This window comes from Neofelis nebulosa, chromosome 4 (genome assembly GCF_028018385.1).
Source record: "Neofelis nebulosa isolate mNeoNeb1 chromosome 4, mNeoNeb1.pri, whole genome shotgun sequence".
Taxonomy (NCBI): Eukaryota; Metazoa; Chordata; class Mammalia; order Carnivora; family Felidae; genus Neofelis; species Neofelis nebulosa.
This window is the reverse complement of record NC_080785.1, coordinates 22,609,728-22,681,816: the sequence shown is the minus strand read 5'-3', so window position 1 is coordinate 22,681,816 and position 72,089 is coordinate 22,609,728. Positions and strand designations below refer to the sequence as shown.

The 72,089-nt window shown below is 45.5% G+C and overlaps 1 long non-coding RNA gene across 1 annotated transcript; it reads right to left on the bottom strand.

The window, feature by feature from the left end:
* Positions 1 to 38,031: 38,031 nt before the first annotated feature.
* On the bottom strand, positions 38,032 to 69,664 carry LOC131510958 (uncharacterized). Its single transcript, XR_009261265.1, has 4 exons — positions 63,890 to 69,664; positions 63,041 to 63,159; positions 48,624 to 57,524; positions 38,032 to 48,351 (listed from the first exon to the last, which is right to left on the bottom strand). It is a non-coding gene; the product is annotated as an uncharacterized LOC131510958 (long non-coding RNA).
* Between the last annotated feature and the right edge of the window lie 2,425 nt (positions 69,665 to 72,089).

Below are 72,089 nucleotides of genomic sequence, written 5' to 3'. Positions count from 1 at the left end.
TGCTATCAAAACAGGGACATGTTGGGGTGCCTGGGTGGCTCGGTCGGTTGGGCGTCCGACTTCGGCTCAGGTCATGATCTCACGGTCCGTGAGTTCGAGCCCCGCATTGGGCTCTGTGCTGACGGCTCAGAGCCTGGAGCCTGTTTCAGATTCTGTGTCTCCCTCTCTCTCTGCCCCTCCCCTGTTCATGCTGTCTCTCTCTGTCTCAAAAATAAATAAACGTTTAAAAAAAACAAACAAACAGGGACATGTTATGTGGGGCACATTCTTGTGAGCTGGGCCTGAAATTCAAGAGCACCTTGACAAGTAAGCGAAATGGTCAAGAAAGGCCATAGTTCTATTCCATACTGTCAAACAACAGAAAAATGAATCTAAAAAAATTCAACCTGAGGGGTACAAATGAGAAGGAAGATCAGGGTAAACATAAAATTCAAACCACCGTGGACTATTAGATCACACACGATTCTGAAAATATTTAAATACTATTACAAAATAACAGCATGTTTCCACAACGGTCTGATCATAAAAACGAGGACAGGAACCAAAGTCACGGAGGCTCTCTTTCCCTTTTCAGCAGAAACGGAGATGTGTCAGGCTGTGAGGAGTGCCAGTCTGTTTTTCTGGAGCTTTTCAGCACTTGGAAAGTCATGTGGAGTAGTTCATTCAAAGTGCTGGGAAGTCCTCCTTTAATTAACCTTGTCCTATAAATGTACGTGACAAAGCCTGGTTCTGGGCAGGTCTCTCCCATCCTTGCTGTGGCCCCCTGTGAGCACTGGGACCTACAGCCTCCTAAGGTTTAGATGTCTGTACATCACATACAGATGGGAAGACCAGAGCACAGAAAGGCCTGGCTAGGAACACTGAATGAGTTAGTGATAAGGTTTCTCAACTACGAGGATAGGAGCTTGACGAGCGCATTTTCAGCTTCCCGCTAACACCCCCTTGCGAGCACTGGACTCCGTGCCTTCCACAGTGGCTCTTGGTGGTTCTAATCTAAATGCGGGGCTGAGGCCTAGACCAAACCCACCCCACAGGGGAGAGTGACAGGCAAGGAGCACGCCTACTTCACCACTGGGACTCCTGTGGCTTTCCTGAAAGGAAGTCAAGGGTCGACATGCCTTCTCAATATGACAGCCTTGGTCACAGAGGGCCCCCAGAGGAGTCATCGCCCTGAACCTTTAAGGTCTTAGAAGCAGACCTCTGTCAATCCCTGCTTAGAATCAAACCTACCAATAAATATCTTTTCCTGGTCTTTGCCTTTCCTCATTAGCACCTGCTTGTCCGAATTAATATGCTTACACGCTGCCTTTTTAATGTCATAGGCAGTGAAGTGACTGCCCATTTAATGGCACATTTAGACTGGAAACAGAGGCAAGCAGCATGAGGTTAGGGGCCAGAAAGACGTGGATTCAAATTCTCCCTCAGTTGCCTGTTGCACAGCTGGGACAAGGGATTTATCCTTTCCTGAACTTTAGTTTCTTCATATATGAAGTAGGGACAATAATGTTACTTCTTAGAGTTGGGAAAAGGTAACTAACCCAAATAAAACACATGGTACATAGACCTTCAATAAATGTTAACCCCTCTCCCACCCCGACTCCCCATACTCCCCTGGGAGGGAACAGCACATCTAACATTTTGGATAAAACGTCCAAAAGTACAAGGGTGCCTGGGTGGCTCAGTCGGTGAAGTGTCCGACTCTTGATCTCAGCTCAAGGCTTGATCTCAGGGTAGTGAGTTCAAGCCCTGCGCTAGGCTCTGCGCTGGGCGTGAAGTCTACTTAAAAAAAAATCTGGAGTGCCTGGGTGGCTCAGGTGGCTCAGTCGGTTAAGCGTCCGACTTGGGCTCAGGTCATGATGTCGCAGTTTGTGGGTTTGAGCCCCAGGTCCGGCTCTGTGCTGACAGCTCAGAGCCTGGAGCCTGCTTCGGATTCTGTGTCTCCCCCTCTCTCTGCCCCTCCCCTGCTCACGCTCTGTCTCTGTCTCTCAATCATAAACGTTAAAAAAAAAAATCCAAAAGTATATACAATCAGTGTGATAGATTTGGTGTGAGAGACTAACATAACATTGGGCATCAGTCCATAGAAGCTGTGGGTCGAGAGCTTCTCTCAACTTAAAGGGTGGCATATAAGCCAAGGACGTCACAAACAGAGATTCAAGAGTCTGGGAAAAGACACACAATCACAAACTGGGACGAGGCTATTCCAACATCTCCGTCTACCTGTTCACACACCATTGACTCATGGAATTTACCATGTACCAGGAGCTGTATGAGGCCCTGAAGGCATGCGTACAAACGAGGCAGGTGAGCCCAGTGCAAGCAAACACATAAACAGAGGACAACGGAGCATAACCGGGCTCTGAAGGAAAGCGGCACGCAATGCGGCAAACGCGGGAAGCCCCAGTATGTGAGTGGGTTGCACACAGGGACGGTCACACATCTCACAGAGGGAGTAGCCACCAGAGTGGTGCAGAGCCACCCAGTCACTGCTCAACGCCACTGATAAAGACAGATGGGTTCGAACCCATCAAGTGGCACTCACGGACTGCCTCCCAAGAGCCCAAGCACCTTGCTGGACACCGCCAGAAGATTATGTACGTAGGTGATGTGCATGAGACCTTAAACTCTAACTGCGGAATGAAGTCTAATTAATATATAGGGACAACCCCGTGGTGAAGTAGGTCACGCTGACAGAGAGGACCAGAGTCATTTAGGATGAGATGAGGTTGGGACAGGCTGACTAGGTCCAGGGCTTTGCAGAGGGAAGGGGCCTGAGCTGGGCTCTGGAGGTGGCCTGGGCAGGTGGCAAAAGGGGGTTTCAGGGAGAGGAGGGTACATCGCGTTAAACGCAGCAGGAGGCGAAGGTCGGGGAGAATGGAGGAGCCCCCGCATTTAGGGGGACCTTTGGGTAATTAGACTGCAAGGGACTTGAAGTGACACTGGATGCAGGACAGAGAGAGAGAGACGGTGCACTCATAGATGTATCCCCCCTCCCCCCGCACTCACACAGGGTGTGAGTTTTGAGATCAGGGTTGGCACAAGAGGAGAAAAAAAACCCCACGTATGAAGAGCAGGAGAAACGTGTGTGTTAAGACCTAGTGTGGGGGAAGCACTGCACTGGACACAGAGCGAGGACAGGGCACCAGCCCTCCGGGAGCTTGCAGGCTGGCAGGGGTAGACAAGTAAGTAGACAGCATCAGGATGATGGGACACGTACCAGCAGAAAGGAAACTGCAGGCTCTGTGGGAGCCACAGGGGAGGCACCAGATATGGGGTCTGGAGAAGCCCTCCCAAGGTCCTTCCATTCTCCATCTCCACAAAGGAATGGGCATGGGTGTGGTCATTTCCTGTGGGTTTCCTGGAGAGGCCGGGAGTCCCTTCCTCAGGGTGCCTTAATGAAGGGGTCCATTTGTCTGGAATGCGGTTTTGGCTGGGGACAGAACAGACTGAACGATCCCCTGTACAACGCCCTTCAGCGGGACAGGAGTCCTGTTTAGAAGGATCGACTCCAAATCCTTTAGAGTCCAGAGGGGGCCGAGCGTGTCCCGGGATGCTGAGTTACACTCGCAGAGGTGAAGCGGAGGCAGGACTTTCACGGGCACCGCTGAGACCTTCCCATACGCCTGCAAGTGCAGGGGAATTCTCCAGGACCACCAGAGAACAGCAGCAGGGGAGGAGCGCGCCCTCACACCCTCTCCCCAGCCCTTTGAACCCCTCCTAAGAAGCCTGTGAATACGGCACCACCCTGAGCAAGAAACAGCGAGGGCGGGTGAGGGGCATGCTAATCCAAAGCGAACGCGAAAATCCTAAGAAACAACACAAGCTGCTTCCTATTTCATTTTTCCAGCTTACTGTGTAATCTTCTGTTAGGAAAATTTTACCCACGGCTTCAATTTAAAACACTTGCTAGATTGTAACTTGTTAAGTATACACAAATACAACAAAGCAAGAAGAAGAAAACCCCCGGAGATTTAGAGAGAGAGTGTGTGTGTGTGTGTGTGTGTGTGTGTGTGTGTGTGTGTGTGAGAGAGAGAGAGAGAGAGCCAAGGTGCGCTCACGTCTGCGCGGCACATGACACAGCCCCACCTCCCTGCAACAGTGACCCCTGGGAAAGGCCACAGGGCCACAGGGCCCCCGATACAGCCAAACGCCTCTCCCCACTAGCTCTTTACAAAATAAATGGTCTACCTTAACAGTGAAGGGAATGAGGGTGATGAGAGGGAAAAATGCATTGTTACTTATCTCCGGGATCATGCTAGAAGCTAAACATGAGAAGATTTTTCCTCCACATGGTTTCCGGGGGGCCTGGCCAGCATGGCACTAGATGTTACTAGGACTAAGAAACAGTTCCTTCCATGCAAAGATCTCGCTGGGGATGCTTCACTTATGATATATTCTACTTTACGTCCTTAGGGCAAAACGCCTTTTGTGATAACCATGCCATTAATGTAACAAAGTGATAAATGACAGTTGCCTGACTGCCACCCGGGGCCAGCGCAGCCCCCCAGGAGGGCTCCCAGACAGGGATCTGGTGCAAATTCCCGCTCTTTGACTGGCGTTTTCTTCCTTAAATTATTTCGTCTCTCGGTTCAGGCTGTGACCCTTACACAAATAAAGGCCCCTTCCTCTTCCTAGGCACCTGGGGAAGCCCTGGGAGACAGCCGGCGTGGTCAGCGTGGGGACCCGTGCCACGTGCTTTCCTGGCCCCTATAGATGGCGCAGGTGGCATGGAGTCCAAGGAAGAAGTGGTCTTGACCGTGCTGGGGACAGGACGGGGGAGGGGCTCCACGACCGCCGGCTCCCACTTTGGCTTATGGGGAAACGACTCCTTCCTGGGGGCTTGCAGACGCCCTCAGGTCCTCCCCCAGGCAGGAGGACGGCGCTCCAGCTGCTCTCCCAAAGCCCTCGTCCTCCGGTCTGTCCAGCTTCTCTATCTCATTGTGCCCCCACTGCCCTCCCTTTACTCCATTACCAAGGGGCACTTTTAAGCCTTCTGGAGCATCTTCTAAATATTACATTTACTCGGTACCCAAAAGAGTACAACATGTTCTCAGAACATTGCTCAATTCTTTCTCCTGTGGGAAGGACTCAAAGTTTGTTTTATTAAGATCTAGTGTGACATAAGTTAATTCTCATCCAAAAAAAGAAAGAGAGAGAGAGAGAGAGAGACAGACAGACAGATCAGGTCTCTTACTCTGGCACGGAGATAGAAATGGAAATGTTATTCTTATTTCTGCCCAGAAGCTAATAAATTCACAACACTGACAAAAGAGATTTTGAAAAAGCTGCTTAGGTCAAGTAAGTGATTTGTTTCATTTTGTACAAAATGAAGTTCTCTGCTCTGACCTAAGTAGTTTTCTAAACATTCCTCAAAGGGCAAGCGGCCTCTCCTGGCCGGGAGGCCAAAGGCCTGCTGGAGCCTCCCCCCAAGGTTTGGACAAGGGGCTGTGTGGTCGGAGGAATGAGGCCGGGCTCAGACTGGCGACTCTCCTTCCAGCTCTGTGGCCTCCAGACGACCAACCCCCCCATGCCTTGGTCTTCTCCCTGAAACAAGGAAGCTGAATTTGATCGTTTTCCTCTTGCTCTAAGTAAGATGATTATAAAACACGACATTAAGTATGAGGCTGGTTTCTGCTGTGGACCTCACCTAAGGAGTTTCAGTCATAAGCCCGTGTGCGGAGAGAGAGAGAGAGAGAAACATTCTGAATCATTCAAAACCATTAAGAATGTTGGCTCTGACTTCTGAAGGGCAGGATAAACACACCCGTGCCCAGGCGGGAACTCACTTACTGGATGTCTCTGCCTTTTTAACTCATCAGGGCCCGAGTATTTCCCAAGTAACTTCTAAGGCTTCGATGCTTCATGCTGTCACACTGGTCCAATAACACAGCTTCCTGAAAGGCTGGCCACACGTCACTGGGTGTTGAATGCTCATTAACCTCTCAGTATGTTCACCTGATAGAGGCTTTTTTTGCAACCTTTATCCAAAAGGTGAGTCCTCCCATGCCCCATGGGTCAAGGAGTAAATAAAACTTCTCTCCTTAAAAAAATTCTCTTTCTCCAAACTGCATGCCAAACCCAGAGAGTCGAGACATTCTTTTGAGTGGAATGGATTCCGGCAGAATCATCTGACCTCTAACCTCCAAATGCATTTAGATTCAGCCTTTATGGATCTGAAATCACAAAGGATATAGGGATCAGCACATAGTTCTGGTTTCCAGTAGAATCTACCTCAATTCTTCCGCCTTAGAAAAACCACGAAACCCTTTAATGTTCTGTGATGTTTGTATGGCTCATTTTTTATACATACAGTATTCATGGAAAGTCAACAGAAGAATAAAGGAGGAAACATGAGTGTTAGCTGTCTGGGCCCCAGGGAGGTCACAGACCATGTGCATACTAGAACTCAGGACAATTTGCTCGAGAAAATGACCTCATTTTTGCCTTCGGAGACATTCAGCTGTATAGGAATAACTGGGCATAGGATGGGTAAAGTAAAAAAACAAAAACAAAAACAAACAAAAACAAAAAACCAAAACCAACTTTTAATTTAAAAAAATCCCATACTCAAAAGGCGACAGATGCAACGCTACTTTCTCCAATTTTGGAAGCTCACAGTGGTGACAGCAGAGTTAACCACGCACAAAATTTGCAGTCAAGCAACCGACTGATGGTCACCAGACTTTTTTTTTTAAATGGCCTTATAGGAACTGAGCAAGCTGGTAGTATTTCCTAAGAGTTATTGTTCAGTTGTGAAAATGTAGAGAGCTTTTTGCTTTGTTTTTGGGAAAATCATGATCAGCTGAGATGATGAGTAGGCAGTCAGGCTTGTACTTCTTTTGCGACTTGATAAAGGCTTATTCTGCCAGGCAAGGAGAGATACTAGAGTTCGCTTGTTTTTCTTCTCATTTTTTTTTTTTTTTTTTTTGGACTGAGGTCATCTCTATTCATTGGTGTAGTAAACAAACCATACTTTTTTTTAAACCTCCTTTTATTTTTTTTAATGTTTATTTATTTTTGGAGAGAGAAACAGAGTGGCAGTGGGGGAGGGGCAGAGAGCGGGGGAGACACAGAATCCAAAGCAGGCTCCAGGCTCTGGGCTGTCAGCACAGAGCCCGACGTGGGGCTCAAACTCACAAACCGTGAGATCGTGACCCGAGCCGAAGTCGGAAGCTTAACCAACTGAGCCACCCAGGTGCCCCTAAACCTCCTTTTAAAAGCAACAGTACGTTTTTATCCTCCCTGGGAATGAAATAAAGGCATCATGATTTTAAATACCAACATCCATCAGAGCATCTATGAATAATGAAAAACAACAAAAAAACCCCACCCTGTACCTCATTTGATATGGCTTATATAGCTCTCCATTTTACTTCTTAAACTCTCTTAATTCAGAAGCTCAAACAGAATTTTAAAACATCATTTCAAAATCCTCTTCGTTGCATTTTTAAAGATATCCGTAAATGGGTGATTGTGGTGTGTTTAAGTGAAACCACCACAGACCGGAACTGTAATCGTGAGAGAAGAACTCTTGGTGCTTTGCCAAAGACACCAGCGAGCCTACCATTAGGGTAAGTTCCTTTTCAGTTCTTCAGTGGGCTTGATTTCACCTTCTTATCAGCTCGGTGACAACACTAGATGCGTCCAAGAACCCATTTTTCCTTTGCTCTCGCTGTTGCACTGGGAGCCCTTACAGGGCCCGGGCGAGGTGGAGAGTTCCTAGTTCGCCCAAGCTGGCCTCCCCAGGGCACGGTTCCCAGGGTGGTGACTCAGCTTTGGAGGCCACCTGCTGCGTGGGTGCCGCCACCTTCCGGGTCATTACCAGTCACGAGGGCAGAGGCACAGGGCAGAGCTGAATGGACCCAAAGGATCAACGGCTCAGGGCCAGGTCAAGGGCAGCGCCGGAAGGAAAGCCTTTGTCTTATGGAAGATTCACCCGAGAGGTGAGGCGATGGAGGCAGAGGGGCTTCGCACCTGCATCCTACGGTCTCGGGGGTCTCCGCGTGAGTGTCAATGCCGCAACTTACGATGAAGACAGGGCCACGGGGCAGCTCCCACTTCCAACCCCACTTTAAGTCACCACGGATGTTGAAAACAATAAATGGCATCTGCTGTCTCCGAGATCCCCACGTACCTTTGAGGCCTTTCCACCAGCAGCGTCCAAAGCACCTTCAGGGCATTCTCTCTCCTTCCTTTAGACAACCCCCTGCTCCAACTAAAATAAGCTGTCTGCCGTCACCTGCTCGGCAGGCCCTCCGGCTCCCGAGTACTGTGCGAAACGGCGTGCTGTCAGCGCTCACGGGCGCTGAGCTCCTCCACCTGGGATCCCTTCTCCTTCTTCGGCCCTTTTAACGTTCGTTCTGTTCAGTGTTTCCTCCTTGCCGGAGCGAGCCTACCTGGACCCCCCCCCCCAGGGCTCGGCTCCCGCCTCCCCACTCACGACGGTCACGTCTGTACCATGTCAATCAACTCATGTTTACGGAGTCCCCTGATGCGTTAAGGGACGAACACTCAGGGGACACCTATGCCGTGTCTGATGCCGTGTCAAGTGCAAGGAGCACGAAGGAGAGAGACGGGGCGCCTGCCGCAGGAGGCTCCCTCCCTCGGAGGGAGGAGAGGAATGGGCGCCGGGCACACGAGGGGAGGCCTGTCTGGCAAGGGAGCCGGGAGGCTCGGCGGAGGATGCGCCAGGTCGGCCCGCAGTGCCTGAGGACACTCTCCGACGACCGCTAGGCTGAGTGGTGAAGGAAGCGCAGGGTGTGAAAGGAGGAAGCTAGACGAGGAAGGGAGATGGGGAGGAGGGAACCGTATGTGGCACCTTCTCTTCAGCATGGCTGCAGCACGGGGTTCGAGGGTGGGGGGCCAGCAGGGCCTCATCCCACGAGGACTTTGCACGGCCGTCCAGGTGCCTAGGTGTGTGAAGTGGGACCAGAGTCACGTCCGAGTGGGACAGGGGCGGATGGCAGTGCCGCTCGGAACCGGGAATTTTTCAGCCGAGAGGCACTTCCACATACGTTATCTCCTGTAGTCACCACCACACTCTTGAGCCATTTATGTGGCAATTAATCACACGCCGCCTTGTGACACGTTCATTTCTGCTATCTCGTTCCTTAACGCTGCCTGCATGTTTTTCGTCTTCTCCCTTCTCCTGGACTATCAGCTCTTTGCAGGCACAGAACGACACCTTCTTTTCTGGTGGTTCCGGTGACCAGCACAGAGGCTTACACCCACCCACAGACGCTTGATAACAGATGTCTTCATTGAAATTTCAGACGGTGCTTTTGCCACACGGCCGGCCAAGTGAGTAAGTAAACTCACAGCAAATGACCCTCGAGTCCTAGAATTCAGACGATACGGACGGCACAGGTAAGAAATGGTATGAAATACAGGTGAGGTGAGCTCGTGCTGTGAGGTCCTGGAATCCGAACTCTTGCACAGGAGAGTTCTGAGCAGGACAGTGATGTGACTGATGCACACTTAAAAGGATGAATCAGTGAGCATCAGGAGGGGCTAACAGAGACAGGGAACAGTACAGGAGAGGTAAGCGTCACTCACCGAGGGGACGGTTTCTCTACTATCTGCAGGGACACGAGGCTCTTTGCTCCAGGGCCCCTTGGGCTCACCTCCGTTCTTCCCTGAGCTCCATCACACCCAAGAGGAACATTTGGTGCTTCGGGTCTCTGCTTACTTGTCTTCCCCCTCCCTTTACTCGCTAATAATCAGCAAGCAACAGTTATATGTCAGACACTGTGACACAGACATGGAAGTGTAATATCTAATACAGTGCAGAGGGCTTCCTGAAGGAGGTGAACCCTGGAACGAGTCTTAAGAATGAGTAGGTGTTAAACAGAAGAGGAAGAGAGAAGAGCGTGTGCAAAGATGCAGCCCTGGGGCAAAGGAGCTTGGGCTCGGGGAAATTCTGAGAGATGTGCTGGAACCTGGGTAAGGAAGAGCCACTAAAGCGCTTTAAGTAAGAGAAAAAACACAATCAGATTAACATGTTTGAGCAAGATCAGTCTGGAGCCTGAAGGTAGTGACCCTGGAGCCTGGTAGTGACATTGTCCTGTACAGATTCGACAGAAGCAGAATGGTTAAGCCCTGGAGATGGAATGTGTAGTGAGAGGGTGACTGAGAAAAATCTTTGTAAAAGAGCTTTAAGATTGACACATTTCACACAGGGGATCCAGCAACAGGTTAACACACGCACTGCCAGGTTCTGGCCACAAGGGGGCAGCTGCACACAGCCACACTGGCGGCCAGCCCCGTCCAGGTTTGTTTGCAAGAAACAGGACAGTTGATTTTGATCACCAGAAGTGGCTGGCCTTTTTAAAGGCTTTTGGGACCAGTAATTTTAAGTGACAAAGAACAGTTACCATTCTCATAGTTTAGTTCACTGTGAAGTCAATTTAAGACGTTCTCTACTCAGGCTGGCTTCTCCTCGCCCCCATGAGATGTGACAAAATTTCAGATCTGTGACTTGCAAGACAATCAGCACAACTTTCTACCACCTTCTTGTCTTCCCATCCCCAGACTGATCACCTGATTAGCCCCCCCTGAGATGTGCAGTGCTGCTTACCAAGTCCCCAAGCCCCTGGCAGGGCAGCAGAAGGACCTTCTGCCTGGGGGCAGCCTTTAAGGATGTCATTCTTGGTGGAGAGTGGATGGAGCCACCCAAACATAAGAGAACGGGGCTCTCCACCACGCAGGGCAGAACCACTAAGTACATTCTGGAAAGGAGCCACAAGCTCTCTAAGCTTGCCTCGTAAGCGGTTTCCTCCCTCTGAAAACCTTTCATGGTGGAAGCCATGACGTATCAGCTGATTTGGGGGGGAGGAGCGTGAAAACTGCTCTCCTTACCCCTCAGGGGGGCTCTTTTAAGGAGCCCTCAGAGAAATGTGCTGAGAGTCTAAAACGTGTAGGCTGAGAAGGAAGTTTCAGTGAAAGGGCTTTCACTAAGGAGAACCAGCTAATAAAGAGCTTGGCCGCCATGACTAAGTCCGACAACGACCCTTGAAAGTGCAGGAAAACTGGCGAACGCTGCGGGGGACCTCAGCAAGTGGGGGGGGAGGGAGGCATCACCTCCAGGTCAGCGGCGACGCCTACCCGAGGCCCCTTGCCTCCACCACGTAGGTCATCTGAGGGCAACGCTGGGGCACGTGTTCCACGTGGGACTGAGAAGGGCCACTTCTTCCGCTGAGGGAAGGACTGCTGTCTAAGCACCAGGGAAGGGAGACGGGGCACGTGAGGAGGTGCCAAGCTGAGCACTGCTCCACAACGGAAGGGCATCGAGCGCCCACGGCCCCTTCAGCTTCCTTGGTCCGTCACTCGCTCTGACTGGCTGTCCCGTCAACCTGTGGCCCATTTACTGTTTCTCACTCAGAGGCCAAAGAGCCTAAAGAGCCTGAAGGAAGAGGAACAGATCCCATCACCTGCACGCTTCACTTACTACACGTTCAAATCCTTGCAGCAGCCCCTCGAGGCAGGTACTGTTACAATTCCCATTTTATGGATGAGGAGACTGAGGCAAAGAGACATTAGGTAACTTTAAGCGGCCAAAGTCACACACCTAACAAGCCTGGGATTCAGATGTGGTCTCCTGCCTCATCACATCAGCAGGGACAGAGAGGCCAGTAACCTGCAGAACCACACGGGGCACTCGCGGGGCGCGGTGCATGTGGGGGGCTGGAGGGAAGAGCCCAGGCTCTGGCCTCCTAATCCCAACCCCTGTGTTTCCTCCACACACTCTGTTGTTTCTTCCACACTTGATGGCCAGGAGAGACAGATGGAACCTCAATCAAAACCGAGCAGCTAAGCAGAAGCTTACGAAGAGAAACCCTTCCCTTGTACGGAAATCAACTCTCGCTTTTCTCAGCACATACAAAAGTCCTCCGGTCTCGAAAGTGATTCTGGAGAGGATCACCTACGCCCCAGACAGGATCCCTTCCATCCCTTCCCTTAAGTTGTACTTAATTTATAACCTCACTGGAGTTTTTCAGTTGATTTAACATCACCGGTGGTTTAAATCGGCACACCACAACTCGTAAGAACCTAACAGCAGAGGTCATGTTGCTCTCAACATCAGGACAGCGACACCTGCTTGAATCCGCTCCCGGGAAAAGAGAAATAGAGTGGACTATGTCCTCAGGCCCCAACCTCCAGGGAAAACCACACTTCTGAGGCAAAAGGAGTGGCTGGTTCTCCCAGTCCACACTGGGGGCCGGGAGCCCCCCTAGAGGCCCTCTGCAATAACATCACACATTCAGGCTGCATCTAGGGACCCTAAAAACCGAGCCCATAATGTGGGTTTCAAAGCTACTCCTTTGTCAAGTCAGCAACTCGCCAGCCCTCATGAATATTCTGAAGTATAATACGGAAGTGAAATGCGTTATACACTAAATTAGAGCAGATGCACTCCCCACCGAACCCCCTGCTGGAATTACTTGCGGAGGGGGGATGGCGGGAACCAGTGTTTCCAAGCGGCCCTGACGCGCTAAAAATATCTCTTCCTTCTCCTTTCATCGGTCTGGTCACCGTCCCAGACGCAAGCTCAGCACCGCCTGGTCCCCCGGACCTGCTACATCGCCATCTACCTTCACTTGGACAGAGCGAACATTCGCAGATGTGAGTGCGAGGTTACAGGCTAGGATGGAACGCGCCCCGTTATTCAAACACAGCTGCTGAAGAGAACTGCTTGAGACCTTGGAAAGTAGAGACCTTTTTTAAAGAAAAAAAAGACTGACTGCTTTAACTAGAGCCTGGCGGTAACAACTCACTCCAGAGAGCCAGCTAAATGTTGGCACAGAAGTTCCTAGTGATACTCAGGCAAATTAGGTCTTATAAAGGGAAACTTGTGCGTAATATGCCTGTGGACAGGCTGCTCTGACCTCCCTTTGCAGCTTCAAAGATCTGCTCTGTTGCGTAACCCACAGCCTAGAAAAAAATCAGGCTTTCCTGCCAGCAGCCTTGCTGCAGCCACCTGTCCCTACAGGTAGTAAAAGATTAGAAGGATCAGACCGCAGTGTTTACACAACACTATCCAGGGCTCTCTTCCTTCTAGCCCCCACCCACCCCCCAGGTTCAAAGTTCATTCTTCTAAAACAGGGGCAGAGGTGAGCTGAAGAGCACACAGGACAAGAGCGAAGGAGACCTGCTTATCGGCAGGCCTGCCCACTGGTGTCACGGGGGTGGGGGGTGGGGGGGGGGGGAAGGAGGCAGGACTGCAGAGGGAGAGGGGAGCAGGGAGAGGGGCTCCTGAGACGGGCGCCCGCCTAAAGTCGGCCTGATGCTCGCTTGGGATCCCCTAACTCGTGGAAGTTTAAAATTAGAAAGAGGGCCAGATGACAGCTCCCGAGAAAGTGGCTGCACTTCCTTCAGGGAACGATCTTCCCCAGGACTTCGGGGAGCCAACGCTGCAGGTTTCGCTTTTTCAGAACCAAGACTGTGTTTTTTGTTTTTGTTTTTTAATTTTTTTTTTAAGGTTTCTTCTTGAGAGAGAGACAGAGCATGAACGGGGAGGGGCAGAGAGCGAGGGAGACACGGAACCTGAGGCAGGCTCCAGGCTCTGAGCTGTCAGCACAGAGCCTGACGCGGGGCTCCGACCCATGAACCACGAGATCATGACCTGAGCCGAAGTCGGCCGCTTAACCAACCGAGCCACCCAGGCACCCCCCCCCCCTTCCCCCAAGACTGTACTGTTCTACTCCTACTGCCCTGCTGTACTCACCACCGGTTTGAGCTCACAAGACCTGCGTGTGGGAGCCACGACAGAGCAACCCCATTTATTCAGAGCCATTTTAACGTCCCTTGGGCCTGTCTCTCATGGTTTTTAGCACCTGAAAGGACTCCTGCTTTCAAGTTCATGAAAATCTGCGTTCACTGTAAAATCTCCTTGTTTATTCCCCTCCACAAGGGGCATGAGCAGGAAGAGGGAAGTGGCAGGCAGTCTCCTGGGGATGAGGGCTTTTCTAGGAGCCTGGGGATGTCCTGGGCTGGGGACACTTACAGGGGTGATCAAGAGACCCCAGGAGACTTCTAGGATGGCCGCCGTTCAGAGCAGGGCCACACCAAACCGAAGGCCTCGGAGGGGCTGCACCTGCTCGCCTCTCCCACCCTCATCGTGGGCCACATCTGCCTTCTTCTCGATCCTCAAAGGCCAATCTCATCTCCACTTCAGTGCCTTTTAACTGTGCTGTTCTCTGTGCTTGGAAGCTTCACCCCCAACTCCTCCACCCACTCTTTTCTCAACCTCTGGCTCCCACCTTTGAAATTACCTCCTCAGAGGGGCGCCTGGGTGGCGCAGTCGGTTAAGCGTCCGACTTCAGCCAGGTCACGATCTCGCGGTCCGTGAGTTTGAGCCCCGCGTCGGGCTCTGGGCTGACGGCTCGGAGCCTGGAGCCTGTTTCTGATTCTGTGTCTCCCTCTCTCTCTGCCCCTCCCCCGTTCATGCTCTGTCTCTCTCTGTCCCAAAAATAAATAAAAAACGTTGAAAAAAAAATTAAAAAAAAAAAAAAAAAAAGAAGAAATTACCTCCTCAGAGAACCACTCAAAGGAAGTCCCCCTTTCATCCTGGAGCACCTTTTCCTTCGCAGCACGAAGCCTGAGTTCATCCCCAGCAACTGGACTGCTTTCCCACGCACGTACTTAGCTTCCATGATGACAGAGATGACGCCTGTTTTTTTAATCACCACCATCATCATCATCCCGGTGCCGACCAGTGCCTGGCACACGGCGGATGCTCAGGGAATCTCTGCTGAGTGAATGAACAATGACACCAGCTTCCTCTCCCCGAGTTGCTCTGATCTCTGAATGTCCCATAGGAGGTACCTCTAACCCCATCTCCATGTGTTCCTGACTCCCCTGCCCTCCAATAAAACCACAATAAATGCTGGTATATCCTCCAACTGCAAATAACCAGGTATAAAGTGAGAAGTTCGCAACGGACACGGGACTGCTGGAAGGATTTGTGAACTTGGGTCTAATGTTCTACTGTGGTGGCAAAAAATTAACTTCTCTATGAAATTAAAAACTCCTCCCCCTCGGCAACGGTGTTGGGAGCACCCAGAACGGAGCAGGGTTGAAGATTAAATCGTGAATTTTAAAGCTCAGGAACTGGTACCCCCCATCTCGCTCTTGTCCCTCCTCCGATTACGCTCTGCTCCTTGGGCTACCTGCTTGTGGAGACGTTCCAGGTTAAGCTCCTAACACCCAGCACCGTGTGTCCAAAGATGCTGCCAGCCAGCTTGCTTCCACTCTGCTCCCCTGCAGGCCTGTGGAGGACACCCGAGTGTGCTACTGAGACCTGTTCAACTGCTTGATTGCACAGCCCAGCCAGCCAGCGACCTCTCTGCGGCCTCTTCCTCGACAACCCAACCGGCCCCCCCCCCCCACCTGCATCCTCTCACTCACGGTCTCAGCACCACACCGATTTCTCCCCAACACACCGCGATCTTAACGTATGCAACGTGCTCAGGGACTCCACCTGAACTCCTAAGCTCTCCACTTTTCCAAAAAGCTCAAACCCCAAGGAAAGAAGGGCTACAGCCAGTCTGGTCTGAATACAAACAAAAGATTCACTGTCAGCACCTTGAAACTTGGAAAGAATCCATCACATGTCAGCGTAAGGCTTCCACTGGAAACATGGGAGGTAGGAAGATGTCAAGGAGGAAAGGCAGAGAAATGAAAAGTCTGTCGATTCTCCCTCTGGGTCTCGCTGGTGAGGACAGAAATGCCGCTGCTTCTGTTACAGATTCTAACACCTGTGTTACAGACCGGCCTCGGAATATTCACACAGTACAGTAGAGCACAAGAGCTGGGGTCAGAAGACCTGAGCTCAAATGCTGGCTTTCCCACTACGGTGGTCCCCCTCTGCCCCTTACCCACGGTTTCACTTTCCAGCTACCTGTGGTCTGTCTTCCACGGTCACCCGTGGTCTGGAAGCTGATGATCTTCCTTCTGACTTATCGTCACAAGGTCAATGACAGCCTGAGGTTACGTCACAGTGCCTGTGTCATTCACCTCACTGCATCTCACCACAAATCCGTTTTTATCATCTCACATAATCCCAAGAAAGGTGAGTGCAGTACAAGAAGATACTGTGAGAGAAAGACCCCATTTATATTAACTTTTATTACAAGAGTATAATGTTATAACTGTTCTATCTTATTATTAGTTACGGTTGTTAATCTCTTACACTAATTTATAAATTATAAGTTAAACCTAATTATATACATTACAAATTAAGCCTCATTTATAAATTAAACTTTATCCTAGGTATGTATGCATGGGAAAAAAGCCAGTATTTATAGGGTCTGGTCCTATCCGTAGTTTCAGGCATCCGCTGGGGGTCTTGGACACATTCCCCCAGCACATAAGGGGACCACAGGACTAACTGTGTTAGCAGATGTTTCCAGGTCAGTACAATGAGGATCAAGAAATCTTCCTAGAATTGCTGTGAGGATTCGATAACAGAACACGTACAAAAACGCCTTATGATCTGCAAATATTAGACACCGCATGTATTAGTTCCCACCGTCACCAAGTATGTCATTTCTACCTCTCTCATTCACACGCTCGTTGGGTGTCTGCCATGAGTCAGGCACCGTCTTGTGTGTCGGGGTGTGTACCCCAACGTCAACAGTACCGATCCTGGTTCTCCCAGTGCCACCGTGAGTCAGGGCAGACGGACAAGAAACAGGAAGCTAGAGCCTAGTGTGGTATGTACCCACAGGGGTAGGTAGGAGAGGGTGCTGTGGAAGCACCCAGGAGCACCTGACCTGATCCTGGGCAGTCAGGGAAGCCTACCTGGAGGAGGATTCATCTGAAAGGAACAGTAGTGGTTGGCCAGGAAGAGGACAAAAGAAAAGAGTTTCCATGCAAAGGGCAAGCACGACCTGCTTCATCTGTAGAACCACAAATCTGGACCGGAGAGCACTGAATGAAGGTAAAGATGGGAGGAGTTTTAAGACGAGAGCAGCGCGTGGAGGGCCTTTGTGCCACGTGGGTGGCACAGCAGCTTTCCCTCATGAGACTCTATGTAGCCAACTCAGCAACAATATCGTAAGACAACAGATTTTGGGGTCCTGACAGTGGGCCTGAATTTACCGGAAGGTACAACGTTAATGAGCTCCTATTCATTTCCAAAAATAAAAGAAAGGAGATTCCATCATGGGCCACGCCAAGTTGGGTTTTTTCAGTGGTTGGGATAGCTGCTTTGTTAATTACCTTTTTAGGACATACTCTCTTATAAGTATCAGCATAGTTGCTGGAGTCGCGCGGGCAGGCCGTGGTAATACGCACCATCAATATCAGGCTGTAATCTGGTGACCCACAACAAGGCACCAGGAGAAGGCCTAGCACTAGGGGATGTACCACAGAAGACAGCAGACCAAATGAAACTGGGTGGCCCCACAGGACGAACATGCCTCCAAAGAAGAGTCATTTATGGAAACTGAAAATGATACAAATCAAAAGCTTGGGCTTAGGAGCCAGACTGCTGTGATTTGAATCCTGGCTCCCCACCCCCCTCCCCAACTTACCAGGCTGCATCATCTTGGGAGAAATGAGTTGACTTCTCCAAGCCTTAGTTTTCTACCAGAAAAATGGGTATGATGATAGCACCCGCCTCACAGGATTGTTTATTAGAAGAGATAACCAAGTCGAGGACTTTGCATGGCGCCTGGCACCCGCTGCTCAGCTGACAGCGCCAGCCCCTGTTGTGACTGCCGTCATCAGGACTCTCTGGCACCTGGACTAGAGCAGGTCTCCTCTCACCGATGGCTGACATCAGTGAAGAGTGGAGACCCGAACCCAGAAATGAATTACCCCTGTTAACCCTGACCCCAGAACACTGACGCCACGGGAAATGCAACCACAGCGACCTGGCATTCTGGGTTAGTCATGGTTGGTACGTATTAGGTCATAGCTAACTGACACTTTATCATTATGGTGGGGATACTTCAGTTTCGCAAGAGAGAGCTCTCAGTTAAATCAGCCCAGGACGAAGGCTACCCTGGAAAAGATTCCTAATCTCTCTAAAACACTGTTTGCGGGCCCTGTGCTGGCTTTTTAAACAGCCCTTCACGGTGACACCCGGGTGTATTTCATTAGAGCCTTCTCTTCAAGATAGCTGCCTTAAAAGTTAAAGGATGTACTACCTCAGATATCTCGTGTTTTCCTTCCTAACCCGTTAAATAATCCCACTGCCTGTGAGTATGTCCCAACTTTATTTGCTGTTTGCATTTAAACTCATTTTAAAGCTATCTGTATCGTTGGCACGTTACCACCTCTGCAGACACGAGGTTCCGTACAGGTGCGACTCACTTGTAAAGCAGCCTCCTCAGGACTCCCAGGGCTCACGTGCTGGGATCTGGTAAGCTAACTTCATCCTCATTCCATAGCATTTATGATCTCACCATCTTATTTCCTACAGATCTAGCCCGGGAGCTAACTTTTAAAAAGAGCTGTGGGCTGAGGCACTTGATGCACAGCACGGTGGTGGCCAGTGGGAAGCGTCTGCCTCCCTCCCACCGCGACGGTAAGGAAAATAACAAGTTATAGCAGTGCTTTCGGACTCTCCTCCCTTGCTCCTGGCAAATTAATGGATGCCAAATAAACCAACCCGCTAGGACTGGCCATTCCATAGAGAGAAAGGCAGCCCTGGGCTGGGAGAGGTTAGTATTGGTGGGGCTCCTCTGGGCCGGAGAGGTGGGCACAGGTAAGGATGGGGGGAGCTGCTTCTCAAAGGCAGGGTAACAGGAAACAACATGGCAGGTATGGGGAGTAACAGGCTGACTCTTGCTGAAGCACAGACACTTGAGAGGGGACAGCAGCAAGAGAAAAACTCTGGTTGTTTCACTGTTTTTCTGAAAATCATTCACTCAAACAGAATGCCTCTTTTGAATATTGACAGTACAAGAGTATCAATTTAGTTTCTGCTGAATTTTTTCGGTAAAGTGATCCTTAAGTGCCTAAGCACTTGCTGGCTAGGCTTCTAAAGTGCTATAGCATTATTCCCTAGGAGCAGGGAATTTAGAACAAAGGTGACGCTGGGGACCACCACAGAGGGAGTCTCCTGAAGGTCAAGGGGGAATTTGCTCCGTAAGCAGCTAGTCAGCTCATCTGCTTCCTGTGAGTCAGGCTTCCTCTGAATGATCTCCGGAATGCCCCTCATCCCTGACAGGAGCTAACGGCTTTGACACTCTAGCCCTAGATCCAGCATCTGGTGAACCTCGTCAGCGGTCATACCCTGGAAAGGATTATTCAGAGAAGCTGCAAAAAACTGTCTTCCCGGATTTCTGAGCGAGTGGTGGATACTGAACGACATTCGAAGTTCTAGATGAAAATCACAGATTCTGGGTAAAGACGAACATTGTCTACATAATCTAATAAAATCAACTTATTTTACAAACATAAGGCTCAGATGGGAAAAAAAAAGGTACGAGAATTAAACCACCGTTAATGTCTAGCAGTGACCAAAGGCAAGTCTTTCAATCAGGTTGTACATTTTCCATTCAACTAGCTGTATGCTGCGCTAAGAGGCAGATGTGGTAATTCGGTTTACTGTTAACACACGGTTGCAAACCTGTCTCTAAGCTGGGATCCCATCAGGCCTTAAAAACTCATGGGAATTTAGGGAGCTCATCAATTAGGCTGGAAGAGGTGATTAAGTTCCTTTACCTGAGGTTTGACCTAATCGCCGCCGTGAACCAGGGACACTCAATGCCAAACGTCAGTACGCGCTGCCCTGGGCAAAGCACCTGTATGCTAAGGGCTCCCATGGCAGGGCCTGATGGCGGCCACTTGGGAAAGTGAGACCGGATTCTGACAAAAGTTTTCTTTCAAAGCCCACTGTGCCCAAGCAGCCTCTTTGTCAGCTCTGGGAGGATGGAGTCCTTAACAGGGAATTCTGTTTGAAACACAAATGCATCGTATGTGAGTAATCATCATAAGCCTTAAAAATCAAACCATATTCATAAAATTAGATGACCGACACATTATCTTGGCATGCAGTTTCTCTTGGTGCATATTACTGTTAATTCTTTTACTGTACTAAGATACATTGCTGAAACTTTCTTGGAAATCAAACCTACAAATTAAAGGAAAAACAAGAGAACAGAATGAAAGGAACTGTCTCTGATATCCCGCTTTTGAATTTAAATGATGACTCAGGAGGTTTAAAAATTGTCACACGAATAGGTAAATAATAAAGAGAAAAATGATAAAATGCTAATTGTAGAATCTAGCTGGAGTATATGAAGGGGTTCACTGTAAAATTATTTCAACCTTACTTGAGATTTTTCATAATGAAATGTTGGAAAAAAAGTGTATCACATCCTCCACACAGATACCAATATCCCCCCAAATTCATGCACTCTTAACAGCTAAACATAACAGCAAAAGGTCTTGAAGTATAAAATAAAGGAAGCACTAAAAATTAACAGGGGAAAGATAAATGATTTCATACAGGACGTTGCGTGATTGACTACATGAAAAAAAATCCCTTATATCTAACTTCTAATTTGGTGAGTTTAATATACAAAATGAAATTATTTTTCAGAAGACTATCTTCTAACTTCTGGTCAGGAAGGAATTCCAAAGCCCAAGTTAACAGGAGAGTCACAAAGAAAAGAAAAAGACAAAAATCACTTATTTAACTAAACAGAAGGTAAACATTCTGTGTCTCAAAAGAATCATAAGCAAAAATTAAAAATCAAAAAAGGTGAGAAAAATATTTGCCCAAATATTGCTAACACACACACACACACACACACACACCTCAAAAAAATTACAGAAACAGTTACGTTTCCACAGAAAAGTTGATAATGGATGTGAACAGAAATTTACAAAAAGAAACTGGGTCAAGAAACACACAAAAAATTTAACCTTTACTGGAAGCAATTACGGAATGCCATGAACCTAGCACAGAGAGGGCAGCCACTGCCCAGCTGTCGAGTAAGTGAGCCAAAAATAACGTAACATTTTTCTCTAAAGATTTTTTTAAAAGGTAATACTCAACATTGATGAAGATACAGTGAGATGGGCGTTTCATTCACTGCTAGAATGTGGGTGACCTGGTACAAGTTTTCTAGGAAACAATCTGGCAAGAGGCATCAAGAATCTTTAAAAAGTTTAATTCTGGGCTTCCTGGCTGGCTCAGTTGGTAGTGCATGTGACTCTTAATCTCAGGGTTGTGGGTTCGAGTCCCTTGTTGGGTGTGGCGCCTACTTAAAGTAAGAAAAATAAAAATAAATAAATAAATAAATAAATAAATAAATAATTTAATTCCTTTAACTTAATAAACTCACTACAAGGAATCTATCCCAAGGAAATATTTTAGTATATTATTTAATATAAATATGTTATGTTAATGTCATTATTATTAATATATATTAATATTATTGCATTACTTTAATATATTTTAATGAAAAATGTCCAAGATTCATAAACTTCAAAGGACAATTATTATAATGTAAAACTGACTTTTAAAAAAAATGGAAGCTGACTAAACACTCTCAGATTGGAGAATATAACACACTGTTAAAAATGTTTTTAAGGCATTTTTAAGAAGCACTTGGAGAAAATGTTCACTGAAGAAATGGGATATAGAAGGTCCTACACAGAAAGATGCTAATTCTGTAAACACTGTGTGTGCGCAGGAAGATGTTGGAGGAGAATACAAATGTTAAGAGCTTTGGGTGATGAGATCAGGGATAATTTGTATTTCTTCTTTATACTATTTCATATTTTAAAGGCGTTTTATTACAAGCAAGTTAGAAAAAACAGAAAATACCATGTAACAATTTGGAAGAGATCCACTGCTTCAGAAACAGGTCTCGCACCAGTCAAGACCACCCCCCAGTAAAATAATGACTGTGAGCTGGTGTTGAAGGTCTACACCTCCAGCTCCACAACCGTGCCCACCACCCTGCCCCTCCCGCGGTCTCCTGCACACCTGCCTGTCTGTGTGCACTCTGCTACGTCCAAATGCTGCTTCATTTTCCCTCCGCCCTGCTTTTCGTCTGGAAGTTCCTCTTGTGGTGAATGATACCACTTAATAACCTAAGCCACTGTCCTTACTCCCCCTTTGCCCTTTCCCGCCTCACCAGCCTCTCCCGCATCCCCCGCCGCACTGGAGGGCTCCCACGAGGGCAGCTCTCTTTCCATCTGGTCTCCTGGCCTTGTCTGACCTGCCCGGCTCCCCTTCCCCCCAGTTCGTTCTCTTCACTGCAGCCCCTGTGAGCTTTCCAAAGTGCGTCTGGCCACGTTACCCTCCCGGACGGAGACGTTCAGGCTAAGGTGGTGTGGCGTCTTAGAACCGTTGTCAGGTACTCCCTTCCGGTTTCACCTTCTCTTAACTGTTCCTCTCTCACACCCTCCACTGTTGCTCAGGCGCTGAGCCTCTGACCCAGCATCTCGCCACAATGCTTGCCTCCCTTGTCTGGCTAACTCCTAGCTAACCAGAGTCAATTCAGACATCCCTTTCATCAGGAGGCTTCACGGACGGCAGCTTAGGTGTTACCAGGTCCCACGGCAGGCTGATTTTACGCAACCGCAGCCCCGATCGCACACTGTGATCTCTATTTTTGTGCCTTTGCCTCCTCTCCCAGAATGTGAGGCCTCGCAAAGGAGGCCCTCAGTGTTTGCTGAATGAATTAATAAACGTTTCCACCATCTCAGACACAGTTACCTATTCTCATCTTGGGAAAGATCTCAACCCAAGATCTCATCAACTCCCTCGGCCAGCCACTCATCTACTTGATCATCTTGGCAACGGAAGTAGTCTTTCTTATCTATTCACCAGCCAACAAATTTATTATATACCTTATGTTCTTTAAAAAAATTTTTTTAATGTTTATTTATTTTTGAGAGAGAGAGACACAGAGACAGAGTGTGAGCAGGGAATGGGAAGAGACAGAGGGAGACAGAATCTGAAGCAGGCTCCAGGCTCTGAGCTGTCAGCACAGAGCCTGATGCGGGGCCTGAACCCACGAACCATGAGATCATGACCTGAGCCGAAGTCGGACACTTAACCGACTGAGTCACCCAGGCACCCCAATATGCTTTTTAAATAAAGTTTGATTTATTTATTTTGAGAAAGAGAGAGGGAGTGCAAGTGGGAGAGGGGCAGCGAGAGAGGGAGACACAGAATCCGAAGGCACCTACAGGCTCTGAGCTGTCTGCCAGCACAGAGCCCGACGTGGGGCCTGAGCCTATGAACTGTGAGATCATGACCTGAGCCAAAGTCAGACGCTTAACCAACTGAGCCACCCAGGCGCCCCTATATACCTTACGTCCTGACAGTGTCTCTTTGGTTTTACGTGAATCCATTTGCTCCTGCCCAGCCTATCGTGGAAGTGTTACCAAAGTCCTCACACAAGACAGTCATCTAAAACACTGCAATTTACTGAAAGGCAAGGCAGTGTGCTGGGCCCCAGGGACCTAAAGATAAATCAGACTCCCACTACTCATAGACCATTAGCAAGAAATCTCTTAGACTTTTTCAGGCTAAAACTCTCAGCCACTTTATCTTTTGCTGGAAGAGTATACAACTTTTGTTGCTTGTGTATCTGCTCTTTATAATCACCCCAAATCTTTTTTTCAAATGTGACTCAAATTGGACACAATAACGAGTGTGACTAATGCAAGCCTTGTTTTCTTACCCTTTTATGTCATACTTCTGTTAATACAGCCAAGACTCATATGTCTATTTTTTTCCACAACAGCCTTACAGTACTGACTTGAATTGACTTGATGGGCAGTGAGGACTACAGTTCTTTTTAAATGGTGTTTTTCTGTACTCAACTAAACTACCTTCCATCTATCCCCACCAGATTTCTTCTGCTAATGGAGAACCATTTTCCAGTTTGTTACACTTGTTTTCAATTACATTTCTGGAGTCTGGATGATTTGTAGTCCTAATTTGGTAACGTACACAATGGAAAAGGAAAAAAAAAAAAAAAAAGAGAGATTTCATTATGTATGTGAAAAATCCTCCCCAACTGTTAACCATGAGTCTTAAAGTCTCTACAACGATACATGGTTAAATGTTTAGGGATCCTGCGGTATCCGTCTGGAGGTTCTGAGAATATTATCCATTCTTCTTACTTATTTAGTATCAGTCACATATTTTCTCCACTCCACCTTTCTTCCTTCCCTTTTTCAGGCTTTGCACCCCTACCTAGCAAACAGAGAATGACTTCTTTCTGACTCGGATGCCTCCTCTTTTAAATCATAGTGTTTACTAGGGAACTCAAGTATGGCAGAATCATGGTAAGGTCTGGCTCTGGGCTGTGTCCTTAACCTGGGGGGCCCCAGATGAGCCCTACTGAGCTGCAAATGCCCTGAAATGTAGGCAAATTACTGTGAGTGTGCTAAGTGGGCTCATAGCTTCCATCATCATCTCAAAGGGGCCCAACACCCTGAAAAGGTTAAGTACCTCAGTTCTAAGGCACTCAGACACAATAAAGCAGTAAACCGAATAAGCAGCACCAGAACGACCGATTCAACTTTCTACTCTGCCATTTCCAAAGAGAAAGAGAAATTCTGCCACAATTCTACATGAAGCATCTTTTGCGTTAATGGAGACCGTAACTTCAAGGTGCGATTTGGGAAACCCAACGTACACAAAAAGGTAAGAGGCGATAATCTAACACTTCGAGTGTTAATCACTTCAAATAGCTTTCTACCTCTAACAAAGTTCAGTAATACTTTCCTTGTCCTCTTTTGATACCTTTAGTTTATCTGGTAACATTGCTTTAAAACCCAAACATCAGGAATCAAAAAGCTTCTCTGCACACAAATGTTACTAGCCAAACACATATGCCTTTCACCAACTATCAGTAACTTTATTATTTTTGCCAGAATGTACTGGTATCTTCCATACGTGTGTTTTAAAGAACATCACGCAAACCCTTAATGTAAATATGTCAAAATCAACACTGCCTTTGGGACGACATGCTGCAAAAATCAATCTATCTTAACTCCTAACTTCTATTGTCGTCTGTAGGTTATACCGTCTTTTAGAATTATCACCACGTCCACGGTATTTTCTACAGGTAAATGTGAAATGCAGTATAAATGGGCCAAGACAAGATGCTCTTTAGAGCTTTTCCTGTGACGAAAAGCCATTTAGAAATTTAGAAGCAAGAACCAGTGGAAATCGGAAACTGCTGTCATCCATACTCACCACTGAGCAGCGCGCAGAGGATTCTGAAGCACGGGCTGGTCTCGCCCTGGAAACAAGCGATTGAATTCCGTCAGGAAAACAGGCAAGCAGAGACAGCAAATGGCAACACTACCTTTCTCCAACTCCTCTTATTTGCAGACACACACATTTTGGAATCTTCCAGGACTAACAATGAAAACCACACTAGGTTGTTTTCCCAATTCCTATGAAATGAGTCAGTAGGTCAAACAACTTATCCGCTTGGGAGAGAGAACAGTTCCTTAAACTGCACTCACTGTTTCCAGTAACTGTCTTTCCCTCTCTTCGCCCCCTGGATAAAAGGGTGGCCGGTAACCTACGGAGAGCTCACCGGGTTCTGAAGGAGACACATCGCAGGCACTGCCAGAAGGTTCGTCTTCTTCCAGTTTCTCCTGGTGAGCATCGAGGAGGAAAAAAAAAAATCCAGTTAGGAGTAAGATGTGGATGCAGTTTCTTCATTTAAAAAGAGCTGCCATAACTTTTTCTCTGTTGAGACCGTACAGTCGTTTGTTTCTATCTTCTAAGAGGGCAGAACAGTACTTTACATATAGAAGAGCAGTGGCTGTAGCTCTAAAAGCCCCCCACAAACCGCTTCCTTCTGTAAAACGTCCTTTCCTCCTCAAAAGGACTAGTGTAACGCAGAAAAATAAAAATAAAAAAAAAATCCAATGGTTATTCACTTAGTCCACATTCTGAAAAACCCTTCACAGGCTTCTGTGAATCCTGTGGTTCCATCCACTAAATCGTATAAAGCAGTGGCATTTAAGAGCTTGCTGGCAGGCTTTCGAATCCACAACTCAAGACCATGAACACTGGTTTAGCAAGAATCCTCGGAATCTACCCCCGACTCACCGCACAGAACATTTCTTCTAGTTAGCGACCTTCTGCATTGGAAACCACCAGCTACCGGCAGCGAGTCCATTAATTCTGAGAACTCACGCGTTTCAGGCAAAATACACAGACGTTGTGGCTCTAAACACAGGTACGGAGATCTTCTGTGACAGTTCTTCGTGAAGAGACTGGAAATACTTTTGCTTTCTGTATCGAGAGTACTTTCTTTCTTTTTAAAGAGGAGGTTTCGTTTTGATCTTGAGAAATTTCTGATAAAACCACCAACTGAAAACCTGCCATTATGAGTGAGGGATTTCACAACGTTCATTCCAGAAAAACTGTGGCTATTCATTTCTGGAAGTGATTCACTGCGAAAGAATCGCTGTTGGCGGTGGAGGGAGCATTCATTTTTAGAAGGCAGCCTGCCCTCGGAGCAGCGAGCAGAACCCTCAGACACAGCAGCCACGTGCCTTGCTGACCCCACCGCAGCAACCTGAATCACCCTCCCTCTCGAGATGACGCGTACTGACCAATTTCCTCTTGTGACTCCCTGGCTCTACAAAACCCCTTTGGTCTATCACACCCTGAATTAATCCTCTGCTCTGGTGGAAATGTGCAAATAAATCTGGGAGGGCTGCAGCCCTATTCTCCACCTGTCAACGCTCAGTCGCTGGCGAGAAACCAGCATATGGATACTCACTTCCTGTGAGTATTTCTAAAAGAGCTTATGATATTTCCTTCGGAAAAAAAAAAAAAAAAAAGTGGGAGGCAAGCAACACAGGGACGAGAAGTAACTCCAACACGCAAAACTAAAAGCATGCAACGTGATCACTGTTTACCAGCCACGCCTAATTTTAATTTGGTTTCTCAACCCCTGTGTAATTAAGACAGCCAAGAGAACAGCATCAGGAGAAAGAAGGGGGGGAAAAAAAAGACATTTCACAAATGCTTAGACCTTCAGTGCGCGTGACCAGAAAAGTAATTTTAAGATTCGAGCGAACCAATCCAGAGCTGGTTGGAGCATTAACCCTTCAAGGAAAGACAGAGTTATTTTCACTTGTCCCCAAATTTCGAATATGGAAATCTTCTCTCCTACTGGGCACTGAGACACGGAAGACCCCAGGCTCTGAGGGCCATCCCTAGGGTTTGTGGAAAGAGAGAAGTTTTTCAGATTTGTTGATGATGGGGGCAGAAAAATAGTTATTTGTAAGACCCCATCCATCACATTAACAGGATGGCCATGTGGTGTTCACACCAAAGCACCCTTTGAAAACTGGTCATGTAGGGCTAAAATACGACATTTTGTATTTCTCTTGGCTTCAGCCAAACATGATCATTTATGTCAGAGAGGAGCAGAATTTCTTAACAACTGGGCAAATTTAAGAAAAACTGCTTTTATCCTAGAGAGTTCCAATGGTGACAGAGACCATTTTCTGATGGGACTAGTAGATACCGTGCTGAAAGAGGGGCTTTAAAAAAGCCTGTCCTCTGGGGCGCCTGGGTGGCTCAGTCAGTTGAGCATCCAACTTCGGTTCAGGTCACGATCTCGCAGTTTGTGAGTTCAAGCCCCGCGTCGGGCTCTGTGCTGACAGCTCGGAGCCTGGAGCCTGCTTCGAGTTCCGTGTCACCCTCTCTCTCTGTCCCTCCCCACTTCACACACTCTCTCTCTCTAAAATAAAATTAAAAAAAAAAAAAAAAAAAAGCCTGTCCTTTATTTTCAGGTTGTTAATGTGCTTCTGTCTTGGGTGGAAGTGGTGGGGAGGGGGCGGGGCTCCTGAAGGTATGAGGAGAAAAATACCAGCTTCCACTTAGTGCAAACTCAAGACTAAAGACCAATGAATGGACAGTTGTGACCCAGCACCTTCAGCCCGTGATTTCTAATGTGGTGGCACTCTGCCACTTTTATCCCAACTCTTCTTGGTTTTGAATACTCAAGGTAAACATGGAAAACACATGGGAAGATTTTTAATAAAGCCGTTGTGTTTTATGCTTTGGAAGCCAATGTTCACTAATGCGATATATTTTTATAATCTTTGCCAAACTGATATTTTATTTTCGTTTAGTTTTTTTAAACGTTTTTTATTTATTTTTGAGAGAGAGAGAGACAGAGTTGTGAGTGGGAAAGGGACAGAGAGAGAGGGAGGCACAGGATCCCAAGCAGGCTCCAGGCTCGGAGCTGTCAGTGCTGAGGCTGACGTAGGGCTCAAACAGCCAAGCCAGAAGATCATGACCTGGGCCGAAGTCAGATGCTCAACTGACTAAGCCACCCAAGTGCCCTTCAAACTGATATTTTAAAAAGAACAGTAGGGAACCATTTGCATGATATGAATATAATCTTCAAATTGAGAACGAGTAAAAACAGCATCAATAATTGATGTTAAGAATTCTATCCAAAACGACAACACAACATAAGAGTCTATCCTCTGCCCTCACTCCTAAGACCTTATGAGCCTCCTCAACAGCAAGAGGAACATTCTGTATAATGTCAAAAGAAGAGGAACCCATTACAGTTCGGAGAACAGTTTTAAGTATCTACAACTTCAAAAAATCCTATCAATACTAAGCTTGGTGAAAGGAGGAGCAATGATGGGACACTTAGGTGGCTCAGTTGGTTGAGCGTCCAACTTCGGCTCAGGTCATGATCTCGTGTGGTTTGTGAGCTCGAGCCCTGCATCGGGCTCTCTGTAGTCACTGCGGAGCCTGCTTCAGATCCTCTGTCTCCCTCTCCCTCTGCTCTTCCCCTGCTCATGCTCTCTCTCTCTCTCTCTCTCTCAAAAATAAAAATAATAAAAAAAAATTATTTAAAAAATGGGGGGAAGGGGCACCTGGGTGGCTGAATCGGTTAAGCATCCAACTTCAGCTCAGGTCATGATCTCACGGTTCAGGAGTTCGAGCCCCACGTCAGGCTCTGTGCTGACAGGTTGGAGCCTGGAGCCTGCTTCGGATTCTGTGTCTCCCTCTCTCTCTGCCCCTCCTCTGTTTGTGCTCTGTCTCTCTCTCTCCAAAATAAATAAACATTAAAAAAGATTTTTAAAAAAGGGGGGGGGGAGGGGGGCAACTGGGTGGCTCAGTCGGTTAAGCACCTAACTTCGGCTCAGGTCACGATCTCACGGTTCGTGGGTTGAAGCCCCGCATCAGGTTCTGTGCTGACAGCTCAGAGCTTGGAGCCTGCCTTGGATTCTGTGTCTCCCTCTCTCTCTGCCCCTCCCACACTTGTGCTCTCTCTCAAAAATAATAAACGTTAACAAAAGCAGTGATTGGAGGCCTGACAACTACTCAAGTGTCAGAATAGGTTAGTGTCCTCGCTCACTAAAACACCAGCTTCTCTCTCACACTGGGCCTTAGTCACACACATGCCCAGAGCTCTCAAAGCTTCTGTGCCTTGGTTCCCTTTTCAGACTGTGCTTTACAGGAATCTCTCTCTTATGGCCTGGGTGGCCAATGCGGATGTTTTAAGAAGAGAAAGGAAAAGCAGAGCAACACAGGATGAAGACCATGAAATACGAAATACGTGCTTGGGGGAGAACAGCACACAGAACACGGACCCTCCAGCTGTGCTGCCCCCAAGAAGCTGCCGCCTGTCAGGACTCCTGTGCACTGGGGGTGCTAAGGGGGTTACTTCTCAGGGTGCGTATTTTGAACGTGACTGAACCTCACAGACTACCCAGGTCTTGCTGCCATCTGGTGTGCTGCAGACATCACTCGGGTCCAAGTTTATCGACCAGTGTTCACTCTCCAGATCTCTGGGCCCACCATCCCCTGCCCCGCTCCTCCCAAACAAAATAAAACCCTGTGGCAAATGTTCTTACGTTTAGCCTGACTCCAAGTTTTCTTTTAAGCAATGAAAAGGAGTGCACTCTTCAGCAGCACTTTTACAGAAAGGGAGGGGGGGCGGCCTCGCATGGGAAGGGCACACAGAAGGCCTGTGTTTGAGCTGCGGCTCTTCCTCTGGCTATGCTTTGCTCTGGTTCGGGTCACCCGACCCCTTTCACCCAGTTTAATCATCAGTGGTAGAGGCAAAACGACACACAGGGCTGGCTTACACTACCACGAGCTGTACACATACCTACTCGCTGAATTCCCACCGCAACCCTGAATTCCATCACTATCCCCAGCCTACACACAAGGAAACTGAGCCTCTGGGACTTTACAGACCTGGTCAGGGTCACGCCATCAGTGGGTGGTGGGGCCAGGATTCAAGATTCAAAACCAGGGAGCCTGACCTTGACCACTCTGCTCCGGAGCCTTCCACGGGGATGCCCACCAGTCACACCAGGCTGGGTGCGTGTGAAGCAAAACAGCACTCGGGAAAATGCCTTGTGCACTATTCTGAGGCAGATTTTTCATCAGGCCACATGCAAACATTTTCTCTACCGGATTTAAAGGAAATGAAGGACAACCAAGTACTGGTAACTCTAATACATTTGTTTGTTGTTTGAGAACAGCTTCGTAAATTTGCAAACTACCTCTTTGCAAAATCTGTGATACTAAGTTTTAGAGGTAAAAGGTATTTAGACACTGTGTTTTCAATCAGTGTAGTTAAGGGAGGCTCACGGTTACAGGGTTAAAGTTTGAATCTCCACCCAGTCACTCCCTCAGTGGTGCCGTGTCACTGTGTCACAGCCCACAGGGGCTTGGAGGCACGCGGAATTATGAGACACTTCTCGGGTATTCTTATCTGACTAACTGGCATCCATTCACTCATGTGATGCATGTGTGTGTAATACCGGTCGGTCCTAAGAACAAGCATCAGTTATAAACTTTCTTCTCGCTATAAGTCCCTCAGGCTTTAAGAAGAAAAGAGAAAGATGAGAAAAATCATCTTTTCTTTCCATCATCATCATCATCATCATCATCATCATCACCACTATTAAAAACAAAAGCCTCCATTAAAGGTCTGCCAGTGAGGAACATACCCGAAGTTCTACCCAATTCTTTCTTTTCTCTTAAACCTGCTCATATACAGACTCTTGGATGTTAAACAAACTGTCTTTCCCACTTGCTTACTGAACATGGATGGCCCCACGAGTAAGAGAAGTCAGGGGACTCCTCTGCTTTGATGGCGAGTGAGGACTTGGCCATTTACTCTTCATGGAAAAAGAACTTTCCTATTCAGTGCCTTCAAGCTTTTCATGCTATTATATTCCATAAAGTCTGGCCCTATTATACATTCACTTAGAACTTTTTGAGTGGTTCTGGGTCATGTTGGGTCACACCAAAATACCTGAAAATGCCCATTCCTAAAACAGAGACATTTATTGACAAGAAAAGTTAGGAAAAGGAAGAAATAAGACCACATGCTGGTGTCATTTCTACTTATTAGAGCAAAGATTCTGGGAAACTTACGTACGTTAAATTTATAAGCCGGCACTTTTTTTCCCCCAAAGATTTACTTGGCATGAAAAGTTACTTCCTGCACTATATAATCATAAAATCAAGTGTTATTTGCTCCTATCATAACCATTCACATACTTCCTGTCATAAAATCTTGAACTTGGCTGGAATATTAAATAAAACACACACACACACACACACACACACACACACACAAACCCTACAGGTAGGAAGTGACCATATGAATATATATTATTGTAAGTTCACTTTCCAATCTAAGCAAGGGACGAATTATCCTTCAGCATTATGCTTTTATCATCTTGGGTGACTGGTCCCATTTATGGTCCACAGAATGAACTTTAAAAGTAAAAGGAGGGGCGCCTGGGTGGCGCAGTCGGTTAAGCGTCCGACTTCAGCCAGGTCACGATCTCGCGGTCCGTGAGTTCGAGCCCCGCGTCAGGCTCAGGGCTGATGGCTCGGAGCCTGGAGCCTGCTTCCGATTCTGTGTCTCCCTCTCTCTCTGCCCCTCCCCCGTTCATGCTCTGTCTCTCTCTGTCCCAAAAAAAAAAAAAAAAAAAAAAAAAAAAAGTAAAAGGAGCTTTATTCACTGAGCTTAATCAAAAGTTTTGTGGCAGCTTTAAGGATGTCTTTCAGGGCTACTGTGTGTGTAGTGGGCTGCAATGTATGCTTGGAGAGGTCATTGCCTGGAGTTAAAATAGTGAAGATTCAAAACCCTACGCAGGATAGATGTGTACATGTTTAATGCACGGACACATTTTTCTTTGACGCCTGCATAGCTCTAAAAGAAAACAGGCTCCTAACTTCCTAGGCTTCCGTGTGTCTAGAGGAAAAAGCAGAGACAGTTGTACACACACAATGATAGAAGAAGAGTGTGCACGAACAGATTTGTTTATAAAACAGGGCCCGGCAAAGTCTGTCTCTCGGTGCCACAGCAGGAGCCATCCAACAAAACAAACACACAAATGCAGAAGAATCTATGGGGACAATTCTTTCTGATGAAGGTACAACAGTTAGTGATTATAACTGGGCAGGAAATTACAACAATGTGGGCTGGTCTCAAACTGAGAATATGTCACAAAGTCCAGGTGCATATATTCACATATAGAGACAAAAACTGTTTCAATCCTCCTGCTTTGGCATTTTGGTCTCGAATTTATGTCTTCAGCACTGGCGTTTTCTCCTACTTTTAATCCTACCTATTTCCACCTGGATGGGGTGGTCCCTTTAAACTTGTTAGGAAGCAACAAAACCAAAACCAACAAATTCTACTTATTTTAATTTAATTAACTGTATGGCCATCCAGCCAAGTTTGCAAGTTCAGCCTCTGACTCCCCTCTTCACGGAGCCTGGTGAAAAAGCACCCGTTTTCAATGACCACTGCCTTTTCCCTCCCCCTCCCTTTCCCACTGTCAATAAACATGGTGGACCTCTGTTCCTGGACAAGCACAGTGGCCTTTTTAATTGGTTCTCTTGACAATGAGCAACTATGTGATGGGAAAACACAGTAAGGAGTAAGAAGATGGGGTTCTAGGTAGAGCTCTGCCAGATACAAACCATGTGATCCTGAGAAAGTTGTGTAATTTCCTTGGGCCTCACTGTTCCCACCTACAGCATGAAGGAAATGGTAATCAAATCACGGGGTCTGATCCATGACGTACAGGGTCGCCGAATATAGTCTTCCAAAATTTAGATTCCTCAGGTCACTGTAGACCTTAAAAATCTTTAGTGATTTTCCTAAAATTTCAGTTCTTCAGTCTGAATTAAACGTGAGAGTCTTACATAAACCGGAAGGCACCACACAAATGCAACACGAACCCTAACAGGGAACATTTCTCATTTTGACTTGCATGTGCTATGTAGTATGCAGGAGTTTTATATCCATGGGCTCGAATTTCCTTCCATGACCAGTCTGAAAGGCTGGTTTTATTACTCTACATTACATATCAAGAACTTGATTGAGGTTCTGTGAATAACTTACCCAGGGTTCTAGAACCTCGTTAAGTGCCAGGAAAGTGCATTCACATGAATGTGTGTTTGATTATCAAGCCCACTAAGCCATACTGAGCGCTTTAGATGTAACATAATATGGAAGGGTCCATGATTACTTCAGTAATCATTCTGGGTCTCTGTGGTGACCAGGCTGCACAAGGAAGCACATGTCATCATAACATGAAAACACTGACAAATAAAGTGATCACTTAATGCTTAGTCCTCAACATCAGCATCTATTCTGGCTCACTCTTTGGTTGATACGTATCACAGAACGCAAATGCAATGTGGTTCACTTGTGCTGAATAGTTGACGACGAAGGAAGTCAAAGTCAACAGAGGTGATTTCATGAGAGGGAGCCTCTTCAAGACCATGGTTCGTATATCCAAAGGCTAAGAGAGGCCCTTGGGAAACTTTGAACGCTTACACCAAAATCACTGTCTTTACGATTTTGTGGCAGAAGTCACCGTTCAGTTTTGTTCTAAGAAGTAACATATTGGCACATCGTATCCCAAGTTTCTTTTCTATAATGTAAGACAAATTTAGATTCTGCTTATTTTTAACTTTTCAAGACTTAGTCCTAATACCAATCTCTTAAAATAGTTTTTTCTCTTACTGTTTGTTTCAACTATTTGATTCAGTTTTAAGTTGACTCTCTTAAAGCAGTTTTCTGGTGCCAGTTCTCTTCAGATAATAAGGACCTTCTGAAATGGCAGGGATAGAAAAAGAAGAATGAAGGGATTATTGATGGGCAAATGGCAGTCAACAAAAAAAGGGAGAACTTCTCTGGTCCACAAAGGAAAAGTAACGTCCTAGTTTTCCTCTCACTTCAAGATTCTCAGGCTCCTCTAGTCCAAGGCACCCATGAAGAAGCTACGCTCATCAGCTCCCTGCCCCGCTCCCCTCACTGCATCTATGGGGGCACAGGTGTGGCATCATATGTCAAGTCTGTCTATGTGAAGCTAGACTGCAGTCCAGTAAACTTAGTGTAAGTCCCAACTTTATAAGACTCACCCCCACCCATTCCATCTTTACCCAGTTTCCTGATGATCTTTACTTTTTTTCCCCCCGAAGACAAGAGTTTATAATCTGGAAGAATTCTGTCTTGTAAGAATTCACTTTAAAAAGGCCCCACTGTATCCAAATCCTTCCCAACAAAAAACTTGTATATATGCTCATATATAAAACTAAATGGTTTTGGGGGCCACTGGGTGGCTCAGCTGGTTAAGCATCCAACTTGATTTCAGCTCAAGTCATGGTATCATGGTTCATGGGTTTGAGCCTCGTGTCGAGCTCCGTTCTGACAGAGTGCAGAGCCTGCTTGGGATTCTCTCTCTCCCTCTCTCTCTGCCCCTCCCTCGCTCTTTTTCTTTCTCAAAATAAACAAACACTAAAAAAAAGAAGAGGTGGTATATATATACAATGGAATATCATTCAGCCATAAAAAAGAAGGAAATCGTAACACCTGGAACCACATGGATGGAGCTAGAGAGAATAACGCTAAGACTCTTTCAGAGAAAGACAAGTACCATATGATCTCACTCATATGTGGAATTTAAGAAACAAAACAAATAAGCAAAGGGGGGTGGTGGTAAAAAACAGACTCTTAACTATAGAGAAAAAATTGATGGTTACCAGAAAGGGGTGGGTGGTAGAGTGGGGGGAAACGGGTGGGGATTAAAGAGTACACTTACCATGATGAGAAAAAATACAACTAAATGGTTGGGGTTCCTGCAAATATCCTTCAATCATAGGTTCGGCAAAGGGCTATTTTGAGAATGATTTAATGGGATTTATAATATAAAACCTCAAATGCATATTGACTTAACCAGGACAACTCTGGAAACAAATTGTGGTTGTTGTGCTTTTTCTAGTGACTATAATGTCCACTTCCAAGAAATCTAATAAAATAATGTGGTCTCCCATGCCAGAAAGAAACCCAAGAAGGTGTGCCCTCAGAAGACGGATTCTTAAGTTGGTAAATTGTGTCAGCAATCAGAACACTACCAGTGAGTTTCTCGCCTTGCAATATTGTTATCCTCTGTAGCGATCTTGGCCTGTTCCTAAAGAGACAGCAGGTCTGTGACACTTTCAAATAGCTCCTTCCCTCCGAAAAGCAAAAAAGTCTAACTCTTCATTGAGAAAAATCGAGAGCCGGTGACTGACACATCATAGTAGAGATCCTTTCTCCTACGTGCAAAGGGTACAGAAGCTGAGTAATGCACAGTCAAAATTAATATGTAAGTATATCCGAGAGCCTTTCTGGAATCCAGCAGTCTGGAACCAGGGAACGGGGGTGAGCAGAAGTGGGATGGGAGGGAAGAGGTGGCAAGTCAATGGTTTTGGACCTCTGACTATCATTCCAAAAGACATGTAACACAGGACTGGCTTTCCAAACAGGATTTTCTATCACTGATCCAAAGGGCAGCATCAGGATGCTGCTGCAGAGATTAGCCAAGGCCACTGATAAGGATATTCTGTCTTTTAAGACAAATCAGAAGCCCAAGATCAAGTAGACAACGCACAGCCGTGCTGCCGTTCCATCTGCAGTCCTCAGGAGCCTCGAAGCCCTTGCTTCAGGAGCTCAGGGTGGAATGCTTGTTTTGGAGAGCATCCAGCGGAGAGCATTTGGTTTCCTCCATTTAACCAGGTCACCCAGGCATGGAATGCACAGCTCTGCCAGACAGAGAGCGTTTTGGATGCCTGAGAAACAACAGCTTGTCCGGGCTACTGATGCGAAGAGAGGCCACGGTTTCCTTTTTCTCTGCCTTGAATGGCGGCCTTGACGTCACAACAGTGAGGAACCACTGGAGGGACAGATAACAAGGCACAAGCCAAGAGCGCCCTGCTCTGTCGTAGGGCTGCTTTAATCGCCTTCTGGTATCTCCTCTGGCCCCAGAGAGTCAACACGAGCAGAGGTGAAGGCCTGGAGGTGAAAATAAAGGCAGTCTCTGGGCTGATGAAACAGACTCCTGGCCACGCTAATCACCACCTTCAAGAAACCCCACAGAACTACAGCTCCTGAACTGAACGTGTTTCGGACAGAGGACGCTCCTCAAGGGAGCGTATGCAGGGATTCTGCTGACGGTTCGGCCATCTGGGCTTTTCCCTCAAGAGCTAAACTTCCTGTATTTCAAAACAGGGCTCTCCTAAGAGGGACGGGAGTGTTAAGTCCTATGAAATCCATGAAGCTTGTAAGAGCGGGCAGACAGTCTTTGCAATAGACTTGTCTTGTTTTCTGGGGTAAGAACACCCTTTTAGGGATGTTATCACTTAAGTTCAAGCAATTAATCATGCACATTAGTACCCAACTGCAGGTGTTTGAACAAATGGTGAACACTGTTTCAGATACTGCCAGGATCAGCTCACCACTATTCTTTTTTTTTTTAATTTTTTTTTTTAACATTTATTTTATTTTTGAGACAGAGAGAGACAGAGCATGAACGGGGGAGGGGCAGAGAGAGAGGGAGACACAGAATCTGAAACAGGCTCCAGGCTCTGGGCTGTCAGCACAGAGCCCGACGTGGGGCTTGAACTCACGGACCGCGAGATCATGACCTGAGCCGGTCAGCCGCTTAACCGACTGAGCCACCCAGGCGCCCCAGCTCACCGCTATTTAAAATGAGTGGTGTGGGTTAGTCCTCAGAGCAGTTTGAAAAGCATAATATTTCCTGTTTCGACCTTACATCAAAATTATAAATTATATTTATCTAGTGAGTGTCGGATCATTTATTTCCATTATAAATGCGATGCTAACTACAGACATACCAGGCAAAGTGCAGACAAGTTTTCTGTTGTCACGTCTGCCCTAAGTTCAGTCCTCTGCCTTGGGAGCACTGTCACCAAACCCAAGCCCTAGCCTAAACCCACAGTGCGTGGGGCCCTCTGGGACCGATGAAGCTGGAAAACCAAGGGCTGAGAGGTTGTCTGTGAGGGTGTGCGTGCGTGTGTGTGTGTGTGTGTGTGTGTGTGTGAGATGTGTGGCAAAGCACAACACACGGATAGCAATGGGATCACCTGCTTCCATGACTTCTGTGTTCACGTTTGGAAAAGAAGTTCAGCAGAAGAAACAACATTTCTCAGCTACCTGGCCTTTTTTTTTTTTTTTTAATCAGCTATTTCTTTTCTTAATTAGATGAGCACTTCACTTCCAACGCGGTCATCAAGTCAATCTGCTTCAAGAGAATAATCTGCTACGAAGATTCACTTATTACTTTCAAAGATAAAAGAGGGTACAATTCGGATCCCAAACTCTCATTTAAGACCCCCTACAACAATACCGCCCTTCTGCCTTCAGGCTGTCCTGAACAACCCTCACCCTCGACAGGTGTCTGAGCCCTGTTCTGGAATCTGGTCTTTGGACTCAGATGATCTTACCTGAGTAGGTAACAAACTCTGTGTCTTGTTCCTACTGTTAAAAAACTCCCAAGTTATGTTCACAGTGATCAAATAATGGAAAAATAATGGAGAAGATGCAGCAAAAATAGATTTTTAACTACATTTTCTCTCAAGTGCTGGTTACACTCAAGAGTTCATGAAACTTATTCTAGCCCTACCTGTGTTTTTATTTTATAAGAACTTTTTATGGTTTAAGAACTATAATTAAACTTCCTCTGATTTATTACACTTAAGCTTTCAAGAAGACAACGAAGGGATTTCTCAAACTTAAGTAAGACAATTTATTTTTGTCTAATGTAAGGGATGAGAGAATGAGAGGGGAAATTTTTTTTCATCCTGATCTTGGTTAGAATTTTCTGATGTTCAAATTTCTGGTTATAAACCACAGTAAACACTCGGTCATTCATTAAGGAGCAACTATTGAAAAGGCGATATTTAAAAGAGGAAAAAATAAAACATGATGTTGATTAAAACCCTGCGCACGTCTTCACTTCAAGGCAAACGCTGTGCCCATCTGGGTATTTAGAAAGTGCCAAATATCATTGGGGTCTAGATTTAATTCATGCCATAAAGAAAGTACCGTGTTTAATTTGCTCACAAAAGACCTAGAACCTCATGGAAATGACGGTGGTGAGAAGGACAGTGAAGTGAACTATTATTAAAATGAGGTGTTCGTTTTTAAATCACTTAAAAATACAGCATCAACCACAAACGTGAACCAGCTTTCAAAGGTCTAGTATTCCACTCCTATTGCTACTCTGTTAGCAAATCTTTGAAAATTAGTCGGTTTAAAAACCCTGGCTGCGTTTAGTCGGGAGGCCAAAGAAAAAGACACAACATTTGTCCCCCAGGGGACTCAAAGACAGATCTGAGAATTAATGGACAGCGGACCCATTCCCTGAGCTGAAGGCACTGTTTTCTGCTTACTTTAAGCATGATGAGTGACGACTGGGAAGAACCTGAGGCCAAATCCCTCTTTCCAACAGGAAATCGGAAACGCGCAGGGCCGAGCAGCCCCCAGCACACGTGCAAAGGTACCCGCGTTTAGAAGGTATTCCTGTGCCGGCCGACCTGCCACCCAGGGTGGCCACTCTCAGGGATGGTGCCTTCCTTACATCCATCCACGCTCTCTCGCCCATTGAGTCTTGTATGAACAGCAGACCTGATCCCTGTTTTCCGTCTAAGGGCACTGATGGGATTGTTGTATGAATTTTCTTTAGATCAGACAGCCATTGTAAACACCACAGAAATGACCGCTCTTTTTTCCAATTCCTCTTTGAAAATGGTAGAGAATATGTATATCCTAGCTCTAACTGTATTTGTGGAAAAAAAAAAAAAATTAAAAAGATTTTTCTCCTCCAGTCTATCACAACTCAACCAACGCCATCATCTGATCCTACAATGCACACGGGAAAAATTAAGTTTCCATACACTGTCACTTGTGCTTATTAGGAAAAACTTTGGATGTTAAGTGTCTATGTACGTTTACATCTGTGTATCAGTGTACCTACCTATGTATTCTTTACCTATAGGAAAACAAACTCATAATACTAATCTCCAAGAGTGTTTCTTTACTAGATACTTTATAAAACCAAGGTCTTTATGCTTACAAATCTACCCTCTAATAGGTAACAAGAGATCAGTTCTGTCATTATCCTGAGGTTCTGAGTATGTTCACAGAGAGTAACATGCTGGTGTTCTCTAGATTTGTCACCGTAATAATGGTCTTGTCCTTCATGGTACATCATAACCTGCAGCTGCCTTTGCATGCTTGCATGCCACCTGCTTCTTCCACTAGCTTGTGAATCCCACGAAGGCAGGAGTAATGTCTGTGTTATCTTTGGATCAACACTGTGGCTGGATGCAACGTGGGAAGGGGAAGGGGAAGGGGAAGGGGAAGGGGAAGGGAAAGGGAAGAGAAAGGAAGGGAAAGGAAGGGAAAGGAAGGGAAAGGAAGGGAAAGGAAGGGAAAGGAAGGGAAAGGAAGGGAAAGGAAGGGAAAGGAAGGGGGAGGGGAGGAGGGAAGAAGAGAGAAGTGGAAAGGAAGGGAAGACATGTCTCAACAGGAGCCATGGTAGTTCCAGCTTCAGTAAACAGAAGGAAGACTTTCACAGTTTCATCAGATTTTACACTCATTGATTTTAAAAGTCTCTGTAACTATTACCTCATAAAATCTCATAACCCCAAGGGATCTTTTAGCATTAAATTAAAATGATTATTTATGACACAGAAGCACAGAAGTGAGGAATAATTTGCTCCTACATCTTTTACGTTGTGTCTATACAACAGCCACTTAAAGCAGGTTGCTCTGCTTACTGACCTTTCAAGTTACCTGTTTGTAAATACAGAGCCGTTTCTCTAAGTGGATGGTTTAAAATTGTGATAAAGGTAGAGAGTTTCTTCCCTTTTTATTCATTCAACATACACTGGAAACACAAAGCCCCACTTTTAACTTTGGATCAATTTATGTGCAGGAAGAACTAGTTGTCCAGAAACCCTTCCCGGGGCACACGGGTGGTTCAGTCGGTTGAGCGTCCAACTCTTGGTTTCGACTCAGGTCACGACCTCACGGTTCGTGGGATCGAGCGTTGGGCTCTGCACTGACAGCGTGGAGCCGACTTGAGATTCTCTCTCTCCCCCTCCCTCTCTCTCTCTTTCCTACTCTCTCCGTATCTCTTTCTCTCTCTCCAAATAAACATTAAAAAAAATTCAATACTGCTACTTAAAAAATACAGAAATTAAAAAAAAAAATCCTTTCCATTTTTACTACTCACATAAGACCCCGGTCAATGAGCAAACCATTTGCCAACAATAAGCAGGGTCACTGGGGTCAGGACAACCTCAGACTCAACGGCTAGGAAGGCGAGTACGTCTCCAAGGGGATCCTTGTGAACCCCGATCAGGCGCCTGGCTCCGAGAGGGAGCCCCCGCAGTGTTCCCCTTCACACAACATACCCCAAGTGGGCAGTGTGATCCATGCAGGACAGGTAAGGACTCGCCAGGCTCAAAGAGCCCCAGATCTGAGGCCGCGCACGCCTCCTTGCGGGCCTCACTGCTCAGTCTCTGCAGGTGACATGGGCGGCAGGAAGTGGCAGCAAAATCACGTGCACCACAGAGAAAGTGTGAACGCTGACGTTTTCTTAAGGGAAAGGAAAAGTCCAAACAGACCAGTATGGTTTGAAGTATCCTGTCCAGGAACGGTTAGTGGCAGAAAACACAAGCCGCTGAGCTGAGAACAGCCCTCATCTGGTCCGCTTTTGCCACAACTGCCTGAAGCCCTTCTGGTGAGACAGACGTAACCTTCTGTCACCTGCCCTGGGAATCGTGAGAATTAAAAGAAAGAACGCGTGCCTTTTGTACACCAATACTGTGGGTCTCCCGTGGTAATCGCCCTTGTGAAAAATACATTCAAACCCAGCTCCCGTCTGAACGCAGTCAGACCAACCTTGGAAATTCAGCTTTCATCTTGCCGAAACCTTTCTCTCAGTTGCTTCTCAATCAATTTATCAAAATCAACTGCTAGCTGAGGGTCCGCCGCATGTCTAGCAGTCTTCTGATGGCAAAATAAATCACCCCCTTCACTCTCTGCACTCAAGTCGTTTGTAACTCAGATGCTCCTCTCCCACCTCCTGGATGCCCACACCTTTTCCTTGCCGGATGTGGCTTTAGAAAATACCATGCACTCACAAACACAGGAAGCTAACAGCACAGCACCCATCACAGTGAGAAAGGCAGAGAGGTCTCCCTTCCGACAGCCGGGCTGATTCACCTGGGTCCCGACCTGCATCAGCAGTGTGCCAGGAATGTAACCTTTGCCATCACGCCCTCCTGTTGGCAATCGGCCGTGACCTGCTGACTCTGTGGGTAGAAAACACTGTGCATTCCAGCTTCATGTGCAAGAGTATTTCCTGGTCCAGCTGCGGCCTGTGGCCATAACAGAGGTCTTAACCCCTGCAGAAAGCCCTGGAGGGAGATGGAATCGAAGCCAATAATCTATGATCTAACCCTAGTGCCAGTGTGGGTTTGTCAAAGGCCCTCAGAGCAAATCGGGTTTTCCCTGGTTGGGGCTTGGCTTCCTTGCTTTAAAAAGGATTCTTAGTATTTATTGCAGTAAAATTAAGCACTTTCAAATTTCTGCCAGATCCCCTGGAGAAATATGGTTTATTAATACCAAACAAATGTGATGCTTGAGAGGCAGGAGACCCAGATTCTAGTCCCTGGCCCACTACTGACTCACTGGGTGGCTGCAGGCAAAATCGCTTAAATCAAGTAGACATCATATTCAACAGGCACAGAATGGACACTTGGTAGGTGGGCAGTGCTCTGTGAGGTCTGAGGCCAGGTTCAATGGTGAAACTCAGTACAGACAAAGCCCTTTGCCAGGAGCCCCTGCCTGGAGCGCCATGTTTTAGCCAGGGTCTAAGTGGCCACCCTGAAATACGTCCCTAAAATTTTTTACATCTTGAAGCTGAAGGAACTGGATGAAACTTATTTAAAAGGGGGGCAGTCCCACACAGCAGCCAAGAGCACAGCTTTTAGGAGCCAACTCTACGGATTTGAATCCTGGGTCCACCATTTATGAGCTTTAGTTTGCACATATGTAAAATAGGAAGAAATAGGATCTATTGGGCACACATGGTTGTGAAGATTCGCTGAGTTATTGTCTGCACTTGGGGAGGCGAGTATCAGCTCACAGCCAAAAGTTAACAAGGCATAAACATCAAGTATAATTAAATATGTATTTTTCCATATTACAAAGCCATTTTATATATACAGTTTCATTTGTACCTCACGCGACTGTGTGAGACAGGTAATAATAACAACACCTAACCTTTACACGACCCTTCAGAGTCTGCAGAACGCTTTCCCTATTTTCTCTGAAGCTCATATTCTCATTTATTCTCTCACAAGTCACACTTCGGCAAAGACACCAGGCAGATTGGAAAAAACAAAACCGAAAAGAAGTTTTAAGAAAAAAAAAAAAAGTCTCTTAAGTAAGTATCTCAATGGAGACTCTAGGAACAGCTGGGGAAGTAACGATTTCCATGCCGTCCACGTGCTGGTATCTCTGGCTCAGCTCTCTCTCCTGAATTATAGACCTCAATATCCACCGTCGACCCGGCGTCTCCCTGAGGATTGTAACAGACGTCTCAAAGTCAACATGTCCAAAACGAGACTCCCTGTCTTGTTCTCCTCCCCCCGTAAACAAGACAACGGGTGAACCAGGATATATGCACACACACTGGAATGCTGCAGCAATGTATATGAGGGAACAGCTACTCCACGCCCCCGACAACACGAATGAATTTTATAAACATTATAATATGGAGGAAAATTTTCATAAGCTGCAAAAAACTGCGTACCTATCTACCCATCTCAAAACACCTGCAGCAATGTACATTTATGTGATGAAATATACATTTGTTAAAAACACTCAAGAGAATTCTAAATACAAATTTCAGAATTGTGAGGAAGGCAGAGAATGGACAGAATGAAGTAGAGATCCAAAAGTATCTGTCATGTTCTAAATTCTTAAATTGGGTGGTGGTTCACTGGAGCACATTTTTTTTGAAATTATTTTTAGCGCTTGCTTATAGATGTTACACATAATCTTCTGTATATATAAAATAATCAATCAATTAAAAAGAAATACAATCTATAAACCTGAATTGTGTTGAAAGTTACATAGCTAAGCAGCACAGGAAGTCAATCTTGCTAAAACTAGGAAGAAATTAATGTATACTAATGATGCTGGTTATGGAACAGAACCACTTGATCAAGGATGACTGAAATACACCAGGTTTACAGGTCAGAACAAATTTATTTATCAGGAATATTTTTCCTATTTTGCTAGGCTTGCCTTCTTTTTAAATTTTTTTTCTTTTTCTTCTTTTCAATGTTTTTATTTATTTTTGAAGGAGAGAGAAACAGAACATGAGTGGGGGAGGAGCAGAGAGAAAGGGAGACACAGAGTTCAAAGCAGGCTCCAGGCTCTGAGCTGTCAGCACAGAGCCCGATGTGGGGCTCGCACCCACAAATCGTGAGATCATGACCTGAGCTGAAGCCGGATGCTCAACCGACCGAGCCACCCAGTCTTGCCTTCTTCAAAACAAAAAGGATTAGCATTATTTGTTTAGCATTACCTGTGGTGAGCAGACAACCTGCGGCCACTAAGGAGGGGGACGTCTAGCTGACCTGCCCGCACTCCAGACTGAGGTTTGTGTAGGAGAAGCTCAGAGCCACACCTATTGAAGGCCCATGATTTTAGATTTACTCTTCTTTCCTGCATCAGCACTGACAGCAGACTAAATTTGCTGTAGCTAGACTTAAAATATGCTTCTTTCTAGAACATCTAAGTTCCAAGTCTTAAGTGAACATAGTATCAGAGTCTATTCTAGAAGGAAATGACCAAGCTCAAAGCAACACTAGGCATGATGTGCCTTGTTTATCTATCTGTTCAAACAGGCATGAGAGGCCTGTGCATTTCTTGTCCTTTTCAAATACGAGCCGGGTCTATTTGAGTGGCCAGGGAGGAGACGATAGTTTGATTTAGATTTGGCATGGGTTTAGGGGAAGAAATGTCTTTGTAGCTGGTCCTAAATATTACGGTAACTTGGAGCGAGTTAGTCTCCAAGGGAAAAGTCACCACATGTTATAACAGGAGCCACTGGGCTTGGCAAGGAAGGCAATGAAAGAGATGCAATTAAAGCAACGCCATTTCTTGGACCGCCTGGGTGGCTCAGTCAGTTAAGCGTCCGACTTCAACTCAGGTCATGATCTCAAGGTTCATGAGTTCAAATCCCACATCGAGCCCTGTACTGGCAGCTCAGAGCCCACAGCCTGCTTCAGATTCTGTGTCTCCCTCTCTCTCTGCCCCTCCCCAGCTGGCACTCTGTCTCTGTCTCTCTCAAAAATAAATAAAGGTTAAAGCAACGCCATTTCCCCATCGTAGCAAAGACGTACTGGCCAGGACAACTGCTTGTTCTCTTTCTCCATGGCCGATCCAACTAAACACACCCTTTCAAATCAGCCTCCATCATAGTCTAAAGAATACTAAATGCTGAAATTAATTTTAATTTCTAATAAATTCCTAAGGAGAACGTTTTCTTCCTTCCTACTAAAAAAAAGAATAAACAATTCAGCATACAGATTCAAAAAGAGGAATGCCAGAAAAAATTTAAGTTTGAGAAGATTGCAAAGGTACATTTTTTTCAAATTTATCTATTACTTTTGTAACTCTCATAGGACTGTATTTTGTTTTGTTTTGAGAGAGAGAGGGTGCCAGTGAGCAAGGGGTAGAGAGAGGGAGAGAGAAAGGGAGAGAGAGAATCCCACGAGGGGCAGAGAGAGAGAGAGAGAGAGAGAGAGAGTGAGAGGAGGGTGGGGGAGGGGGGGAGAGAGAGAGAGAAAGAGAGAGAGAAGGAGGGCTCACCCGAAGCAGGATTCATGTTCACCTGATGTGGGACTTGAATTCAAGAACCATGAGATCATGACCTAAACTGAAGTCAGATGAGACACCCAGGTGCCCCTGTATTTTGTTTGGATGTATACTCTACCACCCCTCATTTAAATTTTGGAAAATTACATTCTCGTCTATATCTGCCTTGCTCTTGTGACTGTTCATTCTCAAACAGAAACTGCCCTACTATGAGGCTTTCCAAAGCTACAAGGAAGTGCATTCTGGTACAGAGCAGGCTGTTAATGAGTTTTTACTGAGTGAATCTGCATTCTTTCCTGGCCTTGATTTGGCTATAAATTATAAGGCTTTTTATACTAATAATAATGGAGTTTCTTGCCATGTAGGGTTTTTTTAAGGTGAAAAAAATATAAAAGGAATAAACTGTGGCTCACAAGTCAAGTGTGTATACAGACCCACGTAGTTTACAAAACATACAAGCCCAGAGGTGATTCTTCTGGACCGTACCATTTGTTTTGCAAAGAAAATTCACACTATTTACTATAGGTCTGCATAAATAATCATACACCTGCACAAATATAGGCTAGACTAGAAGGCTAAGTACTGAATGCTGCTTATTCTGATTTGTATTTTTTATCAAACTCATCATAATTTACCATTTCCAAGAGGAAAAATAAGCTTACATAATGGTGCAGATTGCAATACTTAGTGTCCAGTTATGCGAAGCAAAGAAACTAAACTTTGAGGAAAAAATGGGACAATATATAAATGTAAGTAATGCAGTTTTGGTTTATAAAGTGGTTACAAAGTATTTACAAAGAAGATTCGTTAATTAGTGAGAAAATAAGGGGTATGAGTGTGAACACATGTACATGCGTGTACATGTAGGAGTAGTGTGTGAGTGTGTGTGAGTGCATGTTTGAGTGCGGGTGTGTGTGTGCGAGTGCATGTGTGAAGAAAGAAAGACACAAGAGAGAGGGAGAGATCTGGAAAAATGGAAGAAACAGAGACCTTTGGGAATGTCTTGAAAAGATATAATTTGATGGGGCACCTGGGTAGCTCGGTCGGTTTGAGCATCCAACTTTGGCTCAGGTCATGATCTCACAGTTCATGAGTTTGAGCCCACACTGGGCTTGCTGCTGTCAATACAGAACCTGCTTTGGATCCTCTGTCCCCCTCTCTCTGCCCCTCCCCTGCTCACTTTCTCTCTCTCTCTCTCTCTCTCAAAAAAAAAAAAAAAAAATCATTAGAAATTAAAACTATTTATATGTAATTTATAATTTGATGTTTCCTTAAAAAGCACCAATATTATTCAGATGTTGTCCAGATCAGTATAGAGTACAAGCTATAAAATATCAGTCCTGAATTCTAATGACAGGGACGTACATAACATCATTTAGATTTCTCTGGGGAAGGAGACTATTGGCAGAGCTATGCAGTATCTACCTGAAGGTCAGGCTGATATGCTCATCTTGAGACACAGAGAAAATATCCTCCAACAGGTACCTGAGGGCTGAATCTGCAGGAGTCCACAGTACCCTTCCCAAGTCGGTGCTCTCTACCTGGCCCACAGCTGGCTGGTGGCGATCACAGAGAACACAGTGAGTTCGTCGCTCAACATCAGGCGCTAAGTACCTACTATGTGTCAGGCAGTGCACTTGGTAGATGCTCAAATATGGTGGTGAACCCAGTGAAACAAAAAGTTCCTGTCCTCACGGAGCTTACAGTCTAGCAGGGAAGAGTAGTGGGTCTCAGGGATATACAGCAGAGAGACTGAGAGCCCTGGCTGGTGTCATTAAGGTGAAGTTTAAGTCCTGCTGTGCCGCTTACCGCGGAAACATTCTTGAACTCCCTCATCACTGCCTTAAACGTAAAACGGAAGGATAATGTTGAGAAGACTCCATGAGGCATGTTTGTAAAGCACTTGTAGCAGTTCCTGGTGCACACAAGGCCCAGTAAATGGCAGTTGTGATGGTTATTCCTGCAGAGAACCAAGGGACATACACACAGAAGCGTGCCATCTCCTTCCCCGGGACACTCACCAAATTGCTGGACAAGAAACTAAACCACATCACCACTCTATCACATTTCTGTATGATTTTTACAAATTAGATGGTTACCAAGCTAGACAGGAAAGTCTAGTTGCCAGAAGTTTACCCCAGCAAGAGGCCCATACCATTGTTGCAATGGGTATGTTCTCTGTTTCTCAAGGAGGTAGCATGCAGGTATTAGATGGCCTCTTATAACTGATATAACTTATAAGTATTTTCTCTTTTATTATTTTTTATCTTTTTAATGTTATTTATTTTTGACAGAGGCAGAGACGAAGACAGAGACAGAGCATGAGCATGAGCATGAGCAGGGGAGGGGCAGAGAGAGAGAGGGAGACACAGAATCCGAAGCAGGCTCCAGGTGCCGAGCTGTCAACACAGAGCCCGACATGGGGCCTGAATTCACGAACCGCGAGATCACGACCTGAGCCGAAGTCGGACGCTTAACAGACTGAGCCACCCAGGCGCCCCAAGCATTTTCTCTTTTAAAACAAACCCTACGGAAAGTACCGCTACCATAAGGACTGTTCTGGATGGTGACTCCACAAGGACAGATGAAGAGCTCTGCTCAAGACGTCTTATGCTGAGAAGCAGTAGGGCAGAAGGAATGGTTAGGAACACAACCTCTGGAGCCAGGCTGCCGGGGCCCTAAGCACTCTCCATCACTCAGTTCTCCACAGCAGTGACCATCTTGCTCACTGGGACTCAGTGTTTCAAATCTGTAATATGAGGGGGGGTGCCTGGGTGGCTCAGTCGGTTAAGTGTCTGACTTTGACTCAGGTCATGATCTAGCAGTCCTTGAGTTCGAGCCCTGTATCGGGCTCTGTGCTGACAGCTCGGAGCCTGGAGCCTGCTTCAGATTCTGTGTCTCCCTCTCTCTCTGTCCCTCCCCCACTTGCACTCTGCTTCTCTCTCTCTCTCTCTCAAAAATAAATAAACATTAAAAAAATCTGTAATATGAGGATAATATTAGATCCTATCTCACTGGGTAGTTGTATGGATAAAAATCATAAACAGCTATAAAGCAATTAGATTAGTACCCAACATATAGAAAATATTCCATAAATGTTAGCAATAATTATGTATGGCAAACCCAGTAACTTTATTATCTTGCTAATAAAAACATGAGAGGGGCGCCTGGGTGGCTCAGTCGGTTAAGCGTCCGACTTCGGCTCAGGTCATGATCTCGCGGTATGTGAGTTCGAGCCCCGCGTCAGGCTCTGGGCTGATGGCTCAGAGCCTGGAGCCCGTTTCAGATTCTGTGTCTCCCTCTCTCTCTGACCCTCCCCCGTTCATGCTCTGTCTCTCTCTGTCTCAAAAATAAATAAATGTTAAAAAAAAAAATTTTTTTTAAAAATGATTTAAAAAAAAAACAAAAAACAAAAACAAAAAAACCATGAGAGCCAAATAGCAAGACAACAACTGAAACACACCAGAGGAAATCAAGTTCTTTCTTTAACTCTCCCATCAAGTTTATGCATCACACTGAGTACCCCACATCCTTTCTACAATTCACTTTCCCATCTATACAACAAATCATAAATAAAAGTGTATGTGTGTGTGTGTGTATATATATATATGTACATGTATGTATACAACGTATGTATATACACATGCACACACATGTACACCAAGAATGCCGAGAGAGCTGATGCAGCTTTTTGCTACTATCAACAGCAGCTAAGCAATTTCAATTTCTGTATTTTCCTATCTATAATAAAGGTTCTCCAGAGAAACAAATAGGATGTGCGCACGTGTGTGTGTGTGTGTGTGTGTGTGTGTGTGTGTGTGTGTCTGTCTGTCTCAGTGTGCACGTATGGTGCAGAGAGAGATGGAGAATGACGGAGAGATTTATTTTAAGGAACTGGCTCAGGCGATTATGGGGGTTGGCAAACCCACACTCAGGATGGTGACCCAGAGAAGAGCTGTGCTGCAGTCCAGCTGGAGTGGAGGGCTGTCTGGAGACAGAATTCCCTCTTCCTTGGTGGCGGTGGGGGCAGGGGGACCAATCTTTTTCTCTAAGGCTGTCACAACTGGATGAGGGTAATTATACGGGATCATTTGCTTTACTCAGAGTTTACTGCCTTCAATGTTCAACCTCATCTAAAACTAAATGACGTCTATCTGCACCGTGACACGCACACTGGGGTTTCACCAGATAGCTGGGTACCGTGACCTAGCTAAAGCTGACACGTAAGACTGACCATCACACCATCCTTGCAAAAGAGATGATGTTCAGACGGTTCCTTCCGGTGGGAAAATTCTCTAGAACGCACAGCAATTTCACTCTGAGATGAGACTAGAGGCAAGAAATTCTGACGAGGCACCCCCTTCTTTAGAGGTGAATTCTAAGTCTGAAGAAACCCTGTAAAGGAGATGCAGAAGACGAAGTCATCTGCACGGCAGGATGAGTCAGGAGAAGGAAGGCACTCCAGTCACAGGGGACCAAGCCTTTGGAACAAGGGTTGCAAACTCAGCGCCGGTACCAGCCGAGTACGCAGCACAGAGGGGTGACACCAACGGGGCGGGGGCTGTGTGGAGAGCACAGTGCACACCACACCCAGAAGAGCTGCCCTCAGCTGCTTCTGTGAAGCTGCAGGTCCAGCGCTCTTCCTGCAACAGCCCAAGGACGCAGCCTGGCTCAGTGCGAGGGCCACCGACTCCCGAGTCGGGAGACGGGGCCCTGTCTCCCGGGATGACCGCTCGTCAGCAGCACGCCCTGGAATAAGTTCCCTGCAACTCTCAGGGCCTCTGTTTCACTCACATTACAGAATTATCGTGAAGACTCAGGGGTAAGTGCCTAAAATGCGAGGGCGCATGTGTGCATGTTACATGTTACATATAATACATATGATCAATTATTGTAACGTAGGTATCTGCTTCCTTCTTTGCTTTCTTTCACCTTCATTTGTGTATCACTTACTGTGTCCAAGGCAGCGCTTTACAACCCATTTATTTACTCCTTACGACAGCCCCATGAGGCAGGTACTCGTCTGACAAACGAAGCATGGAAAGGGTAAACAGTTTGACCAGCAACAGGACACACAGTGGAGAATCCTAGAAGACTGTCAAAGAAATAACAAAGTAACAAGACTCATTGTTGCTACAGTAGATTTATTCCTCAAGCTACCATATGCCTCTTCTTCTTTTCTTCCAACCAAAAATGTGTTGCAAGTGGGGGTTATACTCGCTGCCTGTACTTGGGGATTCCCTTACACTCCTTGAGTCAACGAACGCTCTGCGCTCGCCGGCCGGAGGATCCCTCGCCAGTCCTTTCCTCCTGAGCCCTGAGTTAGTGGCTGCTGCTCAACGCCTCCTTCTTTGGCATGGACCTCCTCTGGCCTTCGGGACTCTGAACTTCCCTGTTTTCCTCTTTGAAAACACCTTCCTGATCTCCTCCCACCCCTGGCCCCGGGTCCTACTCACTCTGTCTTTGTGCCCTTGCTCGTCTTCGTTCACTAACGCCGTCACATGATCTGCGGAAATCACGTTTTCAGGGCCCACCTCAGTGCCCGGCCTCCACGCCTCCTCAGCCAACCTTCACGCTGACCTTCTCTGCTCCAAGTCGGGCCGACAACCTCCGTGAACCCCACCTCCACGTGAACCCCACATCCAGCACAGGACGGAGTCTCTTAGTTCCTCAACCCCCTCACCTCCCACAGCCGGCCTCTGCCCTCCGCTTCACCCACCCGCTCTCATGACCTTCTTCTCTCATCATCCCTCCAACGGCTGCACTTGAGCAATAATAAATCTGGACATCCCACTCTCGGCCGCAACCTCGTGTCCTTGAGCTCTCCATTACTGTATTCACCAATTACTTAGGCCACTGGTTACTCAGGGTAACCAAACCTAACAATTCTAAGCCCCAAATCTGACCCCCGCCCCCCCCCCCCCCCCCCCCAGCAGGTACCAGCAACAACACGACTGCCTTCAGAAACTTGCATGCTGACCTTTGTTCTTCTGGGGCATTTCCTAACCTAGCTGCCGCCCACCTCTCTAACTTATCTGGTTTACTCCTCCCTCGTTCCAGGCATACCATGTCCAGTTCCTCAGACGTACTGTGTCTCTCTCTTGCCTGTGGGTCTAGTACATTCTAGGTCCCCTGCCTCGAATAGGCCTTTTTCCACTTTATCTTGGCACTCATCATCGAGAGTCATGTTAAGCACTACAACCTCTTCCGAGACCTTCTGTGTCTCCAGACGTGCTTAGCTTCCCCTCAGCGGCTCTTCCCGTGGCAAATCTGCACTTCCCCCTGCATTATACTCAACCCACAGGGTGGCGTCTCACTCCCTGGCCTGCGGTTCTGTGAATCAAGACTATGGCCTGTTTGCTTTCCAGTGTACTCCTGCCATGCAGCACTGGTCCAAAGGACACTCGACAAGTATTTGCTAAATAAACATGCAGTTGGCTCTTAAGCTCTGGTCCTCCTGACTTTGTCCTAGAGATTCGGTTCTGTGTCTCCAGTCACCTGACGGACATCTCACCAGCATCTACACTGAATATGTGCAAAACAACGAGAGATCACCTTTTCTCTCACGCCTGCTCTCTTCCAAGCCCAGTAGAGAGAACACAGGCATGGAAATCAGGAACACCTGCAATGCCCTGTTCAATATCCTATCAGCTCTGGACAACTTTAGACAAATCTTTCTCTGAGCCTTGGTTTTCTACATCTCTGCAATATGGACAAAAATACCAACCTTATAGAATTAGGATACACCTGAATGAACTGATCTATGTGAAATGCCTGGCGAATGGCCAAGAAGTAATAAACAGAGCCTGGTTCTAAAATCTGGAGTTATTTTTGCTCTCACCTCCCCACCAGCTAATCTCTGTTATCCAGGCAGTTCCTAAAGCCCACCTCTTTAACCTGTCTAGTTTTCTCCATTCCAGTCATCCCCCCGCATCTGGGCCCTCTTCCCCTCTGGCCTGGACTGTGTCTCAGCAGCTCACATGCCTTCCGCTTGGATTCTCTCACTGGCCAACCACCCCCCACACTGACATCAGACAAGGCTTCCTCCAGGAGAGATCCCACTGTCACTCTCCTGACCGGACACTTCCACTGCTCCCCGATGGCTCAGGATCAAGTTTAAAGCATTTAGTTGTTGGACATACATGGTCCACCCGGATCTGGCCTCAAGGGACCTTGGCGGCCTTATCCTCTCATTAGTCACTTTTGCACACATGGTTGCCCAGCAACAACGAAATCAGTTACTGCCTGCTCGGTACACTGGAATTTCCCATCCCTCTCTAGGCCTTTGCTTGGCTTTCCTTGGACTGGAACATGCTCCCTGACTCTTCTTTCAATGTCCAGCTCAAATGCTCCTTAATCCATAAATGATTTCGTGATCATCCTGGTCACAGACAAGCTTTCTTTTCTGCAAACACGTGGTATGTTTCGTTAGCTCTCTGTATTAATACATTCACCTCTTGCTCTGCATTCGTTCTGTCACCTGTGCACGGAATCTTACTCCAAGTTCTACAAGGATAGCATCGTGGCCACGCCCACACTGCCATGCTCAGAAAACACACCCAGGAAATGGCGGCTGCACGTACAACCCTGCAGAGTCCTTCTGAGTAGCACCAGCATCCAGGGTCTATAGCTAATCAGCTCAGCTTCTGATCGGCTCCTAGAACCGTACCTGGCATTGAGGGACACTCCACAAGTAACTGTTAAATGAACTTATCCACAGGAAGATCTACTATTGGCTACAGGACAGAAATTCTGTCTCTAGGGCAGGAAACATGAGAGAGGACATGAAGAAGCCTTTTCTTTTCCAAGTTATACTTAGAGATGCCATAAGTTTCATGTCTCCCACAAGCTATACAGCTAATCTCAGCAATAACCATGGCATGTCATGCTTTGGTATCTTGAGTATTTCAGAAGTACCTGATTTTAATATGTAAACAAAAACCATTCTTCAAAATAGTCTCCTTTGGAGAATGACAGAAGTATTCTCACAATGCCCCCCCAAAATTTTAGACCTCCCCCCTTTTATATAGCCACAATTTCTTCTGGTGAAAAAGAAGTATGTTTATTTACAGAACAAAACACCTTTTCTCAAAAGGCTTTCAAACGGCTGAGAATTTACTGCAGAAATGAATTCCAAGCTCCTCATCCTTAAAATAGAAAAGGTCCCCCCTCCCCCCAGCTCCCAGGGCTTTCATTTCCCAAATGCTATTATGTAATGCCCTTTATAAATCACGTGCACAACTCTCATTTTTCCAACAAGTTTGATTTTAACCCCATCTCTGGGCCCTCGCAACACCACATGTGCCTCTGTCACAGTCCTTGTCGGTATGTAGCGTTACCTCCTTAGACATCATTTACCCCACTGAGCTGTGTCTTCCTGGAGGGCCAGGTCCATGGCACGTCCATTTCTGAATCTGCAGTCCTCATGGCTGGAATGTAGTAGGTGCCTCCGTAAACGTTTACATGAACCAGTGACACCAGTCGGTAATGTGATCGTAAGTCTGTTCATCAGACCTGATTACTGTCTCCTTCCTGTCCCTCAAAGGACAGAGAATTTCTACCACAGTGGGCAATAAAAAAGGATGGAAGGCTCTCAAGGCACCAGCAAACAGCAAGTTCTACGTGTGTCTCTGGCAAAGACAACATGACATGGCTGCAGTTAAGTAGCGGCTTAACTTCTTCCTAGCTGACACGGTACTTAAGGAGGCAACATTCATTTGCATGTCTGTGTGTCTTTTGCTACGTGCGTTAAAATATTAATTGCGTTACTTTGAAGGAACGCTTTCTAGATGTGATTCATTTAAATTGTTTACTTAGATCCCCCGAAGTAAATACAAGATGAGTAAAACCAAATTAGCTTTAAACCACACCTTAGAGACGACAGTTAGCGAAGTACCTTGCTGGGTATCTAAAATTGTTACATAAAAAAGATGAAAAGACCTGCCTATTCGGCACTGTGCACCCGTCAGTGCCTGGGAAACGATCTACTTTTCATCATCATCCAATCATGCAGACTGACGTCATTGTCTCCAGAACCTACATGCTGCTCTTCCCAGATTGAACAACATAAGCACATCGACGAGGAAGCTCATTATAAGTTGATGACAAATTGGAAAAAAAAAAACCAAACAAACCTTTAAATAAAATTACAGACATGACTCTCACATTTGGGCTTTCCAAACATGGAGGGCTTAAGAGACACCACGGTTCCTGGTCACAGAAAGTTCCAAAACCCAGTATATTCTGGAAAGTCCAAATCTACTGCCTGGGTAGCTCAATACAGTGTGTCAGGACTGAATCTTCTTAAACTTTTTTTTTTTTTAACATTTATTTATTTTTGAGACAGAGAGAGACAGAGCGTGAACAGGGGAGGGGCAGAGAGAGAGAGGGAGACACAGAATCTGAAACAGGCTCCGGGCTCTGAGCTCTCAGCACAGAGCCCGACGCGGGGCTCGAACTCACGAACCGTGAGATCGCGACCTGAGCCGAAGTCGGCCGCTTCACCGACTGAGCCACCCAGGCGCCCCAAGGACTGGATCTTTTTAAATGATGGTTGACACTTGGCTCAAGTACATAAGGACAGAAAAGAAAAACCACCGCAGATTTTAGAAATTTTCAGTGATAATAGAGTTTTTATCAAAGACAAAATTTTATTTCATATTCTCTTAAATGTTTCTGAAAGCAGCACAGATTTCTTCCAGGTGGAAACTGAGGCAAGAAAGCTCAATCATTTAGTTAGAGCACCCTACATTTCAAAAACGATTAAAAGCCACGACCCCAAACCAAGTTCTCCAAGGATCTATTCTCATGAGAAAGGGGCTAAAAGGCTTATTGCCTAACTAAAGGATAAATACCATGGATTATTTCAATGATTGGCCCAGTGAGCCTCAGCACACCGCTCAGTAACACAGACACGTGTTACCACTCCTGGCCACAACCTCCCTTGTGAGGACGCGTGCACAGCACAGTCAACAGGTAGCCCTGATTTTGTTCAGGACGGTATCTCGGCATGTCCCCGCCGCACAGTTACGATGTTGCCATCTTCTGATTATGCCCAGTGAGGGGCCAACAATGTTTTCACACAAAAAGCAAAACCAGTACAACGAAAGACCCCTACTTTTCTGCCAGTAGTGCCCTCAGTCAGCAGGAGCAAAGACACGAACATAGAAACTACAACACTCCCAGACATAATTCAAGCAGAATTCTAAATGGATAAGCACACGTTATAAACTTTTTTTTTTTTTTTTTTGCAAGTGCCTCGCATGCTTATGTTACTGTTCAGTCTGAGATAGACAGATCGTCAATGACCTTCTGGGTCACTGACTAGGGAGAAAGAGGACTGTAAAAAAGAGTGGGAGAAAAAATAAAGGGGGGTGGCTTCCTTCCACCCCAGGCCCCCTACTGCCCTGAATGAAAGCAGACAGATGGCAGGCACCTTCCCCTTTAATTAGGAGGGCAGCTCAGAAGCGGACAGCCCAGCTCATGTGGCACCATCTCTAACAAACCGTTCCGAGGGGAATGCTCTGCTCATTCACCCTGGCTTCAAACTGTTCTGGATCTTTAACCGACAGACCAAATCTCGGTAGGTTTAATTGTGACAAACTGCAGCTCTGAGTACAGTACGCTGCAAAAAGGTGCTTAAAGGAAGTTTGCTGAATAATCCACAGACATTCATAAAAGGAGCCTGGAGGGTTTTAAATGAAAAACAGACACCCCACGTCCTACCACCACCACGTTGAGATAAAACGTGAATTCCCACGGCACAGAAGCCCTAACTTGAAATTCACTCAGTACTCCATACTAGATTTAGAAGGAAGATTCCTGATTTCTGCTCTTCCAATGCCACCCCGTAGTTACAACGCCTCCTTCTACCTTTAAAGTGTTACCGTTGGGAGTTGAGAAAAGTCCAGAAAACTCTACGGTCACAACAGTCCATTTTATGAGGAAGGATAATCTAATTACAAATCATAAACTACTCTGCATTTCCATTTGTTTTGCATTTTCAAAACCATAGAGCTTTGTATTAATTTACTGAGCCATGCCACAGCTCTGGAGCTAGGATCAGATAAAACACAAACAAACACAAATGGAAGACAGGGGTCAAGTGTCAGAATTAGGCTGGTGTCCTAAAATCTGCACAGGTGGTGATGCCTCTTATTTTCTGAAAGCCACACATCTTCTATAAACCTACAAAACATGAATCTTTCTAACTTGAAGGAAAACATCAGTTTCCTTGACAAGTTTAGGTCTTTATACATTTTATCCCATTCTTATAGAAGGTCTGTCTGTTTGTGGCGTTTTTTTTTTCCCCCCAACATCACTAAATAATTCGTATCCTTCAGTTCCTTCCCATTTCCCAACAGGTTTTTAAGTTACGGCCTCTTGTTCAGGCACCACTCCCAGCCAGTGTCTGCCGTTCCCACAGCGGGGACGCTCTATTTTCACATAAGTCTCGTACAGGCACCCTTTCTGCTTCCCAATGGAAATAAGGACAGTGAACCGGGGCTCGTTTGCTAGATATGCTGCTGGCTGCACCACGTAAAAAAAGTTTTGCCTGTGTCATTGTCCTTTAATTAACAGCAAGGTTCTTGGATTGTTTAAAAAAGAAGAAGAAGAAAAAAAGAACTTTTTGTTTTCTCATTGATAATAAATTTCAATCTCATACGATCTCCAACAAGGAAGCCAGCACGCTAGATATAGGAAGAGAGACAGAAAAGATTAAAGAAGCAAGTAGCTATTTAACAAACTTCATATCCTACTTCCCAATGAGGGGGGAAAAACTTGGCATTTGCCAGATATGGAGTGTCTAATACAATGTTAGCAAGAGAAAACATGTAGCAGCGACTGACTAACAAAGAAACAAACAAAACTTACTTTGTTTTCCAGCACAGTAAGCAGGTCGGGAATGAGATGAGGGTAATTCCTTCCTGGAGGCCCCTGCTTTCACTTTGAGAGCTGTGTTTATGCCGACGTCCAGATTTGCTGTGGCACGCTCCAAAACGCCTGTACTTCTCAGGATACCCCAAGTTCACAGTTCATCTCAGAAGCCCCGAGGACCAGGAACCCCCAGGACAGATCGCGGCGACCTCTGGGCACCACGTGGCATCACTGCTGTTGTTAACACACACACACGCCCGGGACACCCACTTGTTACCTCAGGAACCAGGCCACCGGCAGAAAACTGCGCAGATGAGTGTCCAGAGTCCCCAGCCTCTGGTATTCTCAGGTTCAAGGTTGGAAAACGCATTAAGACGAGAACCACGCAGTCAGCAGTATTCTGTGCCATTAACTTTCTGGTACTTAAATGCCTGTCTAAAGAAGAGCAGAAGGTACAAAATTACAAGGAATATTTTACTAGTGATTGTGATTGGCGGTTGCTGCACACTGGCTCATAGCTTGCTCTCTAAAACTCCGTTGAAAAATCCTAGATTGGAGGTATTTTCATTTCCTCTGTGAAAACCATAGAAAACCGTTTTTTTTTTTAAAAAAAAAAAAAAGGGAAAAAGTTTAATTTTGTTTAAAAATGTAACCCTTACTAAACCTCATCTGGTTAATTTTTTTAAACCCACAAAGTAAAACAAACAAACAAAAAGCATATAAATTTGGTTTGTTTTGAAAAATTACTTCATCCACGTACTGTCCAGCTCATAAAAACAAACCTTCTTCCAGCAAAACCGGGACACTTTGACCCTGTTTACTGCAGTGTTTTGAAACCACTGGCTCGTAACTCCTGACATCACTGGATGTGCATTAGCACCTTTACTGCTGTCGGGGGCACACGCTGCTGTCCCCATGGTCTTCAGTTGCCCCTGCCTGAACAAATACTCCCCAGGACAGGAAGGATACCGGCCTCAGCATTAAACCCCCAGAGCTCACAGGATACCTTCTGTATTCACCTCTCTGGTCACTTTTACAAGAAAACAAAAGCACCGATCACCTGATACTTTTTAAAGTTCCAGCTTCCAGACCTAGTATGGATCAGTATTTCTTCTGACCCTCCACCTGACCCTTTCTCACCAATCACCATAATGGCAAGAATTTCTGCCATGGAGCTTTACAAACAGAAGATCCCGACCTACTTTCTCCCGGTAGAAGGTTCTCACAAACTTTCCTAGAGGATCATTTATTTTAGCAGATTTTAGAGTTCCAAAGAGTAGTATTACATTTTTAATTCTGACAAAGTCAGATTATTCCATTTTTTTTTTCTTTTGCGGAATATGCTTTTGGTGATGTACCTGAGTGTTGCATTTTTAAAGAAATAATTTTCTCCTGTAAGTCGGACACGTTCCCCCTTCTGTGTTCTTCAATTCTTATTTTAAATACATCCAAATCAAACCAAAGGATAGCTATAATCCCTGGAGCAAATCACCATTAAATTTGGGGGGGACATCTCCCATAATCCACCTCTTTAAATAAAACCAAGTTCCGGTCCTATCGTGGTAGTGCAATTTTACAGACGAGTAACTAAAACCCCAAGTTTAACCTTTCTGAAGTCAATCGGTGACATTCTCGTTCTTCTCCTGAAACAGCTTAGCAAAACACCAAGTTCTCAAATTGTAGTCACCAAGAAATAAAGAACATGAAATACATATTTGAGCAATTACGGCCCCTGTTTGTCAGAGAGAAGTAAGAAGAAAAACATCCAGAGTTAATAAAATTAATTAACTCTAGCTAAAGAACTACTTAAAAGACTCTTCAAATGTCATGCTGTTACTATGACAACTTCAAAGCTGCTCTGAGAAAATGTGAAGGATTTTAAGATCCATGATAAAACAAGTGTCGTCCAGCCTTCTGGAAATTACTTTCACTTCTATCAGGCAGCAGCAAGACTAAATGGCCATTTACAATTCTGAAGCATCAGATCGTTACCTTCGGAGAGATGCTGTACCTTCACTCAGATCATGAAAGAAGTCATAAGTAAATGAACAGCTCTCTCAGTAATGGGAACCATTTTGATTTCAGCCCTGCAACTACACCACTCCCACGGTCTATCTAGTTGCTACATTATTTTTATAATGAAAGCAAAGTCTGATTCAATGTGAAAGGGGACGGGACACACAAAAAAATCCCTAACCGTCTCTTATTTCCAAGTACAGATAGGCAGGCACACGCTCACTCTGATTTTTTAGGCGTCAATAAAGAAACAGAAGAAGAAAACATCTTTTCCTTAAAATTCCTGCTTTGGGGTATTTAGACCGATTTACATTTTACGTAATCTTGATGGCTCAATCAGGAAGTAAAAATTTTAAGTGCCTGTGTTACAGACGGGAAGGATCATGTGACCCATAGCAACGAAAATTATGCAGTAGACGAGCACATAAGAAAAATAAGCTTAAGAGGGTTTTAAAAATACTGTCTTTAGGATTCATTGAGCCATGAATATAGTATGGCTTTTGAGAAGTAATAATCTGTTTGCTAAGCCTTGAAAACAAGGCCTCAGGACATTTTTAAAACTATGAGATCAAAGCAATGCACAGTGAGAAGTGAAAGTTTAATTAATAAAGGAAAGGTTTTCTGTGAAGATCACATCCATTCAAGGTTTACTTTAAAGGCTATTTTTCCATGTTATCTGAAGATCAGGCAATACAGAATTGTAATCGAACAAAACATCAGCTGCAGCTGTGTATAAACACATAAAGAATACATTAAAGAAATAATATACTTATTAACATATAGTGTTCTGTGTTCCTGGAGCACAAAGGAGAAAGCTGTTTAGATTCATCCAGTCTCCGCCCAAGTTCTACAGACTTCAAGTGGTCCCTGTGTTGTAGTACAGCAAATAACATCCTCCAGAGGAAAATGCCAGTGCACTGAAATTTTCATCTGCAGCATCGAAACTAGTAAAAGATCACTGTTAGATAGAATCTGAATTACCCTTATCTGTTAAATAAGTTATGCCACACGTATCAGACCACGTTCACTTGCTCTGGAAATCAAAAAGTGGGAGATGTGTGTTAAAACACATCTGACTACAATGGACCGACTGACAGATGACTCTATTATACAAGAGCTACTTAAGACATATTCTCTGTGCTACTTCTCTAAAATAACGTATGTTAATATAAAGGTACGTGAACTTCCAAAGGTTTGGCCTGTGGTTGGTTGTTTCTCAATGCAATTTCAGTTACTGATATGTTAATAAATGATTTATGAATACCAATAGTAAGCAATTAACATGGTTGAGAGCAGGTATTTGTGTCTTTTATCACTTTTATTTATTACTTTTATCACCTCATTAATGCTTCACAGTTTTCAAAATGGTTTTCCCATTTTTATTTCAGCTTTTTAGAAAAATGTGTGTCACGACTTCGGGCAAGTGGTAGGGCAAGGTCAGTGACAGGAATCAGTTCTGGGCACTTGATAACTAGGTCATCTTTCTTTAATTCTTAAACACAAGATGTGGCTGGGGAAAAGAAGAAATTGTTAGGAAAAACAGATGTCTTTCTTTCAGCAGGGAAGCTTGAGGTAGATTAAGGAAAAGTTAGGAAAGGTAAAAAGCACAAATTCTCCAAGGTAGAGTACTAAATGACATTGTTAAACGATCCTAATCTCAGGTATCACACTGGTTGGCTGAATTAAGGAAGGATGAATTAGTTCTCAAGAAGGATCCCCCAACAGATTCATAGCACCATCTAGCTCCGCCACTTGCCTAGACCGTAATTTACTGAGAAGACACCTCAGAGAACATACATCTCAGCTCCGTAATTCTGTAAGTCAGGAAATTAGAGAAGTTCAGAGACTTTCCTAGGTTGCACCGTTGACTGACAGCTGAAACAGGACCCAAGCTTTCTGGCTTTCCTAGGTTAGGGCTCTTCTTCACCACGTGCTGCCTTCCATCCACAGTTGGAGGTTCAGGTAAAGTCTCCAACGAGCACAGTCCTGGTTGCTTATCGTAGTTGTGAATAACTGAAGCAGGGTCAAGACTGAGAGGGGCTCACCCCGGGCCACTCAGTCCCTAACTCACGGGCCCCCTGACCCTTGTCACTGTTATCTCGGTCCTCCGGCAGTGTGTGCAGAGTACCTTCCTGAGCTGGACAGAGACAGGGCAAGTTCTGGACTGGGGGTAGAGCTCTGAGAGCTGGTCCCAGGCCCTCTTCCTGGCTCCTCCCTTCACAGGTATACATCAGAGCCTCCTCCTCTTGTCCAGTGGGAAGATCGAGACACTGAAGTAAAAGCACATGTTTTGGTGCACGTTGCAGCTTCGCTGGGATTTTGGACATACATGGGAGTAAGAGGATATTCTAGGACAACTAATATGAGCTCCTACTTTACAACCTTCACCAAAATTAATTCTGTGGAGATTAAAGAGTTAAATGTAGGAAGGGGGAAAAGGATACAATTAGACATTTCTGAATCAGAGATAGGAAAAGAAGTAACGAAAAAAGTAACAGAAGGCAATATAATAGGAAATGCATCTGACTACATTAAAATGTTTATGTAAACACATTTATGTGAACATGTATGACCTGTAAGTCCAAAAGCAACTGAAGTGAAAGGTAAAGAAAAAAACAAAATAGTTGCAACAGGGCAATAAACCTCATATCGTTTATAAATGTATAAGGTAAAAGTTATTAACAGACAATTCACTCCAAAATATAAATGGCCAATTAACATGAAACAGGGTTGGATTTCACTGGCAAACAACCACCAAATTCACAAAGATGGACAACAAAGAGTTAAGCTGGCAGAGTGAGGTGAGAGCATCCTTTCAGGAAACCAGCAGTATCTTTTTATAAAGCCTTAAAACTGTTCTGACTCAGAACAGCTCTATAAATACCACCTCAAGAAACAATCACAGATACACAGGAAGGTAACTGTACAAGGACATACTTACAATAACCTAAAATTGCTATTAAACATGGAGGGGAGCATCTGACTCAGTAGGTAAATTCATGTGTTTAATGGAGAGTACTTAATGACATTGGAAATAACAGGATATAATGTTGGATGAAACTGCTGGATATAAAATTGTGCATGGGGGCACCTGGGTGGCTCAGTCGGTTAACCTTCCAACTTCAGCTCAGGTCATGATCTCACGGTTCGTGGGTTCGAGCCCCGCGTCGGGCTCGGGGCCGACAGCTCGGAGCCCGGAGCCTGCTTCGGATTCCGGGTCTCCCTCGCTCTCTGCCCCTCCCCTGCTCATGCTTTGTTTCTCTCTGTCTCTCAGAAATAAACGCTGAAACAAATTTTAAAAGGAAATTAAACTTGTGTATGAAGATGGCATCAATATTGTTCAGTAAGAAAGGGAAGCGGAGAGAGAAGGAAGCACGGACGAACGGGGTATGCAAAAGCTGATCTCAGAAAGACACTAGAAGGGAATAATTTTAAAAGATTAAGAAGGGGCAGACAATTTAGATTTTTTGTGACTTCTTTATAATACTAAGATATTTATATATGACATTTTCTAAAGGAAATCTGCTTTTTATAACTGGAAAAATGCTATGTAAGCTAGTCAGCACCCTATAAATATTTTCAGTCACATGACGTAATTATTTACAAAGACCTTCTTAACAAAAGAATGCTTATACCTTATTATTACGTGCAAAAAAGAAATACAAAACAGTAGGATCTTAAATATGCAAAAATTCACATTAAAAAGACAAGAAGAATATGCAACATGATGTTAATAATGGTCACCTTTCAGCAGTGCTTCCGTGTGTGATTTTTTTTTCTGTATCTTACATGTTTTCTACCCTTGTCATATATTGTTTCCATGACAATAAATAAATGTCAATATCACAATTATAAGACCGATATATCACATGAAAAGATGCTCAACGTTGCTCCTCATCAGGAAAATACAAATCAAAACCACACTCAGATATTACCTCACGCCAGTCAGAGGGGCCAAAATGAATAAATCAAGAGACTACAGATGCCGGAGAGGATGTGGAGAAACGGGAACCCTCTTGCCCTGTTGGTGGGAATGCAAACTGGTGCAGCCGCTCTGGAAAACAGTGTGGAGGTTCCTCAGAAAATTAAAAATAGACCTACCCTATGACCCAGCAATAGCACTGCTAGGAATTTACCCAAGGGATACAGGAGTGCTGATGCACAGGGGCACTTGTACCCCAATGTTTATAGCAGCGCTCTCAACAATAGTCAGATTATGGAAAGAGCCTAAATGTCCATCAACTGACGAATGGATAAAGAAATTGTGGTTTATATACACAATGGAATACTACTTGGCAACGAGAAAGAATGCAATATGGCCTTTTGTAGCAACGTGGATGGAACTGGAGAATGTTATGTTAAGTGAAGTAAGTCATACAGAGAAAGACGGATACCATATGTTTTCATCTTATGTGGATGATCCTGAGAAACTTAACAGAAGTCTATGGGGGAGGGGAAGAAAAAAAAAAAGAGGTTAGAGTGGGAGAGAGCCAAAGCATAAGAGACTCTTAAAAACTGAGAACAAACTGAGGGTTGATGGGGGGTGGGAGGGAGGGGAGGGTGGGTAACGGGTATTGAGGAGGGCACCTTTTGGGATGAGCACTGGGTGTTGTATGGAAACCAATCTGACAATACATTTCATATTAAAAAAAAAAGATTGATATATCAAGAAGATACTACTATTAACAGTTAAATTTCAAAATACAGAAGGCCTACAGTCACAAAAATCTGCCCCATGACTAAGGGATTTTTTTTTTTTTTCACTTTAAGAAGCAGTGGCACACCTTTCAGAAAACAGCAGGAATCGATGGGAGTGTCGGAGGTGCGAACAAATCCTACTTCTCAGACGTCAGTGTTTCTCCATGCAGTGGTTCTGTGAGGGTCATCTTGAAGCATGAGGATCCATCCCAACAGCAGGACATTATTAGGAAAATAGTGAAGAAAGCTGATGGGAGAGGGGTAGTTTAGTGGCCAAAAGAGGAAGGGCAGGAGTTCATGAAAACAACAGAAGCATCAAGACAGAAGGTTCAAAAAGTCATTATCCAAAATAATTCGAAGGGTCTCGAAGAGACACATGCGTATCTATGTTCACAGCAGCATTACTCCTAACAGCCAAAAGCTGGAAGCAACCCAAGTGCCCACCAGCGAATGAATGGATAAACAAAATGTGGTCTATAAACGCGATGGAATATTATTCAGCCCTAGACAGTAAGGCAACTCTGACACCTCCTGCAATAAGGTTGAACCTTGAGGATACTACGCGAAGTGGAATAAGCCAGTGGCAAGAGGACAAGGACTGTGTGACTCCACTGAAATGAGGTACCTACAGTAGTCAGTCCACAGACAGAAAGCAGAATAGTGGTTGCCAGGGGCTGGGGGAGGGGAAAAGAGGGGTTAGCGCTTAATGGGTGTGGAGTTTCAGTCTCGCAAGACCAAAGGGTTCTGGAGAGAGATGATGCTGACAGCTGTTCAACAATGTGAATGTACTTGATGCCCCGGACCTGCGCACTTACAAATGTGAAGACTGCATTTTATGCTGTGCATAGTTTACAGTTAATTATACATATATATACTTGAAAGAACCAAAATCGTTAGAATCAGAAGTCCTGAAGAAGGCTTCTGATTTGGCGATGAAAGAGAGTTTAAAGGATGTCAAAGGCGCAGGTATTGAAATAAACTAGACCTTATTTCTAATACTAGATTCTTCAGGGATAATTACAGAAGTCAGCTCTGTAACACAGAAGATCAAAACTGAAAATAAGAAGGGACGTCGTGTTTCACTTGAAGAGAACATACCAGACCTCTCTGTGGTTTTTTGAGACCCTCTCATTACAGCCAGCTTGAAAAATTCCCCACAACTAGGAAAGAACCTGCAAGCCCAAGCAACACAATGACGTCTTCTCATCAGCTAACGGGAAGGAACACAGGAAACTCTGGGTCCTAGAAATGTACTCCATCCTTACTGAGAACTCCAGTTGCAGACCTGAAGAGTTTTGGAGCTGGACAAAGGCCCTTAGGTAAAGCTGTTCAGGGGACACAGACACCCAGAAAGTTTGCCCAGGCTCACTCAGTAACACGGGATTTAATGACAAACTCCCAGAACGCACTTACATTTCGTTCGTTAAGTCTTATTTTTTAAAGAGTGCCTTATTAAAGATAAGAACAGAACTGGAATGTTCTTTCTGTGAATCATTTTATTACATCCGTTCAAGAAGTATTTATGGCGTCCATAGTCCACACTGTGCACTCCACACCAGGCACTGGGCTAGGCGCTGGATGGCGAGCGGGGTGTCGTCACCCTTCCCTCAGAGAACTGGCTGTTATGATTTAATGGAGGCACAAGGCGCTACTGGCACACCCAAAGGGGGCTCCCATCTGGTCTACAGGTCTGGAAACCTGTCGGAAGTAATACTGTCAATAGCAAATGTTATTATTATCACTGGGGCAAGTGTGACTGATCACTACTGTGAGTCACGCAGTTTTAGGCACTGTCCATGAACCAATTAATTAGAACCCAATCTAAGACAGGGATGCAACTCAGATCAGAACGTTCAGCAAAGGGCAGAGCTGCTTGGAGTACCAAAAGAGAAGTGGGGAAACGGCAGGAGAACTACGGGTAGGGGGAGGCCGGGGCTGGGAAGCACAGACAGGTGAGTGGGGGAAGGGTGGAGGGCTGGGAGCAATCAGGAATTCTGGAGGGTGGAGGGACTGACGTCCAGTGAGGGTTTCCATGAAATTCTGCCGTGTGGAGGGGAAAGTAGCTCTGTTCTCCGTCTCTGCGTAAATCCTAAGTGATTTGATGACTTCTCTATGCACGGGGTGAGGATGCAAGCCTCGCAGAGGCCCCAGTCAGTTTGGCGAGAAGAGATCACAGAAACGGGTAAGAATTCAGGGAACGAAGTGACACAACACAGATGCTTTTTAGAGGCCTCACTCTGGATGCAGTCAGGAAGACGCCGAAATGCAGAGCGGATTGGGAGAGAATACCAATCGCAGGGAGACAGGTGCAAAGGCAAGAACTGTGGTCAAAGGTGATGAAAAACAGGAAGGACACACTGCAGACAAAGCGGACGGATTCAAGAACTTGACCAGACTCAGTTTCTTTGTGGATTTGGAAGGGGAGGAGAGAGAAGGGTCAGGAAGCCGCAGGTTTCAAGCCTGGGTAACTTGGATCCGTTTGGAACCTGTTGGATAGGAGATGCCAGCAAGATATCAAAGCGGAAATGTCCCATTAGCATCTGAACACAAAGCATGGAGCTTAGAGACAGCTGGAAAGAACGAAGGCAACAGGGAGAACAAGCTGAAGGGGCAAGGCAGGGTCCTGGAGGCCAAAGAGGACAGGACACCAAACACCGTCACTGTCGTGAGGTCCTGGAAGGTGAGAATCCAAACGTATCTGGTCCACGTGGCAACAGCAGGACAGGGAGGCCGCCTCCAGCTCTGGCTGGAGCAGTACCAGTTTGGTCACAGATACGAGAGCCAACCTGGAGCACCCGGAGGAGGGGGCGGGAGTGAGAGAAAGAGGAGGCAGCAATAGAGGCAATTCTTCCAAGAAGTTTGGCCCTAGCAGGACAAGTAAACAGAGAGGGAGCCAAAAAGCAAGGCAATACTGAAGTCCTGTGTGTGTGTGTGTGTGCGCGCCCGAGTGCGTTTAGTGAGATGCGTAGGTTTAAATTTTTTTTTCATGTTTATTTTTGAGAGAGAGACAGAGTGTGAGCAGGAAAGGGGCAGAGAGAGACGGAGACACAGAATCCGAAGCAGGCTCCAGGCTCTGAGCTGTCAGCACAGAGCCCGACGCGGGGCTCGAACTCACAAACCTCGAGATCATGACCTGAGCCGAAGTTGGACGCTCAACCGACTGAGCCACCCAGGCGCCCCGAGACGTGTGTAGGTTTAAATGTGCATAGGAAAAAGTGAATGGCAGGTATCAGGTCAGAGAGAACGTCTCTGAGAAGGTGCGGGAAGCTGGGGCTGCGATCTGGAGATGTGGGCATAAGGAAAGACTCCTCTTCCGCTGCAACCAGAGGCGAGGCAGGTGCGGACGAAGCTTGTTGACAGGGCGAGAACCCAACCAAGTGAGCTCGCCTGTGACGCAGGAGCGGCTGCAGAAGGAAGTGAGGTGGAGGAGGGAGCCAACAAGTGCTTGCGGGAGCTGCTGGGGGACGAGATGGGCGGGGACAGCAGGGAGGAAAAGTCACCTTGCAGAATGTCAGCTCAGGAGAGCCACAGGCAAGGATTCTATGCACCTGTAGCCTTTACCAAAAATCACCGAGAACATAAACAAGAACTGGACTGCACTGAGCAGACCTCATGAGAAGTCTCATCTCCAATATCATAAGATCAGGTAAGTCAGCTGTAATAGTATCAGTTTTCCTCAAGCCTTAACCATATGTGCACAACAAAGACAAATGCTTCACATGAACTATGATGGCCATCCTGTGACCATGTGGAGAAGGCTCACACTTCCTTCTATGGGCAAACCTGGTTTGCACGTGTGACAAAAACATCGTATCTCACCTGGAATTACATCATCAACAGTGCGTTGGCAACCTTCACGTTTAGCCCCAGCTGGATCTTGCTGCCGGGTATCATCAACCCTGCTACGTGTGCCCACAGGATTACAGTGAGGGTCAGACACCTCCCCCCTTCCAACGTCCTGTTTGGAAGACGAGCAGGCAAAAAGGCCCATCGCGGCCACTTTTCCGAGACTCGGCTCTAGTTCCCGCTCTGACCGGGAAATTGCTGGAGAAAGCAAAAACAGGGGCCAGGAGCTGAGCACGGCTGTGCAAGTCCAAACACAGGACTAGCAAAAGTGGTATTTCAAGTGAGTGGATGTGTTATACTTGAGTTAACTGAGCAAAGCAGGAGGAGAGGAAGACATGAGCTTGAAAGAATAGCTTTCCTTGGAAAATCTTTTTACGGAGACAAGAGTAAGTCTAGCAATTAGCATGGAGTGCCTCTTGTATTTCGAGGGCAAACATCTCCCAAGGAGCTCCAAAGAAAATCCCTTAGTTCTACCCCCTTCTGGGGGAGAATGGGAATTAACAGTAAAATCTGACCAACACAACCAACTGGGAAGTCTACTATGAACAGCGAGGTGTCCGGACCATTTACTTTTGCTTTATAGCTTTTTCTTTCTAAAAAAATTTCCTTTTTGCATATGTTTTTATCATGAAAGTAATATGTTACGACTGGCCAAAAGTTACATAGGGTTCACTATGAGCCTGCTCAGCTCTAAGTCTGAACTTCCTTCAGACACTCTTATTCTCCAAGTTTTAGGGGGAGACACAGAGGCTTAAGTCCGTTGCCTGTGATGACTAGGAGAGCTGGTGGCCCAACCCAGACAGGCCAGCGTCAGTCATGTGCTCAAGCGCTGAGCTCCAGTGCCATACCATGAAAACACGAATGCTAAGATTCTAAAAATCAAGGTATCAAAAAAGAGACTATCACCATTTATTCTACCTGGGTAACTTTGGTATGTTTCCTCTATTCATCCTTTGGTTTTCAAATTAAGGCATCTTTTAAAATAAAATGGTTTTTTTACTATATTCAAGTAAAAATACTATGTAAAACTGTTTACAAAAACCTTTCCAGGTAGAGATTCTACTCATAGGCAACACTCGTTTAAAGTCAGCAAATCTGTTTCTGCACACAATGTGCACAAGTTATTAGAACAAATTTTTATTCACAAGCTTCTTTACATTATGAAAAATCTCCTTCCTAAGAGTAATATTTTTTCAGTCGGACCCACACTTAACTATAATGAGTTCCAAATCACTTATGTTAAATTCATGCATATCCAGTTTTCAAATAAGAAAAATTACTATTTAGTTCTCTGCGAAGTTGCCTGCAGGCTGAGGCTGGGTCTCACAGACTTGATGGTATTTTCTCTTTGAAGATAAGAGCCTTATATTTAGTGTGGGAACACTGGGACTTCTGGAAGTCTCAGCTGGGTTAGCAAGCAAAAAGCGCCCCCCATATGTGTCTGTCAGTGACCTTTAACACAAATGTTCCATGATATAGAAGTTTAAGGCAGTCAGCCACTTCAGGCTTATTACAGTTGGCCAATGTGAACTCATTTCCTAGACTTAAGTGCATGTCACACGTGGTCTATGCAAACATTCTTCAGGTTCCTTTGAAAAGACCAACACATATATGGACAACGGATTTGCAACAAAGGCGCCAAAGCAATTCAATGGGGAAAGGAAAGTCTTTTCAATAGATCGTACTGGAACAACTCGAGAAACGTGCAAAAAAAGGAACCTTCACTTCTACCTTAAGACATTTTTTTTTAAATATGACATTTGATTTGACAATGACTTTTTTTTTTTTAACACTTATTTATTTTTGAGACAGAGAGAGACAGAGCATGAGCAGGGGAGGGTCAGAGAGAGAGGGAGACACAGAATCCGAAACAGGCTCCAGGCTCTGAGCTGTCAGCCCAGAGCCTGATGCGGGGCTTGAACTCACAGACCGCGAGATCATGACCTGAGCCGAAGTCGGACGCTTAACCAACTGAGCCACCCAGGCGCCCCCCTTAAGACATTTTTAAGACAATGAAAGGTAAGCCACAGACTGGAATATATTTGCATCACAGTTTTCTGATATATATACATATACATATACATATACATATACATATACATATACATATACATATACATATACGTATATGTATATAATATCCATATATATCTCTCCAGATTTTATATATATATAAAATCTCTTACCAATCTATAATAGTAAGACACACAATACAATATAAAATGACCCCCTCAAAAACTAAAAAAAATGGGTAAAATATTAAACAGATACTCCAAAACGGAAAGTCTACAAATGTCCAGTAAGAATATGTTGGTCATCAAGGAAATACAAATTAAAAACCACAATGAGAAACCACTTCATATCCAGAAGAATGGCTAAAATCAGAAGAACCAACAATATACAAATGCTAAAAAGGAACCAGAACACCTGGAACTCTCGTCGACTGCTGGCTGGGGCATAAAAGGCACAATTACTTCGCGAAACTGCTTGGAAGTTTCTCATAAAGACACACATGCACGGTACGGCCCAGCAATTAAGCCTGGATCTACAAAGAGGGGTGAGTGAGCACTCACAACAGCTTCAGATTCCTAACAGCCGAAAAGATGAAGACAACCCAACGTCTGTCAATAGGAAAGTGGAGTGACAAATTGGGTGTATTCGTATGACAGAATACCACCTGGCAATAAAGGGAGAAAGAACACCTGATCCACACAAAAACATAAAACTGGGGTGAGAGGCCAAGCCTGAAAAAGTACATGTGGAGTCCATCCATATAAAGGTCAGTAACAGGAGAAAAAAATTCTATTATGACAAATCAGAAAGCATTTGTCAATGGGGATGGAGAGGGACTGGATGGGGGCATGAGAGAACCTGGAGGGTAGAGATGTTCTACATGTTAACTGTGGTTCGGTTACAGGACTACATTTGACATCAGTGCATTTTTCCACATGTAAATTTTACACCTATTAAAAAGGAGGGCTGGGAGAGCTCCCTAAATGTCTTTATATCCCCAAGTCCCCCTGAAGAATGGGATTTGGTTTGTATCCCTTGGCCCCAACAAAGGGAGACTATATCTGAACTACTCTCAGTAACAGACAACCAGTTTGACAACTATTGTGGCTGTCTCATTTCTTTGGGACCACCTACAGACGGTATTTTCTCCAAAGGAAAAAGAAGGAATTTGCTGGGTTTCCTCTCATCCAACAGTAAAAGCCAATCAATATCCCAGGTTCCAAAAACCAAAGTAAGCATGTTCTAAATGCTCACAGAAGGTCCTTTTTAGGTTCACCATTTTTCAGTATACAAGTGAGAACCTGTATTCAACACATTCCTCACCGCCAGCAGGTTAAGGGGGATAGATAAAAGAAAGTAAATTTGGGAAGAAAGTTACTTAGAACAGGCTGACGACACTCATTCTGGCCAATACCAGAAGTAAAACTACAAGTATGTCCTGCTTCCCCGGGAGCTCAGGACATTTCAGTATTCTCCGTATCTGCTTCCAGGGGCATGGTCTCAGGGGGCCTGCCCTAGGATCTAGGACTGCCCCAAAGGCTCTAAGCTGAACAACTTACTGTTTCCTGTAAGTAAGGACCTTTACTATCTTCAATTGCCTCTACACCCCTACGCAAAGAATAATTAGCATCTAACTGTACTACTTTGCAAATGCCAGAGGTAGATTTGGGGCTCCTGGTACTATTCCAGAGATCAGATAGGCCTGAGAAGATTCTGCTTCAGGTTCGATTATGTGAGGGCCACCATCCCTAACTATGGAGGACCTCTAGAGAAGATCTCCAGGATTTTTCACAAGAAAATGGCTATTTTTTTTCCAAGTAAAATGAGTTAATGGTAAGATTGGAAACATCAATTCAGAGTTTCTTCTAAGACACAAATGGACGCCACTTGTGTCAGGGAAGTTAAAGCACTCATTAGCCAACACCTAATTTTTCCCGTCTTCATTGTTTCTACTATCCATTTGCAGGTACTACACAACAAACACAAGAAAGGGACGATCGATAAGAATTTGGATTTTTTTTTTTTCCACAAAGGAAATGGGAAGGAAGAATATGAGATGCTTCTTACAAGAGAGGGGAGAAGTAGTAGGAGGGTCTATCCCCTAAGGAATAGAAGTTCTAGAATTGAAGGAATAGTAGATTCTCTCAGGAACTCCTATGCCAAAGGGCAGAGAAGAAATTTAAAAGTAAGCATATCCACATTTATATTTGTATTATGATCAGAAACAACTACCACTACATTTATAGATTTTTTTTTTTTTTAATGACAAAGCTGGATGTTTGACAAGACACATCTTGTCTTCTAGCAACAGAACCAGAAGAGCCTCTTGAGAGAGCTCTGTGATTAATGGTGATAGCCTCCGTGGCTGGAAAGCATATCTGTATAACAACATCAGCTCATTGTTCCTTCCCAGCCAACTTATTCTAA